The sequence below is a fragment of the Ursus americanus genome, chromosome 24 (assembly GCF_024610735.1).
Source record: "Ursus americanus isolate L20-20 chromosome 24, mUrsAme1.1.p, whole genome shotgun sequence".
In the NCBI taxonomy this organism is placed as follows: domain Eukaryota; kingdom Metazoa; phylum Chordata; class Mammalia; order Carnivora; family Ursidae; genus Ursus; species Ursus americanus.
In genome coordinates, this window is record NC_142150.1 from 32,896,470 (window position 1) to 32,968,558 (window position 72,089).

The 72,089-nt window shown below is 36.2% G+C and overlaps 4 protein-coding genes across 4 annotated transcripts; all 4 read right to left on the reverse strand.

The window, feature by feature from the left end:
- Positions 1-7,409: 7,409 nt before the first annotated feature.
- Positions 7,410-8,342, reverse strand: LOC123785205 (olfactory receptor 4C11-like). Its single transcript, XM_045786920.2, has one exon. It carries the CDS (start codon positions 8,340-8,342, stop codon positions 7,410-7,412), a length of 933 nt encoding a protein of 310 aa, XP_045642876.2.
- Positions 8,343-25,050: 16,708 nt separating this feature from the next.
- LOC123785207 (olfactory receptor 4C11) lies at positions 25,051-25,983 on the reverse strand. The gene has a single exon (XM_045786921.2). The coding sequence runs from the start codon at positions 25,981-25,983 to the stop codon at positions 25,051-25,053; it is 933 nt and encodes a 310-aa protein (XP_045642877.1).
- Positions 25,984-41,967: 15,984 nt separating this feature from the next.
- Positions 41,968-42,900, reverse strand: LOC123785208 (olfactory receptor 4C11-like). Its single transcript, XM_045786922.2, has one exon. It carries the CDS (start codon positions 42,898-42,900, stop codon positions 41,968-41,970), a length of 933 nt encoding a protein of 310 aa, XP_045642878.2.
- Positions 42,901-62,374: 19,474 nt separating this feature from the next.
- LOC123785209 (olfactory receptor 4C11-like) lies at positions 62,375-63,307 on the reverse strand. Its single transcript, XM_045786923.2, has one exon. It carries the CDS (start codon positions 63,305-63,307, stop codon positions 62,375-62,377), a length of 933 nt encoding a protein of 310 aa, XP_045642879.2.
- Positions 63,308-72,089: the final 8,782 nt, after the last annotated feature.

Genomic DNA, 72,089 nt, shown 5'->3' on the forward strand with positions numbered 1-72,089 from the left:
CACTAAGCTAAAAATTAGTGGCTTACAACCACAAAATGTAATTCCCAAATTAATAGTTTAAGTTTTTTTTTTCTTTTTCTAAGATTGTTATTTACTTGAGAGAGAGTGTGAAAGGGACAAGCAGACTCTGTGCTGCATGGAGAGCCCCACAGGAAGCTTGTTCTCAGGACCCTGAGATCACGACCTTAGCCATAGGCAGATGCTTATCTGACTGAGACACCCAGTTGCCACCCCACCTGGCCCACCCATTAGTAGTTTTGTTTTTGTTTGTTTGTTTGTTTTTAATAATTTTTATTTTGTTATATTAGTCACCATACAGTACATCCCCAGTTTTTGATGCAATGTTCCATGATTCATTATTTGCATATAACACCCAGTGCACCATGCAATATGTGCCCTCCTTAATACCCATCACCGGCCTATTAAATTGCAAAACCAAATCCTAAAGGCTTAAAATAAAAGCAATTTGTTTGATTTTGCTTCTGCAATGTAGGTTGGATTCAGCTGGGTGGTCGTTCTTCTGGTTTTACATAGGAACACTCTCAGTGTTATAACTGGAGTTTGAATGGAGTACATAGTCCAAGATGGCCTCATTCATACATCTGGCAATTGGCTCGGGTATGTCAGTTGTCGCACCTTCTTCAGGAGTGTCGACTGGGCTCTACCACACCACTGTTGTTTCAGGGCAGTGGTTGTTTCACAAAAACAAAAGCTTCAAGGCCTCTCAAGCCAACCTTTAGGGATTATACAACATCACTTTTACCACCTTCTGTTCATGTGGTTAAAGGTCACATGTGAGATGTGTCACAAGTTTAGCCCAGATAAAAGCAGGGAGAGATAGACTCCACTTTTTTTTAAAGATATAATTATCATGTAACAGTGTTATTGGGTTGAGGTATACGCCATAATGATTTCAATATTGTATATATTTCAAAATGGTCACCACAATAAATCTAGTTAGCATCCACCACCATATACAGTAATAATTTTTTTCTTATGATGAAAAATTTTAAGAGCTATTCTTTGTAATTTTGAAATAAAGAATCTAGTGTTATTAACTACAGTGTCTATTTTGTACATTATTACATTCCCATCATGTAATATATATATTTATTTATTTATTTTTGATGCGATGTTCCATGATTCATTATTTGTGTATAACACCCAGTGCTCCATGCAATACCATCATGTAATATTTGTTTATTTTATAACTGGAAGTTTCTTCCCTTGACCACCTTCACCTATTTCATTCACCCTTCCTATCCCCCACTCTGGCAACGATCAATATGTTCTTTTGAGTTCATTTTTAAAAATTTATTATTTAAGATTCCCCTGCTAATGAGATCATATGGTATTTTTCTTTCTGTTTATTTAGCATAATTCCCATAATGATCCATCCATGTTGTCACAAATGGTAATACTCAAAAGGAGAACAATATCTAATTTTTCTGAGGGCAGACCTTTGGGGATGTTTCGTTGGAGCTGGACCTGTCAGGATCTCCTGACTCAAATGTTTGGTCCTCACCTACACCCCTCAGCTGGGACTTTGTTCAATGTTCCTCAAGCACCTGCAGCATGGACTCCTCCAGCGGACATAGAAACTCTGCCCTTAGAGGGCAGCATTGCGCTCTGCACTTGGCTGCTGAAGCAGATGTCCTGGGCATAGTTCATAAGGCACCATTCTGCAGATTAGAAACAGATGGCCTTTTCTTATGCCACATGCTATTTATTTCCCAATTATAAAATTTCTAGGAGTCATTCTGTATGAATGACACAAACTCAGCTTACAAATATAATGTTGATCATTTAAAATTTTAATTATAATAGAGATCCAAGTCACTGTGATACAGTAATTTTAATAGAATATTTATATATTTCCTGTTATGGGAAATAAATTTTTAATAACCGTTACTTTATGGACCTCTATTCTGTACAAATGGTCACTAGATTTAACGTTTTTCTGTTTTTAACAGCTTTATTGAGATATACTCCTCATACTATACAATTCACTTATTTAAAATATATAATTTAATGGTTTTTAGTATAGAAGTCTGTGAATCAACATTATCTAATTTTACATCTTTGCCACTCTAAAAAGAAACTCCTTACTCGTTTTAGTCAGTTCTCATTCCTCTCCATCACCATCACCAGCAGTCCTAGGCAAATATAATCTACTTCTTTTCTTCCTTCTTTCTTTTTTTCTTTCTTTCTCTTTCTTTTTCCTTTTTTTTTTTTAAGAGAGAGACAGAGATGGAATTCCAGAGCATTTGAGGGGGGAGTGCAGAGGGAGAAGGTGAGTCTCTTAAGTGGACTCCATGCTGAGTGCAGAGAACAATGTAGGGCTTAATCCCAGGACCCTGAGATCATGATCTGGGCTGAAATCAAGAGTTGAAGACTGAACAGACTGAGTCACCAAGGGGCTCCCAAACTACTTTCTTTCACTATAGATTAGCTTTTCTAGACATTTCATATAAAAGGAATTATACAATATATTTTCTTTTTTAACCTCTTTCTTTCATTTAGCATAATGTTCTTAACATAAGTTTCATCCATGTTGTGGCAAGTATCAGTATTTATTTCCTTTTTTTTTTTTTTTTAAGATTTTATTTATTTATTCGACAGAGATAGAGACAGCCAGCGAGAGAGGGAACACAAGCAGGGGGAGTGGGAGAGGAAGAAGCAGGCTCATAGCAGAAGAGCCTGATATGGGGCTCGATCCCATAACGCCAGGATCACGCCCTGAGCTGAAGGCAGGCGCTTAACCGCTGTGCTACCCAGGCGCCCCTATTTCCTTTTTGTTGATGAATAAAATTCCATTTTTGAATATATAATTTACCTATGCATTAGTTGACTGACATGCAGATTGTTTTCCCATTTCAGCTATTATGAATAATGCTGTTAATAACATTGGTGTACAAGTTTTTGTGTGAATATATATTTAATTTCCCTTGGGTAGATACCTAAGACTAGAATTGCTAGGTCATTGTTATTATATGTTTAAAATTTTGAGGTGCTGTCTCATTGTTTTCCAAAGTAGTTGCACCATTTTACATTAACACCAGCAACTTATGAGAACTCCAATTTCTCCACCACTTCACTAAAACTTGTTACTGTGTGTTTTTGTTTTTTGTTTTTTTTTATACTAGACATCCTAGTGGGTGGAAAGTGGTATCTCATTATGGCTGAGGTTTGCATTTCCTATTATCTAAAGGTGTTAAACATCTTTTCATGTTCTTTTGGCCATTTGTGTATTTTTGTGGAGATATTTTTTTGAGATAAATTGCCAACTTTTAAGTTGGGTTATCTTTTTTCTTATAATTAAGTGGTATCATTAAGTTCTTTATAGAGTCTGAACACAAGTTCCTTATCAGATACATGATTTGAAAGTGTTTTCTCCGAATATGGGCATTGGCTTAACACTTTGTTGATGGCATAGTTTTCAGTACAAAAGTTTTCCATTTTGGTGAAATCTAAGGCAGCTATTCAAAGTCACTATGATATACACATTTCCAATAAAATATCTGGACATCGTCCACTCATGGGAATGAAATTCTTTTTTTTTTTTAAAGATTTTATTTATTTATTCGACAGAGATAGAGACAGCCAGCGAGAGAGGGAACACAAGCAGGGGGAGTGGGAGAGGAAGAAGCAGGCTCATAGCGGAGGAGCCTGATGTGGGGCTCGATCCCACAACGCCGGGATCACGCCCTGAGCTGAAGGCAGACGCTTAACCACTGTGCCACCCAGGCGCCCCGGGAATGAAATTCTTAAGGACAGTCACTGTTCTGCTTTTTTCCACTAGATTTGGCAGGAACTTTTTTTGGGGGGGCTTAGATATATAGGCAAGGTGTTTTTTTCGTAATACAATTCTTTCTCTGAGACAAATTTTACATATAATGAATTGCAGACCTTTTGAGTATAAGGTTTGATGAATTTTGATAAATGTATATACTCACACAGCAGTTAACAAATTCAAAATGTAGAATAATTTCATTAACCCAGAAAGTTCTGTCATGCTCCTTTTCAGTTAATTCCCTCAGATGCAACTATTGTTCTGATTTCTATGGCTCTGTCTTGGTGTTGTCTATTCTACAGCTTCATGCAAAATTGAATCGCAGCATTTATTTATAGTGCATGGTCTCTTTGTTCTGGGGCATCTTGATATGTATTGCTAGCCCATTACTTTTCCTAGCTGAAGATTATTCTGTCTCTCCTGCCAACTTCTGCCTTTCAAGTGCAGTGTATTGACATTTAATGTAATTGTTAAATTTGGGGGAATAATTTCATTTTACTGTAGTTTACTTATTTGTCCTCTTTATAACTTATTTTATTTCTTTTTTATATTCTTCTGAGCTAATTGAATAAATGGAGTTTGTCTAATATTAAATTTTTGTCTTCTTAACATCTTTTTAAATAATAGACTATTTTTTAGAGCAGTTTCAAGTTCATGGGAAAATTGAGCAAAAGCTATGGAGATTTCCTTCATCTCCTCTGATTACAAAATAAGCAGAGGGACTGAATAGACATTTTCCAAAGACATACAAATGGCCAACAGGTACATCAAAGGTGCTCAACAGCACTCATCATCAGGGAAATACAAACCAAAATCATAATGAGACATCACTTGACCTCTGTTAAACGGACTATTATTGAGAAGACAAGAGATAAGAAATGTTGGCGAGGATGTGGAGAAAAGGGATCCCATGTACACTATTGATGGGTATGTAAATTGGTACCACCATTACAGAATAGATTATAGAGGTTCCTCAAAAAATTAAAAGTAGAACTGCAATCCATCAATCCTACTTTTGGGTATATATCCAATGGATCTGAAATCATGATTGTGAAGGGCTATGTGCCTTTCTAGGTTCAATACATCATTATTCACAGTAGCCAAGGTGTGGATAAACCTCATCCCTGACTGATGAATCAATACAGGAAATGTGAGACATGTATTATTCAGACATTAAAAAGAGTAAAATTATGTCATTTGCAATAACACGGATGGATCTGGGAGACTTTATGTTAAGTGAAACAAGCGTGACAGAGAAAGAGAAATACTACAGGATCTCACTTATATGTGGAAATGATATAGTTCAATTCACAGAAGCAGAGAGTATAATGGTGGTTACCAGAGGCCAGGGACTGGGAGAAATGGAGAGATGTTGACCCAAGGGTGCAAGGTCTCAGTTAGAAAGAATGAATAAATTCTAGAGATCTAATATATAGCAGGGTCACTATAGTTAACAACATCATAATGTATACTTGAAATTGCAAAAAAGATTGATGTTAAATGAAATCTCCTTACACACACACACACACACACACACACACACACACACATACACACTCTGATAATTATATAGAGAAGATAGATGTGCTAATTACTTAGGTTGTGGTGATCTTTACACATTGCATGCATATAAAAAAATCAAGTTGTACGAATGAAATATGTATATAATTTTTGTACTTAACATGCCAATGTTGGGACCCTAGTGTAGCCATTTAGTTCATAACATCCCCAAAGCAAAAAGTAGTGAGAACACTGAAAGCATGATATTTTAATCTATTTATTTTAAAATAATCTTTCACAGGAGGAAACTATTGGTATTGAAAAGGTTTTCCAGGTAAATAATGGGGAACAGCATTAAAAATGAAATGGAATCTTGTCACAATTACTAAGGATGTGGTACACTTGAATACACTGATGTAAATGAGATTTATTTATTTATTTATTTATTTATTTTTAAAAGTTTCTGTTTAAATATCAGTTGCTAACATACAGTATAATAGGTGTTACAGGTGTACAATTTATTGATTCAACACTTACACGCCACACACAGTGCTCATCACAGGTGTAGTCCTATGTGCCCATTACGTACCTAACCTGTCCTCCTACCCACCTACCCCCTGGTAACCATCAGGTTGTTCTCTGTAGGGAAGAATCTGTTTCTTGGTTTGCCCCCCTCTCTCTGTTTTTTCCTGTACTCATTTGTTTTGTTTCTTAATTTTCATGTGAGTGAAATCATATGGTATTTGTCTTTGTCTGACTGACTTATTTCGCTTAGCATTATACTCTCTATCTCCAACCTTGTCATTGCAAGTGGCAAGATCTCATTTCACATTCTTGTCAATGACTGAGTGATATGCCATTATATCTATCTATCTATCTATCTATCTATCTATCTATCATCTATCTATCTATCGCATATATTTTCCAATTCAGCATTTGATGGACACTTGGACTGTTTCCATAATGTGGTTATTGTAGATAATGTTGCTATGACTTTGGGGCGCATGTATCCCTTTGAGTTAGTTTTTTGTACTCTCTGAAGTGAATGAATTTTAAAGTATCATGTATAACTCCTGGCATGCATCTATTCAAAGTGTGGCTGCTAATCTGCTCTGCTCACTGTAAACATCAAAACTCTATTGGCAATTCTAACCTCACAATACACACTACCCCTTTAGTAGTACAGGACCAACAGAGAAGGAAAATGGCTTCTTGCTGCAAAGGTAAGTTCTCTCTAACTCCATTCACTACATACAAGCATACTGAGTATTTCAGAATGCCTCTCATGCTTTCTTTTATTCCAGTGATACAACCCAATTTCAGATGAAATTATATTCATTTTTTTCCTTTAAGGTTGGATCTACCTTTCTGCACTTTAATCTCAGAAAATATTGTATCTATGGTGTATTGTAAATTCTTATTTAGTCTGGACAACATGAATTATTTTACTTCTTTACCCCTATTTATTTATTCCTATTTAACAATCATAGAAATTAGCCGAATATTGTGAGGCCTTTGTAATACTATATTTACAAAATCCCATAAATAATGCCTCAGTTATCTTAAGAGTCAAAGGAAACATTAGAACAATTATTTAAGAAAACATTATATATATATATATATGTATACATATATATATATATATATATATATATATATATATATATATATGCCTTTGGTTCACTAGTATGGAACCTTTAAAGATAAACTAATATCATGAAAATAATTTCTTGATACACAAAGTTAGTTCCTTTGTTGTGAATGTGCTCAAGAGAAAGCAGGATACCTTATTTAAAATGTGCTGTAGAGAAAATTAAAAGTCATAGAGAACAGGCTATTCTTTCTTTATGGATGCTCACAGTATGAACAGTTGTGATTGTATAAATATCTTTCTTCTTATCAAAACAGAGTATAGACTGAGACTGAGGAGATTTTAGAATCAGCAATATCAGAATTGAGCTCTCAGGAAAAGAAAGAACCAGGCTTATTTCAGGACAGAAATACAGAAAAAGTAAGGAAATCAGCTGCATTATATTAGAGTGCATGGGGCAAGTCAGGATATGGACCCTCATATTTGGTATCTGTACAGATTAAGGAATCAGCCAAACCCCTCATTTCATCTTTTACTTTCTGAGGTAATTTTGCTACACCAGAGCTTTCTCATGGCATTTTTCACTTCTGCATTCCTCAGTGTGTAGATGAATGGGTTGAGAAAAGGGGTCCCAATAGTATAAAATACCGCCACCATCTTGTCCATGGGGAAAGTGGTTGGGGGGCGTGTATATATGAATATACATGGGACAAAGAATAAGATTACTACAATGATGTGAGAAGTGCAAGTATAAAGAGCTTTTTTCCTCCCTTCCCCACTGTGGTTTCGCAGGGAATGCAAGATGACAAAGTATGAGATCATCAGAAAGAAAAAACTGCTTGAGCAAATGACCCCACTGTTAGACACCAAAAGTAGGTTGATCACGTATGTGTCCATGCAAGCAAGTTTCAACAAAGGCTGCAAATCACAGCAGTAATGATCAATCAAATTGGGTCCACAGAAAGGTAATCTCAAAGCCAGGATAATCTGGGCTATAGAATGGATAAAAGACCCTATCCATGCGACCACAATCAGGATGGTGCAGACCTGCCTTCTCATGATGGTTGGGTAATGTAAGGGCTTACAGATGGCCACATAGCGATCCACAGCCATGAGGATGAGCACAAAGATCTGCATGCAGCCAAAGAAATGTAGTGCAAAGACTTGAGTCATGCATTCATTGTAAGGTATGATTTTTTTTGCAGAGAGTGCATCCACAATTAGTCTGGGGGCTGTGGACGTTGAAAAGCAGGAATCCGAAAGGGACAAATAAAATAGGAAAAAGTACATGGGGCTCCCTAGTGAGCGGCTGGACTTGATGGTCACAATAATAAGCAAATTCCCTACCACGGTTCCCACATAAAAAATTAAGAAGATTACAAATACCATTTTCTGTCTCATAGGATCTTGGGTCAATCCTAACAATATGAACTCAGTTACGCTGTTATTTTGCTGCATTATTTCAGGCAAAGTGGAGAAAGTGCAGGTTAGAAATAATTAATCAGCAGACAAAAAATATTATGAAATGAATACTCCATTTGGAGTCAAATCCATATGATTGATCATGGACGTGTCAATTACTATTGTATAATCCCTTACCTTTCGTGTTGTTTTCTTCTGAGTAATGTGGAAGTCATAATATTTCTTTAAAATCTATTCACCTGATTGCTTATGGAAACAGTGAAATATATCAATAATAAAAGAGTACCTGATTCTTCAGGCATAATAAACATTAATTTAGGGGAGTCCTCAGGGATGGTATCCTTTTGAAGTGAATGTCTTTCTCTAGTTTAGGGTAGAATGTTGCCAAATGAGGAAAACTCATGCATGAATTACGTGATGCACATTCACACTATTTGAACCTGGTAGTTCAGGTATGGAGTATCTTCTAGTAAATATTCTGAACATTCAAGGAGTGATGTAGAAACTTCTGATAGTGTTTTCCATAATTGGAAACCTAAAAGAGAGAGAGAGACAGAACAAGAGAGAAAGAAACTATATTTTAGTAGTGAACGTTCAGTCATTTGGTCCAGTCCATTGTGAAATTTATTTTAATCTGTTAGCTTGACAGTTTATTTCCTGTTACTTTAACCCACAATAATTTCTAGTTTTTCGAGTTTTAAATTCAGCTTCTATCATAAAACTTTTTACTTTTTTTAATATTATACTATGTCATCCAAAGTTGAATTCTTCACTTTGTTAATATTTTAATGGGTCTTTCAGCGTATTTTCTTAAGACACAAGGAGCGACTGAGACTAAATAAAGGATAAATAGAGAACATTTGGCATCAGTCAAAATATTCTTTCATATTTCATATTTATTTTAGCATCAGGGATTTAGAAAATGAGCTAAGGAAGCTCCAAGTCACAGCTGAAACTTTTCAATATAATTCCTGGAATCTATATTCTTGAGTGTCCCATACCCTGATTCAGTAAGAGAAGGTAGAAAGAGGAAGGGAATATTTATATATATATATATATATATAAAACAGTGGAATAAACCTTCTCTGACCTCATCACATATATTTTCCATAGTGTAGCAATTAAATGCATAGGTGCCATGGCATTTAGTATTTTTACATCATGCATTACAGAGAGAAACATACTTTTCTAAAACATAAAGGGATTTCAGAGATCAACCTTCAAAAACACAGTGGATAGGGTACCTGGGTGTCCCAGTTGGTTGAGTCCCACTCTTGATTTCCACTCAGGTTATGATGTCAGGGTTGTGGACTTTAGTCTGTAGCGAGGCTACACACTGGGTATAGAGCCAGTTTATGATTCTCTCTCTCTCTCTCTACTTTTGCCCTTTCCCAGCTCAGGATCTCTCTTTCTCTCTAAATAAATAGACAAAATCTTTTTTAAAAATGCAAATGTAAATGACAAAAGAAGTGATTTCAAAGGAATCTCTTTTTATTAAACATAATTTGAAAATATAACAATTTCATTCATAGACAAATACATTCAAATTTACTTTCTAATTATATATCTTTTCACCTATCAGATTTAAAAAGTGACCTTTTTCATAAATGCCTCTTAACAAACACTGGTGAAAATGAGGTGGGAAACTATTGATCCCACACATTTTAAGAGGAGTTTAAGGGGGTGCAATCTCTCGGGGAGTGATTTTCAGCATTGATGATATTTCAATGGCACATAGACACAGGTCTAGTGTTTCCATTTGCTCCAAGTAATCTCACTCACAGGCACAAGGACAATCACAGCAGTCCTTTCCATGTTGGCAAAAGGTAAGAAACAACTTCAGTGTCCATCAGAAAAGAAGCTAAATGAATCAGGGATGGCATTTTATGCAAAAATCAAAAAAAGGAAGTGGATATATATGCAATGGTTTCTAAAATATGTTGAAAAGTGATAGAGTTCAGAACCGTATGCTGAGGATGGGAAGATGGTAATATTTTCATTAACTGGAGAATAATCTATATCACACACACAAGGACTCATATCATTAGTTGCATTTAAGAGACTACAGAGATAGCAGGATATCTGTGTCCTCAGGGGGGGAAATCGCATTCTTGGAGTCAAAGTTAGGTGGATGACTTACCTTTTAAAACATTCCCTTTGGTAGTTGCAAATATGTCATGATGATGCAGCATTAAAATAAAGCTTTTAAAACCTTCTCTTAGTAGATGGTTTGTCAATTGCATTGGCATATTCCTTGATGATAACAATTGTCTTCTGACACAGGCTGCAGAAACAGCAAAATTCCCAGGGCCAGAGTAAATGTAAATGTCTGGGTAAGAGGGTGAGTCAGCCATAGAGTCAGTTCTGGACTCACGGCTCTTTACCACATCATGCCCCAACCACACTGCCAATCATACAGGTTCCCCTGCACTCTCAGGAGTTTGCCAGATATGCTCTTTATCCAAATCCTCAGCAAACAGGAATGAAAACTTGTCTGTGGTTTTTAACACTTAAATATTATTAAAAAAAGATACTATCTACCTATCATCTATCTATCATCTATCTATCTACCTACCTACCTATCATCTATCATCTATCTATCTATGTGATAGTGTTATAGACTAAGCCATTTGTATAGTTCACATAATAATAGATATAACACTAGCATACATTTGAAAGAAGCAACATAAGGGGATTTTTATCTGTTCACTGCTGAATTTAAGCAGTGAACAAAAGCAAATATTTAATAATAAGTATTCATAAAGTGAATGAATTCATTAAGAGAATTTCCTATTGTTGTGATACAATACTTTTCAGTCCCATTCAATACTCAGTTACCACTGAAAAGGGAAGCCTACTCCATCCAAAGTAAAATCATCATCTCCATGGAGCATTTCCTGGGACACTGAAATAGATATAATTTCTATTTGCTTATGTCTCCACCAGGAGTACTGTGCATTTCTTTTGTTTTGTCTACTCAATTTTGATTGTAATCTACTTCTAAAAAATTCCCTAAACTTTCTATCCTTCCACAAATACCTTATGTGTTATATGCACACTGTGGCATTGATCAGATTTTCTGTGAGTAATATATGCAGTTATGTTAATGCCTAACACAAATCTTAACAGCTTTGATAAGAACTTATGCAAAGGTTAGGATGTTCAGTTGTCCTCTCTTCTTCTCAAAGTAATTTGGCCACTCTTTGCTTAAATGAGAATACAAAGAAAAAATGTTTCTAAAATTCTGTCTGATCTCCTTTGATGTCACTGAGGCTCAGGTTCTCGCCTGCAGGCCAGAAGAAAAAGCTGGTCCTGGATTCATCCCACACTTTCTGAAATCAACTCTCACATGGCCTGTTGACTGGGAAATGCTTCTCTTTTGCCTTTCCTGCAGGAATATTTAAACATGAATGATGCAAAGTATAGGAGTCTGGGGAAGGTCATTCCCTAAAGTGCCCCCTCCCTTTTAATTAGGAAACCTGAGCTAGAAGTAATAAAGAACTTAATCTTCAATATGTATTAATAGGTTATGGAAAAAAGGTGAATGTTTTCTTGCAATTAAAGGTGTTTATTTGGACCAAAAATGATATCTTTTGGCTAAAATATTAAAATGTGATTATCTAGTGGCCGGGACATGGTTCATGATACCATTATCCAAGAAAATGAATTAGAACTTCTTAAATAGATGGTTGATTCTAGGTCTGGGGCAGGGAATATACAAGATGAACTGGAGCATCTTGTGGTGATAGCAGGTAAGCAAATGCTAATACACACACACACACACACACACACACACTCACACTGTGATGAGAATATGGCAAAGGGACACAAGAGCCAATGGGAAGAGCCCTCAGTGCCAAAAGCTAGAAAAAATTGAGGAACAAAATAAATGACACTGAATTGAAACATACCTCATAGTTTAAAAAGTCTGCACATTTATAATGGCATTAAACACTTAAATAAATAACTAATAAATAGAGAATAATAGACAAATCTCCCATAAAAAAAGAATCCCTAATGAGTTTGTAGGTACTCTTCTTTCAAAAGGTTATAGGATAACTCTCACTCTCTTATTTGTAGGCTGTACACAAGTGAGTTCCCTCTAAAATGTTCTCCGTAGAATGGGGTGGGGGGCAGTGAATTTACAGAGTAGAAATGTGGCAAACACTACCTCAATCAAGGTTAACATCACCGGCTATGAGTCACATTGAAAGTATATACCCACTGGCATGATGTGATGCAAATGGCGCTTTGCCTCTGTGACCTTTCTCCCAATAACCCATGACCCCAGTCCAATCTTGAGTAAAATATCAAAACCCAAATCAAGGTTTTTATATAAAATTTCTCACTAGTTCTACTCAAAACTGTCAAGTTCATCAAATACAAGAAAAGTTGAGCACTGTGCATACGGGAACTCTCTCTCTTTACACAATTTTCTTGTAAATATAAACCTGTTATAAAATATAAAGTTTATTAAACATAAATGGCTTATTTCATTTACTATGTCATCATAGTGTATCTGTGTTGTAGCATGGCTCAGAAATTCCTTCCTTTTCTGGGCTGAATAATATTCCATTGTATGTGTACCACATTTTGTTTGTTCATATGTTGATGGACACTCGGGTTGCTTATACATTTTGGCCATCATGACTAATGCTGATGTGGACATGAGTCTATACATATCTCTTCCTGTCTTCACTTCCAATGCTTTTGGTATGTACCTGGAAGTGGAAATTTGAGATCTTGTGGTCACTGTATTGTCAACTTTCTGGAGAATGTCATACTGTCTTTCACAGTAGTTGTACCATTTTTATATTCTTATGAATAGTGAGCACATGTGTGTTTAGTGATATTGGGTATTTTTCCATGTGTCATTGCCCATTTGTATATATTTTTTTGATAAATATTTATTCAAGAGTTTTGTTGATATTGAGTTTTTGGAATTCCATGAGTTGCCTTTTCACTCTGGTGATTGATGCATAGAAGTTTTTAACTTTGAGGTAGTAAATTTATTTATTTCTTTGTAACCTGTGGTTTTGGTGTTATATTAAAGAAATTATTTTCTAAGGTAATGTCCTGAAGTTTTTTTTTCTTTTCATTTATATTTTCTTCTAAACATTTTATAGTTTTGACTCATATACTAAGGTCTTTGATCCATTTTGAGCTTATTTTGCACATGGTATAATTTAGGGGTCTACCCTCATTGTTTTGCATATGAATATCTAGTTTTTCCAAACTATTCATTGAAAAAACTATCCTTTTTCAATTGGATGACCTTGGCAACCTTATAGGTCAGGTGACCATATATGTGATGTTGCATTCCTGGGCTCAGCAATCTATTCCGTTTTTCTGTGTACCTGTCTTATGCCATTACCACGCTGTTTTGAATACTACAGCTTTATAATGTTTTAAAGTCAGAAGATGTGAGACCTACAACATTTTCTTTTCAATATTTTTTTAAAAGATTTTATTTATTTATATGACAGAGAGAGAGACAGCAAGAGAGGGAACACAAGCAGAGGGAGTGGGAGAGGGAGAAGCAGGCTTCCTGCCGAGCAGGGAGTCCGATGTAGGGCTCAATCCCAGGACTCTGGGATCATGACCTGAGCCAAGGCAGATGCTTAACAGCTGAGCCACCCAGATGCCCCGATTTTTTTTTTTTTTGACTAAAGATGTCTTGAGATTCTATATGAATCTGTCAGCTGATTTTTCTATATCTGCAAAAGTTATCATTGAAGTTTTAATAGCAGTTGTATTAAATGACTACATGCTGGCTAACTGAACATAATAAAAAATTTAAGAAAATGTGTATTGTTTCAGATGTCATTGAATTTTAAACAATATTGAGTCTCCTGGTCGAGGGAAATGTGTTAAATTTCAGAGTACACACACACACACACACACACACACACACACACCAGAGATTTATTATAAAGAATTGGCTTTTGTTCATATGGAAGCTGGAGAGTGCAAATCTACACGCTCTGTGTCCCATTGGATTCTAAACACCAGAAACTACAGTAAACCAGAAAGAGTTGATGTCTCAGTTCAGGTCCATAGGCAGGAGGCTGCCTAGATCAGGAAGAGTTAATGTGCAGGGTGAAAGCCATCAAACAGGAAGAGGTAATGGTTCAGTCTGAAGGGTCTCAGGCAGGAGATTTCCCTCTTATTCAGGGGAGGTTAGCCTTTTGTAATTTTCAGGTCTTCGTTTAGTTAGATGAGGACCCTAAAGTAGTGAGAACAATCTACTTTATTCAGTCTACCAATACCAAAGTTAATATCCTCCAGAAAAATCTCATAGTCACAAACCAGAACAAGAGTCGAACAAATATTTGAGCACCCTGTGACTTAGGCAAGTTAACACATAAAATTAACCAGTACAAGTTCATTGCTTATCCACCAAGCACCTATACACATCTCTTTAGCCATACTGAATCTCTAAATAAAGACAACACAAGGTCATAATTCAACTAACATCATACAACTATCTGGCGTACAACTGAAAATGCACTAAAACTTCCAGGGGAAGAGAAGGTAAAATTTTGGGGTGATTGTTACTTTCCCCTTGATATTCAGTAAGTTAAATACTATGATGGAAAATAAAAATACTAAAATGTTATGACAGAAATTCAATATATCGTCAGTTTCATGGTAAGGTAATAAGAAAGGGAAGAAAACAAAGATATTTGCTTTATATATATATTCACACACACAAAGATCTATAATATAAGAAGTAAATATAATAATTACAGTCTTCATTTTAGTAATAGTCACATGGTTAATTTATAATTACTTTCTTTTATTACTCATTCTGTATTCAATGTGCCTTCAGCAAGCACCAAAGCTGGTCATGGTTCTTTAGCTGGTGGGGTGACACAAACCATCATTACTGAAGGGTCTGGGTCGTTAGTAGTTCTGTCTGGAGTGGTTTGTTGTAGTTTTCTATTGACCCCAATCACAGAATATTACTAAGTGTGGTCCTATGGGATCTCCTGTATTCTAGATATACTCTTCCTTATCTCCATTGTGGAGTAATAGTCCAATTTCCCCTTGGATGCCATGATCAATCACCTCGGCCAGCAGAGCAACTTCTTTGCCTACAGATTCAAAAACAGGAGCTAACCAAAGTGGACAGGCAGCAGTCCTAACACTTTTCATTAGAATCTTGTGTGTCTCCTGCTGGAAACATTTTTCCATTGGAATGAAGACCTTGAAGAAAGAAGAGAATAAGTAAATGGGAACACTAAGGAAAAATTTTGATAGTCGGACACTAATGGTAGTAATGCATGGTGCCTCTCGCATTTCTATCCTTTGATTACAGGACCTTGATATGAGAACAGTAGCAACATGTCATAGATGCTGATTCAGAGCATATATGGCCTTCTGGAGAACTGAAGACTCTTGCTCCAACCCTGGAAGTTATCGATACCTGGGTTGTATTATAACTAATTCTGCAAAAAGGGATTCCACCATTTTATCAGACCAATTGCTTCAACATGGTGGGAAATGTAGTAAGACTGGTGAATTCCGTGAGCTTGTGCCCATTGTGGCACTTCATTTGCTATGAAGTGAGATTGTTGATCGGTAGGGGAAGAAAGGGATAAAGAAGGGGGGGTAATCAGAAGGGGGAATGAAACATGAGAGACTATGGACTATGAGAAACAAACTGAGGGCCTCAGAGGGGAGGGGGGTGGGGGATTGGGATAGACCGGTGATGGGTAGTAAGGAGGGCACGTATTGCATGGTGCACTGGGTGTTATATGCAACTAATGAATCATCGAACTTTACATCGGAATCCAGGGATGTACTGTATGATGACTAACACAATATAATAAAAAATCATTAAAAAAAAAAAAAAGTAGGCTGGGAAAAAAACCAAAAAAAAAAAAAAAAAGAAAGAAAAGAAGCAATGTTGTGTGAAATACTATGAATGTGGATACAAAATTCTCTAAGTCCATCAATAGTTTTGATAGAAACATTACATGCTGGGAATACAAATCCATATCTAAAGGCAGTGTCTATGGCAGTAAGAACAAATCACTGCCCTTCCATGATGGAAGCAGTCCAATGTAATCAACCTGCACCCAGGTTGATCATGCCAAGTTATGCTGCATATTGGGGACTTCGGTTGCTTCTACTGTTGGAAGCTTTGGCACTCAGCCATGGTCATGCCCAAGGTAGCTTTGGTTGTCGGAAATTCATGCTGTAGAGCTCATGTACATCCTCCATCCCTGCCACAGTGACCACTTTTTTCTTGTGCCCATTGAGCAATGATGGGACTGGATGGGGAAAGAACCTGACTGGTGTGCACAAAATGGGTCATCGTATTCACTTGATTATTAAAATCCTCCTCTGCTGGTCACTCTTTCATGAGCATTCACAAGGGACAGAAATATATTCACGTCTTTTTACTCATTCAGAAACTATGTAAACATGCCTCTTCTTCGAATTTTCTTGTTACCAGTTTTCTGATAATTTTTTTTTCAACTCCCTGACCATACATCCAAGCCATTGGCCAAAACCCATAAATCAGCATGCATTATACATCGGTCCATTTCTTTGTCCAAGAAAGTGAACACCAGCTGCATTGCTTAAAGTTCTACCCATTGAGACAATTTCCCTTCACCACACATTGACCTTCATGGATTTTCCAGAATGGGGCTGTAGAGCTGCATCTAATTACTTTTTTAAAAAATATTTTATTTATTTATTTGAGAGAGAGAGAGAGAGCCCATGAGTGAGGGAACACAAGCAGGGGGAGTGGGAGAGGAAGAAGCAGGCTCCCAGCAGAGGAGCCTGATGTGGGGCTCAATCCCAGAACGCCAGGATCACGCCCTGAGCTGAAGGCAGACGCTTAACGACTGAGCCACCCAGGCGCCCCTGCATCTAATTACTTTTGAGCTGTACCTACATATCACTGCTGAATTTTCTGTATACTAGGCTCACAACATTTCTTCTTTCAGTTGGTCATAGTGAACCCCTCACAAGACCTGGGGTGCGGGCTAGTAGAGAGAAGACACCATAGCAATAGTGGGTAATGTGAGCATTTGGACACTGCTTCATAAGTTTTTCTTCAGTTTTGACTTAGGACAGATCACTTATACAGTAGTCCCTCTGTATGTCGGGGGAGTGATGTGTTTCAAGACCCCCACTGGATCCCTGAAACTATGCATTGTATTGAACCCTATATATATATAGGGTTTTTGCTATAAATGCAATCCTGGGATACAGTTTAATTTATAAATTAGGCACAGTAAGAGATTAACAACAATAATAATAATAAAATAGAAAAAATTAAAACAATTTATTGTAAAAAAAGTCATCTGAATATGGTCGCTCTCTCTCTCAATTAAAATACCTGAGTGTACTGTACTTACTCTTCTTCCTGTGATGATGTGGGATGATAAAATGCCTTCCTGATGAGAGGAAGTGTGGTGGAGGAAGCAGGCATTGTGATGTAGCATTAGGCTACCACTGACCATCTGACAATTTGTCAGAAGAAGGATCATCTGCTTCTGAACCTCAGGTAACTGAAACCATGGAAAGCCGAACCATATGTAAAAGAAGACTACTCTATTTGATAAAGGAGTTCTGCTTTGCACACCCAACATTATGGCTCTATGATTCAGAAAACACTAGGTTCATGATGAGCAGGTCTGGTTTCACAGAAACTTGATGGCCCATGGTTAAGTGTTTAGTCTATACTAAGGCCCAGTAGCTGGCCAAGAACCATTTCTGAAAAGGAGAGTAATTATCTGTAGAGGATGGCAGGACATTGCTCCAAAATCCTGAGGGCTTGCTCTGCAGCTCATATATGGCAGACTGCCAAACACTCCACCAGCATCCTTTTCTTCCACTGTCACGTCAAGCACATAGGATGTGATGCATCGTAACACCCACCTTGAGTAGAAGCTTGGACCACAGGCTGGACCTGTGGCAGAGCCTTTTGTTTTTTTCTAAGCTCTATTAAAACCAGCAGCTTTTTTAGTCACTTGATAAATCAGACAGAGTAAAATACCCGTATGAAGAATCTGTTGCCTCCCAATCCAAAGAGCCTGCCTGGGTATTGTGCATTTTTGATGTTGGAGGGAATAGATGGACCAAGATACCCTTTACCTTAAAAGGAATATCTTTGTTATTTTGTTGTTTTGATTGTTGTGTTTTTTTTATCTAAAATCAAGTTAGTTGACATATGACTTACTATTAATTTTTGTGTAGAATTTAGTGATTTATCGGTGGCATATAACAGCCAGTGCTCATTACATCAATAGCCCTCCTTAGTGCACATCATCCAATTACCAATTCCCCCACTCACCTCCCGACCAGCAACCCTCAGATTTTCTCTAAAGTTAAGAGGGTCTTATGGTTTGTCTCCCTCACTGCTTTTTCCTATTTTATTTTTCCTTCAAAGGAAATATCTTGATATGCTTTATAGCACTGGGAACCTGGAAATTTCACCGAGTTTCAATCCCATGAATTTTAATTGTATTTATTTTCCATCCTCTGACAAAGATATATATTACAAATAAATCTAGAGCAGTTAAGTCTCAGTCATTACGTCCACACAGCATAATGTCATCAATATAATGGACCTGGATGGATATTCTGTAGAATGAAAGACAATAGAGCTCCCTATGAATAAAGTATGACATAGTGACGGAGAGTTGACACATCCTGATGTAGGCAGTGAAGGCTTACTGCTGGTCTTATAAGCTGAAATCAAACTGCCTCTGGTGGTCCTTACCCACAGGGAGATAAGAAGCACTACCCAAATATCAGGCTGCATAGCGGGTACCAGAGAATCTGTTAATTTGTTCAATCAAGGAAACCACAGCTGCTGCAGCTGTTGTAAATTACTGAGTCTGCACCTGGTTAAGTTTATCAGTATCCACTGTCATTCTCCAAGATCCACCTATCTCCTGGGCCCGCCAAGTAAGTGAGTTAAATGTGTATGTTGTGGGAATCACTACCTCTTCTTTCAAGTCCTTGATGGTGGCACTAATCTCTATGATTCTGCCAGGGATGTGGTATTGCTTTAGTTTACACTTTTCCTAAGTAGAGTCCATTTTAGAGGTTTCCCCTTGGCTTTTCACCATAATAGCCCACTCTCGACATGTCAGGGAATCAGTGTGGGGATTCTGTCACTTGCAAAGTATGTCTATTCAAATTATATATTCTGGAACTCGGGAAGTAAGCATAGGATGAGTTCAGTGACCTACCGGACCCACTACAAAGTACGCCTGAGCTAAAACTCCAGTGATATCCTGTCCTTTGCAAGCTCCTGCTCTGCTGGTGGATCACACTGTTGTTTTGGGTTTCCAGGAATCAATTTCAAGTCAAATACCATGTCCAACAGTTCCAAAAAGTTCTGCTTATTTTCTTTTGTACAATGCACAGATTGAGTAATAAAAGGCCCTAGGCCTTGTTTGGGGAAGGCTGGGGGAAAGATTATTATAAGACATTTTTAGCAATGTCCCAGGGTCCTTCCTCAAAGGGACAAAATCTCCCCTTTCATCAAGGAATTTTGAGTCTATAAGTTTGAGAAGTTCTTTGTAGATCTTGGATACCAGTCTTTTATCTGTAGTGTCATTTGCTAATATATTCTCCCATTCTGTGGGCTGCTTCTTAGTTTTTTTGACTGTTTCCTTGGCTGTGCAGTTTATTTCTTGAACTCTTCTAACTCTCTCTGTTAGTTTCGATTCCCAAGATGTAGACTCTGAGATGGGGATTTTCCTGAAAGTGATTTATAAGGTCAAGGGTTGAGGGAAGCTACCTATAGTACAGGAAGAAGGTTGTGGTCCCAGCTGGGGCTTAGCATCAGCCTGGAGCCATGTGAACTCTTGGGTATACATTGTAATATAGGACTGGATCCACCTTGAAACCGTGGGACCAGCCTGTCACTCACTGGTTCCTGCTGGGTCCTGGGATGATGAGTATAGCCTATGATTTTGTTCTGGAGCAAATGTACAGAGAAGATGGGGTATTGAGCTCTGAGTTGTTAATAGCCCAGACACACATCAGCTGGGGCGTTGGAGGATTGAAGGAAGTAGATCTGGACACAGCAGTGTCAACCACATTCTGTGTCCTCACTGGATGTTGATTTCTGGAGTAATTGCTGGAAAAAGGACTTCCAGTATACCCCAGAGAAATTACAATTCAGGCTTCCATCTTTCTACATTTTAAGTGTAAGCCATTACTGTTGACTCTTGACCACTAATATCCTGTATTCCTCTCTTATTCCTACTCTTTCCTTTCTCCTCATTCTTGCTTTTATTTCTTTTCCCTTCCTATTCTCATCAAAACTCCTTCTTCCTTTTTCATACAATGTCCATAATGTCAGACCCTTACCTGTTTCTACTCTTAGAGGGAACTTATGAGCTGTCTACCCCTGACTAGTTTCACCACTTACACAGCTGATTTCTTTTCTTTCTTTTTTTTTTTTTTTAAGATTTTATTTATTTATTTGACAGAGAGAGACAGCAAGAGAGGGAACACAAGCAGAGGGAGTGGGAGAGGGAGAAGCAGGCTTCCTGCTGAGCCGGGACCCTGAGGCAGGGCTCAATCCCAGGACCCTAGGATCATGACCTGAGCTGAAGGCAGACACTTAAAGACTGAGCCACCCAGGCGGCCCACACAGCTGATTTCTTGATCTCACCAGACCTTTTAAGAGAGACTATATGTTCCTTTTCCAATCTATAAATAACAACGAAAGGGAAAAATTAGCCACTCACTTTCTGTTCCCACTGGCTAAAGTTCACTCCACAGTGGACCTTTTGCATGGATATGTCGCCATGTCACTGGACCCTTCCTGAAGTTGTAGGAAAACACAGAGTCCAAATTAGCACAGGGGTATTCAAATCAGAAAGCAAGCTTGATGGGAAAGCCGCTGGGTGTATTAGGTTCCAGTCATGTCACACAGTCTCTACTACCTCAGCAGCCACAGGGAATATCTGTGGGTAGGATTTCAGAAGTGCCCACATGAATGTGAGCCAAAGTCCTGCCAAATCAGGCCCACAAGTGACCTAAAGATGGAGAATAGTTTCCGTAACTCTCTTCTTTTATGGTCTGTTAGTATCATGATGAAGTGCAGGCCATTGCTGAGGCATCTCTGGCAGAAGCACGAGAAGGAAGGAATCTGGGTGACAGCTAAAAATCTGGATGCCATGCTTGATGTGCCTCACCCTCAGCTGTTAGCTCTAGTTGCTTGACTTGTCAGGTGATGTTCACCTTCACAGCAAAGGGCTTTCATTCTTTCTGCTTTGTCTTTGTCAGTGGGATATACTCCACATACTATATAATTCACATAATTAAAGTATAAAATTTAATGGTTTTTATATAGAAGGCTGTGAAGCAATCAACACTATCTAATTTTACAGTATCTTTAAAACTCTAAAAGGAAACTCGATACACGTTTTAGTCACTTATCATTCCTCTCCATCACCATCACCATCACCAGCAGTCCTAGGCAAATACTAATCTACTTCAATTTCCTTTTTTTTTTTTTTTTTTTTGAAGAGAGAGAGAGCTCGCATTGGGAGCCATCTGGGAGGGGCAGAGCACAGGGAGAAGGAGAAATTCTTAAGCTGACTCCATGCTGAGTACAGAACACAATGGGGCTTAATCCCATATCATGAGATCGTGACCGGAGCTGAAATCAAGAGTAAGAGCCTGAACAGACTGAGTTACCAAGGGGTCCCATAAACTACTTTTCTTCACTATAGATTAGCTTTTCTAGACATTTCACATAAAAGGAATTGTACAGTATGCTTTCTTTTTGACCTGTTTCTTTCATTTAGCATAATGTTCTTAGTATAAGTTATTCTATTTCTTTTCTATATTCTTCTGAGCTCATTGAATAAATAGAGTTTGTCTAATATTAAATTTTTGTCTTCTTCTTAATATCTTTTTCCGTAACAGACTCTATTTCTTAGAGTAGTTTCAGGTTCACAGGAAATTGAGCAGAAGCTATAGAGATCCTTCATCTCCTCTGATTACAAAATAAGCAGAGGGACTGAATAGACATTTTCCAAAGACATACAAATGGCCAACAGGTACATCAAAAGGTACTCAACAGCACTCACCATCAGGAAAATACAAATCAAAATCATAATGAGATATCACTTCACTTCTGTTTGACTGTTATCGATTAGACAAGAGATAAGAAATGTTGGCGAGAATGTGGAATAAAGGGATGCCATGTATACTATACTACTGATGGGTGTGTAAATTGGTACCATCATTACAAAAAAGATTATAGGGGTTCCTCAAAAAGTTAAAAGTAGAACTACCATCAATCCTACTTTTGGGTATATATCCAAGGATCTGAAATCATGATTGTGAAGGGCTATCTCTAACGCTATTCTCGTTGCATCATTATTCACAGTAGCCAAGGTGTGGATACAACCTCATCCCTGACTGATGAATCAATATAGGAAATGTGAGACATATACTGTTCAGACTTTAAAAAGAGGAAAATTCTGCCATTTGCAATAACATGGATGGAGTTGGAAGACTTGGTGTTAAGTGAAACAAGTGGGACAGAGAATGAGAAATATTGCACAATCTCACTTATATGTGGAAATGATATAGTTCAATTCACAGAAGCAGAGAGTAAAATGATGGTTATCAGGGACCAGGGGTTGGGGGAAATGGAGAGACGTTGGCCCAAGGGTGCAGGGTTTTAGTTATAAAGAATGAATAAGTTCTAGAGATCTAATGTATAGCAGGGTCCCTATAGTTAACAACAACATAATGTATACTCAAAATTGTAAAAAGGATTGATGTTAAATCAAATCTCCTTACACACACATACACACACATACATACACCCACTCTGGTAACTATAAAGAGAAGATAGATGTGCTAATTAGTTAGATTGTGGTGATCTTTACACATTGTATGCATATAAAAATCAAGTTGTACAACTGAAATATGTATATAAATTTTGTACGTTAACATGTCAATGTTGGGACACTAGTGCAGTCACTAAGTTCATAACATTCCCAAAAGCAAAAAGTAGTGAAAACACTGAAAGCACGATATTTATGTATTTATTTTAAAATAATCTTTCACAGGAGGAAACTATTGGTATTGAAAAGGTTTTCCAGGTAAATAATGTGGAACAACATTAAAAATGAAATGGAATCTTGTCACAGTTACTAAGGATATGGTACACTTGAATACACTGATGTAAATGAGATTTATTTATTTATTTATGTATTTATTTATTTTTAAAAGTTTCTGTTTAAATATCAGTTGCTAACATACAGTATAATAGGTGTTACAGGTGTACAATTTATTGATTCAACACTTACATGCCACACACAGTGCTCATCACAAGTGTAGTCCTATGTGCCCATTACGTACCTAACCTGTCCTCCTACCCACCTACCCTCTGGTAACCATCAGGTTGTTCTCTATAGGGAAAAATCTGTTTCTTGGTTTGCCCCCCTCTCTCTGTTTTTTCCTATACTCATTTGTTTTGTTTCTTAATTTTCATGTGAGTGAAATCATATGATATTTGTCTTTGTCTGACTGACTTATTTCGCTTAGCATTATACTCTCTATCTCCAACCTTGTCATTGCAAGTGGCAAGATCTCATTTCCCATTCTTGTCAATGACTGAGTGATATAGCATTATATATAAACTTTGGGGCGCACATATCCCTTTGAGTTAGTTTTTTGTACTCTCTGAAATGAATGAATTTTAAAGTATCATGTATAACTCCTGGCATGCATCTATTCAAAGTGTGGCTGCTAATTTGCTCTGCTCACTGTAAACATCAAAACTCTATTGGCAATTCTAACTTCACAAGAAAGGACCAACAGAGAAGATAAATGGCTTCTTGCTGCAAAAGTAAGTTCTCTCTAACTCCATTCACTACATACAAGCATACTGAGTATTTCAGAATGCCTCTCATGCTTTCTTTTATTCCAGTGATACAACCCAATTTAAGATGAAATTATATTCACTTTTTTCTTTAAGGTTGGTTCTACCTTTCCACACTTCAATCTCAGAAAATGCGTTATATCAATGGTGTATTGTAAATTTTTCTTTATTCTTGACAGCATAAATTATTTTACTTCCTTCACTCTTAGGTGTGTAGAAGTCTCTTCCTATAGCCCCTTCTTAACAATCATAAAAATTAGCTGAATATCGTGAGGCCTTAGTAACACTACATTTAGAAAATTCCATAAATAATGCCTCAGTTATCTTAAGAATCAAAGGAAACATTAGAACAATTATTTAAGAAAAAAATTACAAATATATATTTTGGCCTTCGGTTCACTAGCATGGAACTTTTTAAAGATAAACTAATGATATAATGAAAAGAATTTCTTGATGCACAAAGTTAGTTCCTTTGTTGTAAATGTGCTCGAGAGAAAGCAGGATACCTTATTTAAAATGTGCTGTAGAGAGAATTAAAAGTCATAGAGAATAGGCTATTCTTTCTTTTTGGATGCTCACTAAGCAGTTGTGATTGTATAAACATCTTTCTCTTTATCAAACCAGAGTGTAGACTGAGATGTGTGGATTATTTCATAATCCTCAATGTTAGAATTGAGCTCTCAGGAAAAGTAAGAACCAGGCTGGCATTATGAGAAAAGCTACTAGTTTCAGGACAGAAGTGCAGAAAAAGTAAGGAAATCAGCTGCATTATATTAGAGTGTATGCAACAAGTCAGGATATACACTGTCATATTTGATATCTTTACAGATTAAGTAATGAGCCAAAGCCCTCGTTTTATCTTTTGCTTTCTGAGGTAATTTTGCTACACCATAGCTTTCTCATGGCGTTTTTCACTTCTGCATTCCTCAGTGTGTAAATGAGTGGGTTGAGAAAAGGGGTCCCAATAGTATAAAACACCGCCACCATCTTGTCCATGGGGAAAGTGGTTGGGGGGCGTGTATATATGAATATGCATGGACCAAAGAATAAGATTACTACGATGATGTGAGAAGTGCAAGTAGAAAGAGCTTTTTTCCTCCCTTCCCCACTGTGGTTTCGCAGGGAATGCAAGATGACAATATATGAGATCATCAGAATCACAAAACTGCTTGAGCAAATGGCCCCACTGTTAGTCACCAAGAGTAGGTTGATCACGTATGTGTCCATGCAAGCAAGTTTCAGCAAGGGCTGCAAATCACAGCAGTAATGATCAATCAGATTGGATCCACAGAAAGGCAATCTCAAAGCCAGGATAATCTGGGCTATAGAATGGATAAAAGACCCTATCCATGCAAGAATAATCAGGATGGTGCAGACCTGCCTTCTCATGATGGTTGGGTAATGTAAGGGCTTACAGATGGCCACATAGCGATCCACAGCCATGAGGATGAGCACAAAGATCTGCATGCAGCCAAAGAAATGTAGGGCAAAGACTTGAGTCATGCACTCATTGTAAGGTATGATTTTTTTTGCAGAGAGTGCATCCGCAATTAGTCTAGGGGCTGTGGACGTTGAAAAGCAGGAATCAGAAAGGGACAAATAAAATAGGAAAAAGTACATGGGGCTCCCTAGTGAGCGGCTGGACTTGATGGTCACAATAATAAGCAAATTCCCTACCACAGTTCCCACATAAAAAATTAAGAAGATTACAAATACCATTTTCTGTCTCATAGGATCTTGGGTCAATCCTAACAGCATGAATTCAGTTACGCTGTTATTTTGCTGCATTTTTTCAGGCAAAGTGGAGAAAGTGCAGGTTAGAAATAATTAATCAGTGGAAAAAAAATATTACGAAATGAATACTCCATTTGGAGTCAAATCCACGATTGATCATTGACGTGTCAATTACCATTGTATAATTCCTTACCTTTCGTGTTGTTTTCTTTTGAGTAATGTGGAAGTCATAATATTTCTTTACAATCTATTCACCTGATTGCTTATGGAAACAGTGAAATATATCAATAATAAAAGAGTACCTGATTCTTCAGGCATAATAAACATTCATTTAGGGGATTCCTCAGGGATGGTATCCTTTTGAAGTGAATGTCTTTCTCTAGTTTGGGGTAGAATGTTGCCAAATGAGGAAAACTCATGCATGAATTACATGATGCACATTCACACTTTGAACCTGGTAGTTCAGGTATGGAGTATCTTCTAGTAAATATTCTGAACATTCAAGGAGTGATGTAGAAACTTCTGATAGTGTTTTCCATGATTGGAAACCTAAAAGAGAGAGAGAGAACAGGAGAGAAAGAAACTATATTTTAGTGTGAACGTTCAGTCCTTTGGTCCAGTCCATTGTGGAATTTATTTTAATCTGTTAGTTTGACAGTTTATTTCCTGTTACTTTAACCCACAATAATTTCTAGTTTTTAGAGTTTTAAATTCAGCTTCTATAAAAAAAAATCTCACTCTTTTTTATATTATACTATGTTGTCCAAAGTTAAATTCTTCACTTTTTTCATATTTTAATAGGTCTTACCACATATTTTCTTAAGACGCAAGGAGCGACTGAGTCTAAAATAAAGGATAAATAGAGAACATTGTTATTAATCAAATTTTTTTTTCAAATTTCATGTTATTTTAGGTAACAGGGATTTAGAAAATGAGCTAAGGAAGCTCCAAGTCATAGCTGAAGCTTTTCAGTAGCATTCTTTGAATTTGTATTCTTGAGTGCCCCATACCCCAGCTTCAATTAGAGAAGATAGAAACAAGAAGAAAACTAATATTTATTTATTCATACTAAACAGTGGAACAAACCTTTCCCTTCCTATTTACATACATTTTCCAAATTGTAGCACAGTTAAATCCATAAATGCCAAGACATTTAAGTATATTTACATCATGTTATTACAAAGAGAAGCATAATTTTCTAAAATATAAATGGATTTCAGAGATCAATTTTAAAAACATAATGAGTAGGGTGCCTGGGTGTCTCAGTCAGTTAAGGGTCCCACTCTTGATTTCCACTCAGGTCATGATCTCAGTGAATTGTAATTGAGTCCACAGCTGGGCTCCATGCTTGACATGGAACCACCTTAAGATTCTCTCTCTCCTTCTCCCTCTGACTCTTTCCCTGCTTGGAATCTCTTTCTCTAAACAAATAGACAAAATCTTAAAAACAAACAAACGAAAGACAGTACAAATGAAAATGGGACAAAAAAATCTGACTTCAAAAGAATCTCTTCTTATTAAACATAATTGGAAAAGATTATCAATTTCATTCATAGAAAAATACCTTCAGTTATGAAGTATCAGATTAATAAATTTAATTTTTGATATATGTATCTTAACAAACACAGATGAAAATGATTTAGGAAACAATTGATCCAACACATTTTAAGAGAAGTTTAAGGGGGTGCTATCTCTCGGGGAGTGATTTTCAGCATTGATGGTACTTCAATGGCACATAGACTCAGGTCTAGTGATTCCATTTGGTGCAAGTAATCTCACTCACAGGCACAAAGACAATCACGGCAGTCTTTTCCATATTGGCAAAAGGTAAGAAACAACTTAGATACCATCAGAAAAGAAGCTAAATGAATCAGGGATGGCATTTTATGCAATCATCAGTAAAAAGGAAGTGGATATATATGCAATGGTTTCTAAAATATGTTGAAAAGTGATAGAGTTCAGAACCGTATGCTGAGGATGGGAGAATGGTAATATTTTCATTAACTGGAGAATAATCTATATCACACACACACACAAGGACTCATATCATTAGTTGCATTTAAGAGACTAGAGAGCATAATATTTGTGTCCTCAGGGTGGGAAATTGTATTCTTGGAGTCAAAGTTAGGAGGATGACTTACCTTTTAAAACATTCCCTTTGGTAGTTGCAAATATGTCATAATGATGCCGCATTAAAAATAAAGCTTTTAAAACCTTCTCTTACTGGATGGTTTGTTAATAGCATTGGCATATTCCTGGATGATAACAACTGTCTTCTGACATAGGCTGCAGAAACAGCAAGATTCCCAGGGCCAGAGTAAAATTTAAATGTCTGAGTAAGAGGGTGAGTTACTTATAGAGGCAGCTCTGGACTCAAGGCCCGTTACCACATCATGCCCCAACCACACTGCCGTTCACTACAATCCCCTTGCATTCTTAGGAGTTCACCAGATATGCTCTTTGTCCAACTCTTCAGCAAACAGGAATGAAAGCCTCTCTGTGATTTCTAACAGCTATGTATTATAAAAAGATATCTGTCTATATATCTATTCATCCATCTACCCATCAATCTATGCTGTATCTATCTTTCATCTATCAATCATCCATCATTATCTATCTATCCATCCAGACCTATTGGTCTATCTATGTCATAGAGATATAGACTGAGACATTTGTATAGTTCACATAATAATAGATATGAGAGGCTTACATTCAAAGGAAGCAACATAAAAAAGGCAATTTTTATCTGTTTACTGCTAAATTTAACATCTAGAAAAAAGTACATATTTATTAATAAGTATTCATAAAGTGAATGAAAGAATTAACAGAATTCCCTATTGATACAATCCAATAGTTTTCAGTCCCATTCAATACTCAGTTACCACTGAAAAGGGAAGCCTACTCCATCCAAAGTAAAATCATCATCTCCATGGAGCATATCCTGGGACACTGAAATAGATATGATTTCTATTTGCTTACCTCTCCACCAGGAACTGCTGTGCATTTCTATTATTCTGTCTTCTCAGGTTCGATTGTAAACTATGTTTAGAAAATTCCTAAACTTTCTATCCTTCCACAAATGCCTTTTCTGTGTTAGATGCACACTGTGGCATTGATCAGATTAATTTTCTGTGAATAATATATACAGGTATGTTAATCCCTAAGACAAAGCTTAGCAACTTTGATAAGAGTTTATGCAAAGGTTAGGATGTTCAGTTGTCCTCTCTTCTTCTCAAGGTAATTTGGCCACTCTTTTCTTAAATGAGAATACAAAGAAAAAATGTTTCTAAAATTCTGTGTGATCTCTTTTGATGTCACTGAGACTCAGGTTCTCGCCTGCAGGCCAGAAGACAAAGCTGGTCTTGGATTCATCCCACACTTTCTGAAATCAACTCTCACATGGCCTGTTGACTGGGAAATGCTTCTCTTTTGCCTTTCCTGCAGGAATATTTAAACATGAATGATGCAAAGTATAGGAGTCTGGGGAAGGTCATTCCCTGAAGTTAATTAAGAAGCCTTTAATTTCCCTTTTAATTAAGAAGCCTGAGCTAGAAGTAATAAAGAATTTAATCTGCAACATGTATTAATAGGTTATGGGGGAAAGGTGATCTCTTCTTGCAATTAAAGATGTTTATTTGGGCCATAAAGGATGTCTTTTGGCTAGAGAAAAAACAAAAAACAGTGATTATCTAGTTATCTATTGGCCAGGACATGGTTCTTGATATCATTACCTAAGAAAATGAATAAGAACTTCTTAAATAGACGGCTGATTCTAGGTCTGGGGCAGGGAATATACAAGATGAACTACAGCATCTTGTAGTGATAGAAGGTAAGGGAATGCCCCCCCACACACACACACACAAACATTCACACTGTGATAAGAATATACCAAAGGGACACAAGAGCCAATGGAAAGAGGCCCTGGTGACAAAAGCTGGAAAGAAATTGGGGAACAAATAAATGACACTGAATTGAAATAGAACTCTTAGTTTAAATAATTCACAAGTTCATAATATTAAACATTTAAATAAGTAAATAATCAACAGGGAAAATAGACAAATCTCCCGTAAGAGAAGAATCCCTAATGATATGCTAGGTACTCTGCTCTCAAATGGTTATAGGATAACTCTCAGTCTCTTACTTGTGGGCTGTACACAAGTGAGTTCCTTCCAAAAGGTTCACTGTGGAGTGGGATGAGGGGGAAGTAAACTTACAGAGGAGAAATGTGGGAAACACTTCCTCAACCAGGTGATCAAGGTTGACATCAATGGTGATGAATCACACTGAAATTGTGCACCCACTGGCATGACGTGATGCAAATGGCACTTTGCCTCTGTGACCTTTCTCCCAATAAACCATAACCCCCATCTAATCTTGAGTAAAATATCAAACAAACCCCAGATGAAGGTTTTTATATAAAATGTCTGACTAGTTCTCCTCAAAACTGTCGAGTTCATCAAACGCAAGAAAAGTTGAGCAGAATTATTGTAATGGGCACTGAGCAAGCTATAGAATTGTTGAATCATTATTTTACACACCTGAAAGTAATAACATGCCTTATGTTAATCATACTTGTAATAAATAAATAAATAAATAAATAAATAAATAAATAAATAAGAGAATATCCAGAGAAACTCACTGTCTGGAGGTGCTAAGGAAGCTGTGACAACTGAGTTTAATGTATTATGTTGGGTGAGATTCTGGAGGAGAAAAATGGCATTAGTGAAAGTAATCTGAATAAAGTAGGGTTGTTGGTTAACAGTAATATGTTCACATGAAGTGAATTACTTGTGACTAATGTACTATTCTATGCGAGATGGAAACAGGAAACTGAGCACAGAGTGTATGGGAACTCTCTCTCTTTCCCACACTTTCCCTGTAAATATAAACCTGTTATAAAATATAAAGTTTATTAAACATAAATGGCTTATTTCACTTAATATGTCATCATAGTGTATCTGTGTTGTAGCATGGCTCAGAAATTCCTTCCTTTTCTGGGCTGAATAATATTCCATCATATGTGTACCACATTTTGTTTGTTCATATGTTGATGGACACTCGGGTTGCTTATACATTTTGGCCATCATGACTAATGCTGATATGGACATGAGTCTATACATATCTCTTCCAGTCTTCACTTCCAATGCTTTTGCTAAATACCTGGAAGTGGAAATTCGTGATCATGTGGTCATTGTATTGTTAACTTTCTGGAGAATGTCATACTGTCTTTCATAGTGGCTGCTCCCTTTTTATATTCTTATGAACAGTTTGCACATGTGTGTTTAGTGATATTGGGTATTTTTTCATGTGCTTATTGCCCATTTGTGTATATTTTTTTGATAAATGTTTATTCAAGAGTTTTGTGGATATTGAGTTGTATGAATTCCATGAACTGCCTTTTCACTCTGTTGATTATGGCCTTTGATGCATCGAAGTATTTGACTTTGAGGTAGTTCAATTTATTTATTTATTCCTTCTGTTACCTGTGTTTTTGGTGCCATATTCAAGAAATTATTTCCTAAGGTTATGTCCTGAAGCTTTTGTTTTCATTTATTTTCTCTTCTAAATATTTTACAGTTTTAGCTCTCATACCTAGGTCTTTGATCCATTTCATTTTGTATTGGTTTAAGTTAGTGGTATACCTTCATTCATTTGCACATTAATATCTAGTATTTCCAAACTGTTGAAAAAAATAACCTTTTCCAGTCGGATGATCTTGGTATCCTTGTAGAATGTCATGTGACTATATATGTGTTGTTGCATTTCTGGAATCTCCAATCTATTCCATTTTTCTGTGTACCTGTCTTAATACCATTATCACACTGTTTACACTACTATAGCATTATGATAAGTTTAAAATTCAGATGTGAGGCCTACAACTTTTTCTTTTCAAGAATTTTTTTTTTTTTTGACTAAAGATCCCTTGAGATTCCATATGAATCTGTCAGCTGATTTTTCTATATCTGCAAAAATTTTCATTGGAGCTTTGATAGGGGTTGTATTAAATGACTATAAGCTGGATAACTGAACATAACAAAAAGTTTTTAAATGTGTATTTTTTCAGATATTATTGAATTCTAAACAATATTGTGTCTCCTGATCCAAGAAATGTGTTATCTTTCAGAGTACACACACATACAGAAACACACAAAAAGATTTATTATAAAGATAATAAATGTTGTTGTTGATACAAAAGCAGGAGAGTGCAAATCTATACACTCTATGTCCCTTTTGATACTAAACACCAGAAACTGTTATAAACCGTTAAGAGTTGGTGTCCCAGTTGAGGTCCATAGGCAGGAGGCTGTAGATCAGGAAGAGTTAATGTGCAGAGTGCAAGGCATCAGACGGGATGGTTCAGTTTGAAGGCTTTCAGGCAGGGGATTTCCCTCTTATTCAGGGGAACTTAGTCTTTTGTAATTTTCAGGTCTTCATTTGGTTGGATGAGGACACTATTTTAGTGAGAGCAATCTACTTAATTCAGTCTACCAATTCAAAAGTTCATACCATCCAGAAAAATGTCATAGTCATAACCAAAAACAACAGTCAAACCAGTAACTGAGCACCCTGTGGTCTAGGCAAGTTAACACATAAAATAACCCGTAGAAGTGCATTGATTATCCACATAGCACCTAGAACTTTCTTGCTAACACAGATCAAGTAAGACTTGAATAGGCATCCTCTCTATTTCATTAGGGCTCTGTTGGGACTCATGTCTATTTATAGGTCTAGGAGAAAGGTGGGCAATGGGGGTGGGTCCTGAGGAGGACCTTCTTCCAGGGCAACTGCCTCTGGGGTGCCCATTACAGTTTCCTTAGGCAGTGCAAAGTTAAGCTTTCAGACTAAGAGGAAAAGCCACTTCAACTGCCAAAGAAGACTCATCTTTCTTCCACCATCCTCCCAGTAATCCCAGGAAGAATCTGCTTTTTATCCATGACATTTTTCTTAAATCTTCATCCCATGTCAAGTTCTTCTGTTTATACTTTTAAATATTTCTTGAACTCTTCTAGCTCTCTCTGTTAGTTTGGATTCCCAAGATGTAGACTCTGAGATGGGGATTTTCCTGAAAGTGGCTTATAAGGTCAAGGGTTGAGGGAAGCTGACTACAGTACAGGAAGAAGGTTGTGGTCCCAGCTGGGGCTTAGCATCAGCCTGGAGCCATGTGAGCTCTTAGGTATACATTGTAACATAGGACTGGATCCACCTTGAAACTGTGGGACTAGCCTGTCATTCACTGGTTCCTGCTGGATCCTGGAATTATGGGTATAGCCTATGATTTTGTTCTGGAGCAAATGTACAGAGAAGATGGGGCACTGAGCTCTGAGCTGTTAATAGTGGAGACACACATCAGCTGAGTCATTGCAGGATTGAAGGGAAGTGGATCTGGACATAGCAGTGTCAACCACATTCTGTATCCTCACTGTCACCACCAGTCTTCAGGCCTCCATCCTTTCGCACCCAAGCCATTACAGTAACATCCTGCTGTCACTCTTGTTCCCTTTCATCCAGTTCCCACATTGAAAACCCATACAGTTATCAAGTTAAACTCAATCAAACTGCATCACTCACTTGTTCAAATGGCCTTCCAATGTTTGCTGCATGGTATTTAGCAGTAAGCTTTAACAGGAGTATAAGACTCTTCATCTTCTCTGCTCCTGTCTCTCCAGATTCATATCCTGCTATTTACCCTTTATAAGCTCATTGTGTAGCACATTTCCTGGCACACAGTGAAAGTTCAATAAATAATTGTTGAATGAATAGATGAATTAACAACCACAACCACACTTAATTCATGTGTTTTCTTGCATCCTCATTTTCACTCCATAGCCTTTGTTATATATTCTCTCTTGTTCAAATGTTCCTACTCCAACTGATGTGAACATATTCAGTCTGCTGACTCAATTTCAAGTTTCAGGTTCCATTTTTTTATGTCCTTTAATCTTGGAACCTTTCCTAAACTCCCAGGTCTTTGTTGTGTGTCTACAGAAACAGGGACTTTATAAGCAATACAATGGCACTAATGTCATATCTGTCAATAGTTACTGTGAATGTTAATGGGTTGAATGTTCCCATGGAAAGGCACAGGGTTTCAGATTGTATAAAAAAGCAGGACCCATCCATATGCTGCCTACCATAGACTCATTGTAAGCTAACGACATCTCCAGATTGAAAGTGAGGGGATGGAGAACCATTTCCCCACTAATGAACCTCAAAAGAAAGGTGAGGTAGGAATCCCTACATTAGACAAATTCAATTTTAAGCCAAGGACCTTAAAAGTGATGTAGAGGGACACTATATCATATTTAAGGACTGTATCCAACAAGAAGATCTAGCAATTATAAATAACTATGCCCCCAACATGGAAGCAGACAATTATATAAACTAATTAAGAACCAAAATAAAGAAACATATTGGTAATAACACATTAATAGTAGGAGACCTCAACACTTCACTCACAGCAATGGACAGATCTTCTAAGCAGAAGATCAACAAAGAAACAAGAACTTTGAAGGACACATTGGACCAGATGGACTTCTTAGATGTATACAGAACATTCCATCCTAAAACAACAGAATAGTCATTCTATCTCAAGTACACATGGAACTTTCTCCAGAATAGACCACATACTGGGTCACAAATCAGGTCTCAAATGATACCAAAAGACTTAGATTGTCCCCTGCATATTTTCAGACCACAATGCTGTGAAACTTTAACTCAACCACAAGAAGCAGTTTGGTAGGAACTCAAACACTGGAAGTTAAAGAGCATCCTCATAAAGAATGATTGGGTCTACCAGGAAATTAAAGAAGAACTTAAATAAAACTTAAACAAAACATAAAGAGAATGAAAACACATTGGTCCAAAACCTATGGGACACTGCAAAGGTAGTCCTAAGAAGGAAATGCATAGCCATCCAAGCCTCTCTCAAAAAAATTAGAAAAATCCCAATTGCACCACCTAACCTCACACCTAAAGGACCTGGAGAAAGAACAACACATAAGGCCTAAACCAGGTAGGAAAAAAAAAAAATGAGAACAAAGATTAGAGAAGAAATCTGTGAAATAAAAGGAGAAAAATAGTAGAACAGATTAATAAAACTAGAGGCTTGTTCTTTGAAAGAATTAATAAGATCAATAAACCTCTGGCCATACTTATCCAAAAGAAAAGGGAAAGGACTCAAATTAATAAAATCATGAATGAAAGGAGATAGATCATGACTAACACCAGGAAATAGAATTATTAGAAATTATTAGCAGCAACTGTACACCAACAAATTAAGCAATCTGAAAGAAATGAATGCTTTTCTGGAAACTTATAAACTACCAATGACATGATACTTTATGTAGAAAACCCAGAAGACTTCATCCCCAAATTACTAGTAGTCATACAGCAATTCAACAATGTGGCAGGAAGCAAAATCAATGCACAGAAATCAGTTGCTTTTCTATACACTAACAATGTAACTGTAGAAAGAGAAATGAAAGTATCAATTCCATTCACAATAGCACCAAAAACCATAAGATACCTAGGAATAAACCTAACTAAAGAGGTAAGTGATCTATACTTTAGAACCTACAGAACATTAATGATAGAAATTGAGGAATACATAAAAAGATGGAAATTTATTCCATGCTTATGGATTGGTAGAATAAACATTGTTAAAATGTCTGTCCTGCCCAGAGCAATTTACAATTTCAATGCCATCCTTATTAAATACCACTGGTATTTTTCGAAGAGCTGGAACTAAGAATCCGAAAATTTGTATGGACCACAAAAGACTCTGAATCACCCAGGGAATGATGAAAAAGATTTCATTCTTTTTGATGTTTGAATAATATTCATATATATATTTATATATCACATTTTCTTTATCCACTCATCAGTTGATGGATACTCAGGCTGTTTTCATAATTGGCTATTGTAGGTAATCCTGCTATACGTATCAGAGTGCATGTGTCCCTTCCAATTAATATTTTTGTACTTTTGTATTCTTTGAGCAAATACCTACTAGTGCAATTTATGGATAGTTGGGTAGCATCCAAAATATATATAGAACTTCAAAAACTCAACAACCAAAAAGCAAGTAATCCAATTAAAAAGGGACAGAAGACTTGAATAGACATTTCTCCAAGGAAGACATAGAGATGGTTAATAGACACATGGAAAGATGTTCAACATCACTGGTCATCAGGGAAATACAGATCAAAACTATAATGAGATATCACCTCACACTTGCCAGAATGGCTAAAATCAACAATACAAGAATACAAGAGATGTTGGCAAGGATGTGGAGAAAGGAGAACCATCTTGCACTGTCAGTGGGAATGCAAAGTGATGCAGCCACTCTAGAAAACAGCATGGAGATTCCAAAGAGAGTTAAAAAAACAGAACAACCTTAAATCCAGAATTTGTATATCTTTTTGGAAATTTCAAGTACTTTGTACATTATAAAAATAGTAGTCTCAGTTTCTTATTACTAAACTCTAAGAGCTCTTTATTCTAGATATAGGTCTTTTTGTCATATAGATGGCTTACACAAATAATAAATATAAAGTATATATTTATATATAATTTATATGTAAAATCATATATATAAATTTTATATAATATAAAATGCTTATATATGTGTGTGTGTCCATATATATACATATAGTTTTTTCCTAGTCCATGTATTACCTTCTCATTTTGAAAAAGGAAAACATTCAATGAGCAAAAGAGTCCATTTCAAGATGTCTTTTCAACTTGTCCAAAATTTAAAATTTTTCTTTATTTGCTAAATTGAAAAACCAATCAATTGTTTCATTTAGGACCATTTCTATAAACAGAAGTAATTTTTTTAATAATTGCTATCTTGCTCACGGGGATTAATGTGGTTTAATATATATAAAGATATTAAATGTTGAATGTAACACTTATATTAAAATATTTATTTGGGGGTTATTCCTCTTTTGAATTCTATTTCTTGTACTCTTTTGAAAGTTCTATTTGATTGGACAAATATTGATTCAATAGTGCCATAGGCATTCTCTGCTTTTCTTTTTAGTTGAATCTTTCCTTACTTCTGGAGAAATTGCTGGGAAATTGATTTCTAGTTTATACCTGGGAGAATCTGTAATGCAGTCTTCCATGGTTCTACTTGAGCCACCAAGGGGTCCCATAAACTACTTTTCTTCACTATAGATTAGCTTTTTGAGACATTTCATATAAAAGGAATTGGGGCGCCTGGGTGGCACAGCGGTTAAGCGCCTGCCTTTGGCTCAGGGCGTGATCCCAGCGTTATGGGATCGAGCCCCACATCAGGCTCCTCTGCTATGAGCCTGCTTCTTCCTTTTCCACTCCCCCTGCTTGTGTTCCCTCTCTCGCTGGCTGTCTCTATCTCTGTCAAATAAATAAATAAAATCTTAAAAAAAAATAAAATAAAAGGAATTGTACAGTATGTTTTCTTTTTAACCTGTTTCTTTCATTCAGCATAATGTTCTTAGTATAAGTTTCATCCATGCTGTGGCAAGTTTCAATATTTGTTTCCATTTCGTTGATGAATAGCATTCCATTTTACCAATGTTCATCAGTTCATTGACATGTAGATTATTTTCCCATTTTAGCTCTTATGAATGGTGCTGCTTTGAACTTGGCGTACAAGTTTGTGTGAATATATATTTAATTTTCCTTGGGTGGATACCTAAGATTAGAATTGCTAGGTCATTGTTATTATATGTTTAACCTTTGTTTTCCAAAGTGGTTGCACCATTTTACATTACCACCAGCAATTTATGAGAACTCTAATTTATCTACCACCTCACTAAAACTTGTTACTTACTGTCTTTTTTGATTCTAGACATCGTAGTGCGTGGAAAGTGGTATCTCATTATGGCTGAGATTTGAATTTCCTATTATCTAAAGGTATTAAATATCTTTTCATCTTCTTTTGCCATTTGCATATTTCTGTGGAGATATGTTCTTTTAGATATATTGCCAATTTTTAACTTGGATTATTGTTTTTTTTATTATTACTATTATTAAGTGTTATCATTAAGTTCTTTATAGAGTCTGAAAACAAGTTCCTTATCAGATACATGATTTGAAAGTGTTTTCTCTGAATATGGGCATTGGTTTAACACTTTGTTGATGGCATAATTTTCAGTACAAAAGTTTTTCATTTTAGTGAAATCTGAGGTAGCTATTCAAAGTCACTATGATGTACACATTTGCAGTAAAATATCTGGACATCTTCCACTCATGGGAATGATACTCTTAATGACAGTCACTATTCTGCTTTTTTTCACTATATTTGATAGGAATTTTTTGGGGGTGGGTTAAATATATTGGTAAGGTGTTTTTTTTTTTTTTTTAGCAATACAATTCTTTCTCTGAGACAAATTTTACATATAATGAATTTCAAACCTTTCAAGTGTATGGTTTGATGAGTTTTGATAAATGTATATACTCACATAGCCATTAACAAATTCAAGATCTAGAATACTTCCATTAATCCAGAAAGCTCTGTCATGATCGTTTGCAGTTAATTCTCTTAGATACAATGATTGTCCTGATTTGTATCACTCTGTTTTAGCATTGTCTATTCTATAGCTTCATGCAAATTGAATCACATTATTTACTCATAGTGCATGGTCTTTGTTCTGGGGTTTACCATACTGACATGTATATCATTAGCCCATTACTTTTCTTTGCTGAATTTTATCTGTCTATCCCGCCAACTTGTGCCTTTCAAGTGCAGTGTATTTCAATTTAATGTAATTATTAAATTTTGGGGAATAATTTCATCTTAATATAGAATACTTTTTTGTCCCCTTTATAGCTTATTTTATTTCTTTTCTATATTCTTTTGAGTTAATGGAGTAGATGGTTTTGTCTATTATTCAATCTTCTCTTTTTCTTAACATCTTTTTAAATAATAGACTCTATTTTTTAGAGGAGTTTCAGGTTCACAGGCAAGTTGAGCAGAAGCTATGGAGATTTCCTTCCTCTCTTCTGATTACAAAATAAGCAGAGGGATTGAATAGACATTTTCCAAAGACACACAAATGGCCAACAGGTACATCAAAAGGGCTCAACAGCATTCATCATCAGGGAATTGCATATAAAAATCATAATGTGATATCACTTCACCTCTGTTAGACTGACTATTATCAAAAACACAAGAGATAAGAAATGTTGGTGAGGATGTGAAGTAACAGGGTCCCATGTATACTATTGATGGGTATGTAAATTGGTATAGTCATTATGAAAAAAAGTATAGAAGTTCTTCAAAAAATTAAAAGTAGAACTACCATCCATCAATCCTACTGTTGGGCATATATCCAAAGGATCTGAAACCATGATTGTGAAGGGCCATCTGCATTTCTAGGTTCACTGCATCATTATTTACAGTAGCCAGGGTGTGGATACAACCTCATCCCTGACTGATGAATCAATACAGGAAATATGAAACATATATTATTAAGACTTCAAAAAGATGAGAATTATGCCATTTGCAGTAAGTAACATGGATGGAGCTGGAGGACTTGATGTTAATTGAACAAACAAGACACAGAAAGAGAAATTCTTCATGATCCCATTTATATGTGGAAATGGTATAGTTCAATTCGCGGAAACAGAGAGTAGAATGGTGGTTATCAAGGGCCAGGGACTGAGGGGAATGGAGAGATGTTGTCTCTAGAGTGCAAGGTTTCAGCTATGTAGATTGAATAAGTTCTAGAGATCTAATATATAGCACTGTCAATATAGTTAACAACACCATAATATATACTTGAAATTACAAACAGATTGTAAATGAAATTTTCTTGTGCACGTGCACACACACACACACACACACACACACACACACACACAAACAATGGTAACTATAGAGAGAAGATAGGTATGCTAATAAGTTAGATGGTGGTGATCTTTTCACATTATATGTATATCAAAAAATTAAGTTCTACTAATGAAATATATATATATATATATATATAATTTTTGTCCATCAACTTGCCAAATTTGAGATACTAGTGCAATCACTAAACTTCATAATACCCCAAAAGCAAAATGTAGTGAAAACACAAAATATGATATTTTAGTGAATTTATTTTAAAATAATCTTTGACAGGAAGAAACTATTGGAATCGAGAAGGTTTTCCAGATAAAAATGGTGAGCAGGATTAAAAATGAAATGGAATCTTATAACAATTAGTAAGGATCTGGTAGACTTGAATACACTGATATCAATGAATTTTATTTATTTATTTATTTATTTATTTATTTATTTATTTATTTTTATTTACATTTCTGTTTAAATACTGGTTTGTTAACATACAGTGTAATATGAGTTCCAGATGTACAATTTAGTCATTCAACACTCACTTGCCACACACAGCGCTTAAGAAAACAAGTGTACTCTTACAAGCCCATCACATATTTAACCTGTCCTCCTACCCACCTACCCTCTGGTAACCATCAGTTTGTTCCATATAGTTAAGAACCTGTTTCTTGGTTTGCCCCCGCTCTGCTTTTTCCTGTACTCATTTGTTTTATTTCTCAATTTTCACAAGAGTGAAATCATATGGTATTTGTCTTCCTCTGACGGGTTTCACTTAGCAGACTACTCTCTATCTCCTTGTCATTGCAAATTGCAAGATCTCATTTCTTATTCTCATCGATAAATAATATTCCATTATATATGTTCATATATATGTATATACATAACACATTTTTATTCAATTCATCATCTGATGGACACTGGGGCTGTTTCCATAATTTGGCTATAGTAAATTGTCCTGCTATATACATTGGGGTGCATGTATCCCTTTGATTTAGTATTTTTATACTCTCTGAAATGAATTAATTTTAAAAGTTCGTGTTATAACCCCTGGCATGCACCTATTCATGGCATGGCTGCTAATCTGCTCTGTTCATTATGAGCATCAACATTCTATTGGCAATTCTAATGTGACAAAAAACACTACCCCTTTAGTACTAAAACACCAACAGAAAAGAATATAGCTTCCTGCTGCCAAAGTCAGTAATCTCTAACACCATTAACTAGAGGCAAGTATACTGATTATTTCTGAATGCCTCTCATACTTTCTTTTATTCCATTGATACAACCTAATTTCAGATGAAATAATATATACTTTTCCTTAAACTAGGTTCTACCTTCTGTACTTCAATCACAGAAAATATGTTGTATCTATGGTGTATTGTAAATTCTTGTTTAGTCTTGACAACATACATTATTTCACTTCTTTCCCTCTTAAGAGTTGTAGAAGTCTCTTGTAGCTCTTGTATATTAATCATACAAATAAGTTGAATATCTTGAGGCCTTTGTAATACTACATTTTTTAAACCCTGTACATAATGGCTCAGTTATTTCAATAGTCAAAGGAAACAAAAATTTCTTAATAATAATAGAAATAATTTCTTAAGAATATTTTAAGAAAAAATTACTTATATTTACATATACTGCCTTTTTGCCTTTGGTTCACTAGTATGGAACTTTTAAAAGATAAACTAATGATATAATGAAAAGAATTTCTTGACACACAAAATTTGTTCCTTTGCTCTGGATATATTCAAGAGGAAACTGGACACCTAATTTGGAATGTGCTATAGAAAGAATTACAAGTCATAGAGAACAGGTTATTCTTTATTTACAGGTCAAAGAATGGATTTCAAAAGAAAGTCTTCTTATTAAACATAATTTGAAAAGATAATCAATTTCATTCTCAGAAAAATGCATTCAAATTTAAATTCTACACTGTTAGAACAATTGAGACTATATAAATACCTTTCTTTTTATCAAACCAGAGTGTAGACTGAGATGTGAGTAGTAATTCATAATCAACAACTTCAGAATTGAGCACTTACGAAAGTTAAGAGCCAGGACAGCATACTGAGGGAATCTACTGGTTTGAGTACAGAAGTACAGAAAAAGTAAGGACATCAGCTACATTATATTAGGGTGTGTTGGGCAAGTCACGATATACACTATCATATTTGATATAGGTGCAGATTAAGTAATCAACCAAAGCCCTCAATTCATCTTTTGCTTTCTGAGGTAATTTTGCTACACCATAGCTTTCTCATGGCATTTTTCACTTCTGCATTCCTCAGTGTGTAGATGAATGGGTTGAGAAAAGGGGTCCCAATAGTATAAAATACAGCCACCATCTTGTCCATGGGGAAAGTAGTTGGGGGGCGTGTATATATGAATATACATGGACCAAAGAATAAGACTACTACCATGATGTGAGTAGTACAAGTAGAGAGAGCTTTTTTCCTCCCTTCTGCACTGTGGTTTCGCAGGGAATACAAGATGACAATGTATGAGATCATCAGAATCACAAAACCACTTGAACAAAGGGCCCCACTGTTAGACACCATCAGTAGGTTGATCACATATTTGTCCATGCAAGCAAGTTTCAACAAGGGCTGCAAATCACAGCAGTAATGATCAATCAGATTGGGTCCACAGAAAGGCAATCTCAAAGCCAGGATAATCTGGGCTATAGAATGAATAGAAGACCCTATCCATGCAAGAGTAATCAAGATGGTGCAGACCTGCCTTCTCATGATGGTTGGGTAATGTAAGGGCTTACAGATGGCCACATAGCGATCCACGGCCATGAGGATGAGCACAAAGATCTCCATGGAGCCAAAGAAATGTAGTGCAAAGACTTGAGTCATGCACTCATTGTAAGTTATGATTCTTTTTGTAGAGAGTGAATCCACAATTAGTCTAGGGGCTGTGGTGGTTGAAAAGCAGGAATCAGCAAGGGACAAATAAAATAGAAAATAATACATGGGGCTCCCTAGTGAGCGGCTGGACTTGATGGTCACAATAATAAGCAAATTCCCTACCACAGTTCCCAGATAAAAAATGAAGAAGATTACAAATACCATTTTCTTTTTTCTAAGATCTTGGGTCAATCCTAACAGTATGAACTCAGTTATGCTGTTATTTTGCTGCATTATTTCAGGCAAAGTGGAGAAAGCACAGGTTAGAAATATTTACTCTGCAGAGAAAAAAATATGAAATGAATACTTCGTCTGGAGGTCAAATCCTTATGCTTGAACATGGACATGCCACTTATCAGTATGTAATCCCTTACCTTCCGTGTTGTTTTCTTCTGAATAAAGAGCAAATCATATTTATTCACGATCTATTCACCTGATTGATTACAGGAACAATGAAACAATTAATAATGAAAGAGTATATGTTTCATCAGGCATAAAAAATATTAATCTAGGGGATTTGATAAGGGGGTATCATTCTGAGCTGAATGTCTTTCTTTAGTTTATAGCAAGGACCAGTTAGGTAGAATTTTGCAAAAATGGAGAAAACTCATGCATGATTTACATAATGTGCTTTCCCGCTATTTGAACCTGGTAGTTCAGTTATGAAGTATCTTCTAGTAAGTATTCTGAACATTCAAGGAATGATGTAGAAACATTTGATAGTGTTTTCCATAATGAAACCTAAAGAGATATATAGACACAGAGAGAGACAGAGAACAAGTGAGAAACAAACTATATTTTACCAGTGAACATTCAGTCATTTATTTCAGTCCATTGTGAAATTTATTTTAATCTGTTACCTTGACTGTTTGTTTCTTGTTATTTTAACTTGCAATAATTTCCAGTTGTTTGCAGTTCCAAATTAGCTTCTATCGTAAAATTTTGAACTTTTTAAATTATACTATGTTGTCCAAAGTTAAATTCTTTGCCTAGTCTGGTATTTTAATGTGTATTTCAGCATATTTTCTTAAGACACAAGGAATGACTAAGACTAGAATAAAGGATAAATAGAGGACATTTGGAAGGAATCAATTTTTTCTTTCAAATTTCGTGTTATTTTAGGTAACAGGGATTTAGAAAATGAGCTAAGGAAGCTCCAAGTCATAGCTGCAACTTTTCCATAGCATTCTTTGAATTTGTATTCTTGAGTGTCCCATACCCCGGCTTCAATTAGAGAAGATAGAAACAAGACATCTAAAAAAAGTACATATTTAATAATAAGTATTCATAAAATAAATGAAAGAATTAAGAGAATTTCCTGTTGATAAAATCCAATAGTGTTTGGTCCTATTCAATACTCAGTTACCACTTTTGGGAAGCCTATTCCATCCAGAGTAAAATCATTATCTCTGTGGAGCATTTTCTGGAACAGTCAAATAGATATTATTTCTATTTTCTTATCCCTCCACCAGGATCTGCGTGCATTTCTTTTTTCTACTTAGTTCTATTGCAATCTACTTCTAGAAAATTCCCTAAACTTTCTATCCTTCCACAAATGCCTTTTATGTGTTAGATGCACACTGTGGCATTGACCAGATTAGTTTTCTGTGAGTATTATATACAGTTACATTAATCCCCAACACAAACCTTACCAGTTTTGATAAGAGCTTATGCAAAGGGTTGGAGGTTCAGTTGTCCTCTTTTACTCTCAAGATAATTTGGCCACCCTTTGCTAAAATGTGAATATAAAAAAAAAAGTGTTTCTAAAACTCTGCCCATTCTCTTTTGATGTCACTGCAGCTCAGGTTCTCAACTGCATGCAGAAGACAAAGTTGGTCCTGGGTTCATCCCACACTTTCTGAAATCAACTCTCACATGGAATGTTCACTGAGAAATGCTTCTCTTTTGCCTTTCCTGCAGGAATATTTAAACATGAATGATGCAAAATATAGGAGTCTGGGGAATGTCATTCCCTAAAGTGCCCCCTCCCTTCTAATTAGAAAACCTGAGCTAAAAGTAATAAAGAACTTAATCTTCAATGTGTATTAACAGGTAATGGGTAAAAGGTTATCTCTTCTTGCAACAAAAGGTGTTTGCTGGGCCATAAATGACATCTTTTGCTTAGAATTGAAACAACAACAACAACAACAACAACAACAACAACATAAAACCCCACAATGTTTATCTAGTTATCTAGTGGCCAGGACAAAGTTCCTAGTAACCTTTTACAAGAAAATTTACTAGGACTTCTTAAATAAATGGCAGATTCTAGGTCTGGGGCAGGGAATATACAAGATGAACTGGAGCATCTTGTAGTGATGGAAGATAAGGAAATGCTAATACACACACCAACACACACACACACACACACACACACACACACACACACACACAGGGATGAGAATGTCGCTGGGACACAAGAGCCAATGAGAAGAGCCCCCAGTGCCAAAAGCTGGTAAAAATTGAGGAACAAAATAAAAGAAATTGAATTGAAATATAACTCATTGTTTAAATAATCCACAACTTCATACTGATACTAAACACTTAAATAAGTAAGTAATCAATAGGGGGAAATAGACAAATCTCCCATAATAAAAGAATCCCTAATGGTATTGTAAGTACTCTGCTCTCAAACGGTTATAGGATAACTCAATTTCTTATTTGTAGGCTGTACACAAGTGAGTTCCTTCCAAAAAGCTCATTGTAGGAATGTCACGTGGGGTGGGGGGGGAGAGTAAATTTACAGAGGAAAAATGTGGCAAACACTACCTCAACCAGGTGATCAAGGTTAACATCAATGGTGATGACTCACATTGAAAGTACGTACCCACTGGCATGATTTGATGCAAATGGCACTTTGCATCTGTAACCTTTCTCCCAATAACCCATAATCCCAGTCCAGTCTTGAGAAAATATCAGACAAACCCCAAATGAAGGTTTGTATATAAAATGTCTGAATAGTTCTAAAAACTGTCAAGTTCATCAAAAACAAGAAAAGTTGAGCAGAATTATTGTGATGGGCACTGAGTAAGGTAAGGAATTGTGGAATCATTATTTTACACACCTGAAAGTAATAAAATGCCGTATGTTAATCATGCTTGAAATAAATAAATAAATAAATAAATAAATAAATAAATAAATAAAGTGTCCAGACAAACTCACTGTCCTGAGGTGAGAGAGGACAAGACATGACAACTTAAGATAGTGTGGTATGATGGGTGAAATTCTGGAGAAGAAAAATGGCATTAGTGAAAGTAATCTGAAAAAAGTGTGGTTGTTCGTTAAAAATAGTATGTTCACATGAAGTGAATTATTTGTGACTAATATACTATTCTATGTAAGATGGTAACAAAGGAAACAGCCCAGAGCGTATGGGAATTCTTTCTCTTTTCCACAATTTCCCTGTAAATATAAATCTGTTATAAAATATAAAGTTTATTAAACATAAATGGCTTATTTCACTTAATATATCATCAAAGTTTATCTGTGTTGTAGTATGAGTCAGAAATTCCTTCCTTTTCCACGCTGAGTAATATTCCATCATATATATTCCACATTCTGTTTATTCATATGTTCATGGACACTTGGTTTGTTTACACATTATGCCTATCATGACTAATGCTAATAAGGACATAAAGGTACACATATCTCTTCCAATTCCCACTTCTACTGCTTTTGCTACACACCTGCAAGTGAAAATTTGAGATCACTTGGTCATTGTAATGTATTGTATTGGTCATTGTATTAACTTTCTGGAGAATGTCATACTGTCTTTCACAGTGGCTGCACCATTTTTATTATAAACAGGGTGCACATGTGTGTTTAGTGGTGTTGGGTATTTTTCTATGTGCTCATTGTCCATTTGTATATTTTTTTTGATAAATGTTTATTCAAGCGTTTTGTTGATATTGAGTTTTAGGATTTCCATGATTTACCGTTTGATTATAGATTTCCATGAGTTTGCCTTTGATGCATAGAAGTTCTTCACTTTGAGGTAGTTCAAATTATTTATTTATTTCTTCTGTACCCTGTGTTTTTGGTGTCATATTCAATAAATTATTTCCTAAGGTAATGACCTGAAGCTTCTTTTCTTTTTTTTTCATTTATATTTTCTACTAAACATTTACAGTTTTAACTCTCATACTTAGGTCTTTGATCCATTTTGAGTTTATTTTGCATACAGTGTAATTTAGGGGTCTACCTTCATTCTTTTGCACATGAATATCTTTTTTTCCCCAAACTATTTGCTGAAAAAACTATCCTTTTCCAATTGGATGATCTTGTCGCCCTTGTAGAAAGTCAGGAGACTATGTATGTGATGTTGAGTTTCTGGGCTCTGCAATCTATTCCCTTTGTCTGTGTGTCTGTCTTAATGTCATTATCACACTGTTTTGATTACTATAGCTTTTTAATATGTTTTAAAATCAGGAGCTGTGAGACCTACAACTTTTTCTTTTCAAGAATTTTTTTTGACTAAACATCCCTTGAGATTCCATATGAATCTGTCAGCTGATTTTTCTATATCTGCAAAAATTGTCATTGGAGCTTTGATAGGGGTTGTATTAAATGACTATAAGCTGGAGAACTGAACATAACAAAAAGTTTTTAAATGTGTATTTTTTCAGATATTATTGAATTCTAGACAATATTGTGTCTCCTGATCCAAGAAAATGTGTTATCTTTCAGATAACACAGAGTACACATGCATACAAACACACAAAAAGATTTATTATAAAGAATTGGCTTTTGTTGATACAAAAGCAGTAGAGTGCAAATCTATACACTCTATGTCCCTTTTGATACTAAACACCAGAAACTGCTATAAACCGGTAAGAGCTGATGTCCCAGTTGAGGTCCATAGGCAGGAGGCTGTAGATCAGGAAGAGTTAGTGTGCAGAGTGCAAGGCATCAGACGGGATGGTTCAGTTTGAAGGCTTTCAGGTAGGAGATTTCCCTCTTATTCAGGGGAACTTAGTCTTTTGTAATTTTGAGGTCTTCATTTGGTTGGATGAGGACACTATTTTAGTGAGAGCAATCTACTTAATTCAGTCTACCAATTCAAAAGTTCATACCATCCAGAAAAATCTCATAGTCATAACCAAATAAAAAAACAAAAAACAGTCAAACCAGTAACTGAGCACCCTGTGGTCTAGGCAAGTTAACACATAAAATTAACCAGTAGAAGTGTATTGATTATCCACATAGCACCACTACACATCTCTGTAAATCATACTTCATCTCCAAATAAAGACCACACATGGTTATAGTACCACCTAATATCACACAACTATCCTGCATACAAATGAAAATGCACTAAAACCTCCAAGAGAGGGCAAGGCAAAATTTTGGGTGGTTGTTACTTTCCTCTTGATATTTACTTAGTTAAATACTATGATGGAAAATAAAAATACTAAAATGCAATGACAGAAATTCAATATAAACTCAGTTTCATGATAAGGGACCAAGAAAGGGAAGAAGACAAAGATATATTCACACACACAAACATATTCATAATATGAGCAGTAAATACAATCATTACAGTCTTCATTTTTGTAACAGTCACATGGTTAATTTATAATTACTTTCTTCTGTTACTCATTCTGTATTCAATGTGCTTTCAGCAAGCACCAAAGCTGGTCTTGGTCCTTTAGCTTGTAGGGTGACACAAACCTTCATTACTGAAGGGTCTGGGTCATTAGTAGTTCTGCCTGGATTGGGTCATTGTAGTTTTCTATTGACCTTAATCACAGAGCATTACTAAGTGTGGTCATATGGGATCTCCTGTATTCTAGATATTCTCTTCCTTAACTCCATTGTGGAGTAGTAGTCCAATTTCCCCTTAGTTGCCACAATCAATCACCCCAGCCAGCACAGCAGCTTACTTCTTTGCCTATAGATTCATAGACATGAGCTACCCAAAGTGGTCAGGCAGCAGTCCTAACACTCTGTTCAATAGAATCTTGTGTCTCCTGCTGGAAGCGTTTCTCTCTTTGGAATGCAGGCGTTGAAGCTAGAAGAGCATAAGTAAAAGGGAATAGGAAGCAAAAATTTTGCTAGTGGGTCATTAAGGGTAATAATGTGTAGTGCCTCTCACGTTTCTATCCTTTGATTACAGGACCTTGATATGGGAGCAATAGCAACATGTGATGGGTGCTGATTGAGTGCATTTATGGCCTTCTGGAGAACTGAGGACTCTTGCTCCAATCCTGGAAGGTATTGCTATCTAGGTTGTACTATAACTAATTCTGCAAAAGGTCATTCCGCCATTTTATCAGACCAATTGCTTCAACAGGGGGGAAATGTAGGAAGACCAGTGAATTCCATGAGGTTGGACCCAAATGAGCACTTCATTTACTATGAAGTAGATTGGTGATCAGAAGCAATGCTGTGTGAAATGCTATGATTGTGCTTAAAAAATTCTCTAAGTCCGTCGTTGGTTGTTTTTGCAGAATCATTACATGCAAGGAATGCAAATCCATAATAAAGAAAGTGTCTGTGGGGCAGTAAGAACCAATCACTGGCGTTCCATGATAGAAGCAGTGCAATGTAATCAACCTGCACCCAAGCTGATCATGCCAAGTTATGCTTCCATACTGGGGGCTTCAGGCTGCTTCTACTGCTGGAAGATTTGGCACTTAACAGTGGTCATGCCCAGGGTAGTTTTGGTAGGTGTAAGTCCATTTTGTTGAGCTCATGGACAACCACCCTCCCTGCCACCACATTGTTCATGAACCCATTGAGCAATGATGGAACTGGATGGGGAAAGAGGCTGACTGGTGTGCATAAAATGGGTCATTGTATCCACTTGATTATTAAAATCCTCCTCTGCTGGTCACTCTGGTGAGCATTCACAAGGAACAAAAATATCTTTGTGTGGTTTTACTTATTTAAAAACCTATGGGTATTAAGGAGGGCACGTATTGCATGGAGCACTGGGTGTTATATGCAAACAATGAATCATGGAACATTACATCAAAAACTAATGATGTACTGTATGGTGACTAACATAATAAAAACTTTTTAAAAAGTTTAAGAAAATTTAAAAAATAATAAAATAAAATAAAAAAATAAAAGCTATGTAAACATACATCTTACTCAAATTTTCTTGTTACCAATTTTCCAATATATATTTTTTTCAAGTCCCTGATCATCCAGCCAAACCACTGCTCAGAAGGTGAACACCAGGTCCATTGCTTAAAGTTCTACCCATTGAAAGACTTTCCCTTCATGTTTGACCTTCATGGATTTTCCAGAATGGGACTGTAATGGGTGCATCTAATGACTTTTGAGCTGTGCCTACATATCAGTGCAGAATTTTCCATATACTAGGCCCACATCCTTTCTTCTTCTACAGTTGGTCATAGTGAACCCTTCACAAGGCCTCAGGTGCAGGCTGGGAGAGAGAGGGCACTATAGCAAAATTGGGGAATGTGAGCATTTGGATACTTCATGTAAGTTTTTCTTCAGTTCTGGCTCAGGACAGATACACAGTAATCCCTCTATATGTGGAATGGGGCTGGGGGGGTGGTGATGTGTTTCAAAACCCCCAGTGGTTGTTTGAAACTATGATTAGTACTGAACCCTATATATACTAGGTTTTTTTCATATGTACATACCTGTGATAAAGATTAATTTATAAATTAGGTACAATAAGGGATTAACAACAATAATAATAAAGTTAAAAAATTACAACAATATATGTAAAAAAGGTTATCTGAATATGGTCTTTCTCAAAATACCTGAGTGTACGGTACTCACCCTTCTCGTGATGATGTGAGATGATAAAATGCTGTAGTTGTGGAAAAAATACATGGGAAACTTCAAAAGTTTGCCCATGTAAACAGTCAGCGTGATGAAGAGGTTTTCCAGAAAATGACCTTGTAGAAGAAGTAAATCACCACGAAATAAACTTCAACCTCTAGGTTCTGAGAAAGACCCCGGAAAATGAGTTCAGTTACATTGTTCATTTTTCCCATTGAATAAATCCAGTACACCAAGTTCCCAAAGATGATGAAATTATCTGAAAGAAAAACATAACAAGGAAAAACATTCATTTCTGACTCAAAATAAATGGAGAATCCTAGTAGTTGGAAAAGTAGAAATGGGTCCTTACTGCTGCTTGGCACGAATATTTAGAGAAATTTAGTTGTTCATGTTTTGATCATCTTTGATCATCACCTCCATGTTTAGTCCATTCTTTCACAATAGATGAGGAAGTGAAGTCCAGAGACATAAAGCAAATTCTCTAAGTCACACATTTAATCAAGAAACTGAGCTTTTTTTAAGTTTTTTTTTTTTCCATGTTTGTTTTTAGAAATTTAGTAGTTCCTATTCTGTATAAGACAGCCAACTAATTTTGAAACAATTCAGTGTTGGGGGATATGGTAGGGTTCGTGTATCTGGAAAAGCTCATCTAACTTTTGTCACAGAAGTGAAAACTCGTTCCCATATTTTCCCTTCTGAATACTGCCAATGAGTGTTCATGTAGTTGAGAGTGGGTGACCTCCCCAAGTTCTTCTTAGAATACTCTGATCTTTGAGTATATGAATTTATTGTCCGCTATCTGATATCAAACTCTTATAGTCAAGAGGTGGTGGGTATAGTTAGAAAGAGGATAAAACATACATGGCTCCTTCTGAGAAAATGGTACTGTAATTCTAGATAAATCATTTAGCTTCATGGGGCTTTTGTTATCCCATTTATGAAATGAGAAAATTTCAGTTTTACTACCGTTATCATATGAGCAGTTATTTCTTTTTTTTTTAAATGTTTTTTTATTATATTATGTTATCACCATACAGTACATCCCTGGTTTCTGATGTAAAGTTCGATGATTCATTACTTGCGTGTAACACCCAGTGCACCATGCAAAACGTACCCTCCTTACTACCCATCACCACAGTTATTTCTACTATGAAATTAAATCCATTCTTTCAGCCTGGGATAGCCATCAAACTCTTATGAGGAGGCAGAGATAAAAGTAGATAAAGAAAGAAAAGGAAATGCCGTAGGCACATCAAGACCTGTTGGATGTGAAAGGAAGGGAAGTGAAATTTCGGATATTTTCTTGTCTTCACTATCAGTTTTTGAGGATTTTCCAGGAATTACTTTTAAACATCTGTCTGTTACCTAAAAAAATTAAAAAGTCACAGGGGGGAAAGAAAAGGAAGTACTCTGCTCTTAATCTCACAAATTTTTTCATCGTCCTTTTAAACTTTCAGGTTTCATGGTAGTTTGTATTAGTCTCCCAGTCAGGGTGCATTAGGTATTTCAAGGCGGTCATCACTGGAAATACTTTAAATGGTTTTAGGAAGAAGAGAGTATCAGATGCATCTTCAGTACTGGGACTTCAGCTGTGCTAGTGAGGTCACTGGAATGCACGTGTGGAAAGGAGTATGTGCAATAGTTTTGACTTAAACATACAAGTTCTTCCTGCAACTGAGCCGCAGACGTAGAAGACTCCTCTAGGGGTAGGTGAGGAGGGCACTGCGCAGTGTCCTAGGCCATCATCAGGCATTGTGTCTGTCTGAGGCCGCATCCCTCCAGGTCTGTCACGTGTAGCACATACAGCTTCTACCATACTCTGTGCTCTCAGCTGTCCCTTTGCAGCAGCATAGTGCCTGGTCTTCCAGCTTTCTGGAAACTACAGGGCTTTGTTTTCTCATATCTGTGAATTAAGGCTGATAGAGTAGTGTTTACAGCTATGCTGTCTATTATATGGCACGAAATATGATAACAATGGTAAAAATCATAATAGTTGTAATAATTAAGGTTTAGACTCAAGAATACCCCCTTGTTTTTACCTGTTCATTCTCCCTTGTTTTTCTGTCTGAATGAAAAACAAACAAACAAAAATAAAAAACCAAAAGCAAAACTATTTTCCATTGAGAGAGCCTTCCAATTTAAGAGGTCTCAAGACTAGTAGTAGTTAACTGTGAATTATGTTGTTTGGCTTTCATCTAGAAGAAACTGGGTATTTAAACACAAACCTGGGTATTGTGCTTCCATTATTAAATCTATATGGTGCTAGAGGAACTCTTACTAGACCTTGAATTAAGACCCAACTCAAAGAATTTTTTTCCTCCACTTTCTGAGCATTTCAAACATGACACCGTCAATTTGTTTTCAAAGTATTGGTATTTCCTTATTCACAATCATGCTACCCATTTTATTATCATGTGTAGATGCACTTTATTATCTGACCATCATCTTAATAATTTTATTCTTCCCTTATTTCTGAAACCAGTGTCTTGCAATTATGTTGTAGGCATTCAAAAATAGCAATTTCATTTAATTCTCTTTTTTTTCATAATCATTTTTATTTCAATTTTAAAAGAAAAAAAATCTCACTATCTCTTCTGAAATAATTTGGGTGCAGCTACCCACAATAGAGTGATGCTGTAGGAAGTACTTTGTGAATAATTTTTATCAATGAATCCCTGGCCCTCAAAACTCAAAGCTTAATAGAAGTCAGGTTTTTTAATTACTGAATTTTTCTCTTACCTCTTGAAATCTGCTGTTTCACAATATCTTTGGCAAGAAATGCTCCTTTCTCTGCTTATTATAAGGTCTGTTTAAAGAGAATGATGTAAAATGTTAGTGACTTGAAGGAAAAGCTCTCTCTCAAAGTCTCTCCATATTCAGAACCACAATAGACTACTAACAGTGAGCTTTAATTTCAAGATGTACTTTCAACTTGTTAAAAATTTTAAATTTTTCTTTATTTGCTAAATTGAAAAACCAATCAATTGTTGCATTTAGGACCATAACATGAATGAATCCAAAGCATTTCAGTAAGCAGAAGTAATTGTTTTATGATTGATATATTATTCGTGGGATTAATGTGGTTAAATATATATATTAAATAATATATATTAAATAAATATATATAAATATAATAAATATTAATACATATTAAATATTGAATGTAACTTATTAAAGTATCAATTTGGGGTTATTTCTCTTTTGAATTTTATTTCTTGTACTCTTTTGAAAGTTCTATTTGATTGGAAAAGTGTTCATTCAATAGTGCCATTGACATTCACTGTTTTTCTTTTTATTTATTTATTTTTAAAGATTTTATTTTATTTATTCAACAGAGATAGAGAGAGCCAGTGAGAGAGGGAACACAAGCAGGGAGAGTGGGAGAGGAAGAAACAGGCTCCTAGCGGAGGAGCCTGATGTGGGGCTCGATCCCATAACGCCAGGATCACGCCCTGAGCTGAAGGCAGACGCTTAACCACTATGCCACCCAGGCGCCCCAACTGTTTTTCTTTTTAATTGAATCTCCGCTGGATTTCTGGAGAAATTCCTGGAAAATGGACTTCTAGTTTTTACCTGGGAGGAATTGTAATGCAGGCTTCCATTCTTCTACTTTTTAATTATAAGCCAATAATGTTGACTCTTAACCTCTAAAATCCTTTATCATTCCTCTCCTATTCCTACTCTTTCCTTTCCCTTCATTCTTGTTTTTTTTTTTTTCCTTTCCTATTCTCATCAAAAGTCCTTCTTCCTTTTTCATACTGTGTCCATAATGCCAGACCCTTACCTACTTCTGCTCTTAGAGGGAATTTATAAGCGGCCTACCCCTGACTAGTTTCACCACTTACACAACTGACTTCTTGATCTCACGGGACATTTAAAGGGAGACTATACGTTGCTTTTCCAATCTGTAAATAGCCACAAAGGGGGAAAATTAGCCACTGACTTTCCTTTCCCACTGGCCAAAGTTCAACCCACACTGGGCCATTTGCACTGCCATCTCACCATGGCACTGGACCCTTCCTGAAGTTGTAGGAAAAAACAGAGTCCAAATTAGCAGCAAGGGCATTCAAAGCAGGAAGCAAGCTTGATGGAAAAGCCGCTGGGCGTATTAGGTTCCAGTCATGTCACACAGTATCTACTACCTCAGCAGCAATAGGGAATATCTGTGGGTTTGATTTCAGAAGTGCCCACATGAATGTCAGCCAATGTCCTGCCACGTCAGGCCCATGAGTGACCTAAAGATGGAGAATAGTTTCCATAACTCTCTTCATCTATGTTCTCTTAGTATCATGATGGAATGCAGACCATTACTAAGGCATCTCTGGCTACAAGCAAGAGAAGTGGAGGATTCTGGGTGACACATGAAAATTTGGGTGTCATGCTTGATCTGCTTCACACTCAGCTGTTAGCTGGGTTGCTTGACTGGTCTGGTGACATTCACCTTCTTCCCAAAGGGATGTGACTCTTTCCTGTTTTGCCCTTATCAGTGGATCCTCCTGAAAACTAGTCATCTTTCCAGCCACATAGTAAAAGGTTTGGAGCAGCACCCTCACGTAAAGTATATATTACTTCCCAGATTTAGAGGCCTATAAAATACTGTGTTTCTTTCCTACTGGTAGGAGATATGAATAGAAAACTCTTCTTTTTTTGATTGAGGGAATTTTTGCATCCTCCAGGACATAGGACTTTTAAGACCTCTGCCCATGTGACAATCTCCCGAACCTTCAGTGTTTATCTTCTACTTTCTGTCTTCTGTGAACTCAATAGATGTTAAGTTACCTACTGCTATATACCAGGAAATAACACTAAGCCAAAAATTAGTGGCTTAAACCACAAAATATAATTCCCAAATTAGTAGCTTTATTTATTTATTATTTTTAAAGATTTATATTTATTTATTTGAGAGAGCGAGTGTGTGCAGAGTGAGCGTGAGAGGGAGAAGCAGACTCCCCGCTGAGTGGAGGGCCCCACGGGGAGCTAGATCCCAGGACCATGAGATCATGACCTGAGCCAAAGACAGATGCTTATCCGACTGAGGCGCTCAGTGCCACCCCATCCCACACCCCAATTAGCAGATTTAAATTGCAAACCAAAACCTAAAGGCTTAAAATAAAAGCAATTTGTTTGATTATGCTTCTGCAATGTAGGTTGGATTCAGCTGGGTGGTCCTTCTTCTGGTTACACCTGAAAATACTCTCAGTGTTAGGAATGGATATGAATGGAGTATGAATGCCAAGATGGCCTCATTCATGCATCTGGCAATTGGCTCAGGTATGTCAGTTGTCGCACCTTCTTCAGGAGTGTCGACTGGGCTCTACCACACCACTGTTGTTTCAGGGCAGTGGTGATTTCTCAAAAACAAAAGCTTCAAGGCCTCTCAAGCCAACCTTTAGGGATTATACAACATCACTTTTACCACCTTCTGTTCATGTGGTTAAAGGTTACATGTGAGATGTGTCACAAGTTTAGCCCAGATAAAAGCAGGGAGAGAGAGACTCCATTTTATTTTTGAAGATACAATTATCATATAGCAGTGTTAGTGGGTTAAGGTATACATCCTAATGATTTGATATTATATATATTTAAAAACGATCACCACAATAAATCTAGTTAGCATCCACCACCACACAGTTATAATTTTTTCTTATGATGAAAATTTTCAAGAAGCATTCTTCACAATTTTCAAATAAAGAATATACTGTTATTAACTATAATCACTGTTCTGTATATTATTACATTCCTATGATGTAATATTTGTTTATTTCATCATTGGAAGTTTCTGCCTTTGACCACCTTCGCCCATTTCATCCACCCTTCCTACCTCCCTCACTGGCAACCATCAATATGTTCAGTTTTTTGATATATTTTTTTATGATTTCCCATGCTAAATAGCTCTTATAATATTTGTCTTTCTGTTTGATTCGTTTAGCATTATTCCCATAATGATCCATCCATGTTGTCACAACTGGCAATACCCAAGAGGAGAACAATATCTAACTTTTAAGAGGGCAGACCTTTGCGGATGTTTAGTTGGAGCTGGACCCGTCAGGATCTCCTGACTGGAATGTTTGGTCCTCACCTACATCCCTCATCTCCAGCTGGGGCTTTGTGCTATGCTTTCAAGCACCTGCAGCATGGACTCCTCCAGCGGACATAGAAACTCTGCCCTTAGAGGGCAGCATGGGGCTCTGCACTTGGCTGCTGAAGCAGATGTCCTGGGCATAGTTCATAAGGCACCATTCTGCAGATTAGAAACAGATGGCCTTTTCTTATGCCGCAAGCTATTTATTTACCCAATAATAAAATTTCTATGAGCTACTTGGTATGAATGATACAAACTAAATTTACAGATATAATGTTGATCATTTAAAATTTTAATTCTGGGATGTCTGGGTGACTCAGTTGGTGAAGCCTCTGCCTTTGGCTCAGATCATGATCCCAGGGTTCTGGGATGGAGTCCTGCTTCGGGCTCCTTGCTTGATGGGGAGCCTGCTTCTCCCTCTGCTTGTGTGCTCACACTTTCTCTGACAAATAAATAAAAAAAAAACTTTAAAAAAATAAAACAAATAAAATTTTAATTGTAATGGAATTCCAAGTATCTGTTATAAACTAATTTTTAGGAATATTTATTAATTTTTAGGAATATTTATGTATCTTTTGTTCATGCAAAATAAATTTTTAAGAACAGTTGCTATATGGCCTTTTATTCTGTACAAATGATCACTAGATCTAACATTTATCTGTTTTTAACAGCTTTATTGAGACATATACCACATACTATACAATTCACTTAAAGTATATAATTTAATGTTTTTTAGTATAGAAGGCTGTCAAACAATCAACACTATCTAATTTTACAATATCTTTGCCACTCTAAAAAGGGAACCCCATCTTCCTTTTAGTAACTTATCATTCCATCACTATCACCAACCTTCCTAGACAAATAGTAATCTACTTTTTTTTTTTTTTTTTTTTTTTTAAGAAAGAGAGAGAGCTCACATTTGGTGGTGGTAGGGAAGGGGCAGGGCAAGAAGGAGAGACTCTTAAGCAGACTCCACGGTGAGTGCAGAGCACAATGGGGCTTAATCCCATAATCATGAGATCATGTTCTGAGCTGAAATCAAGAGTCCGAGCCTGAACAGACTGAACCACCAAGGGGCCCCATAATCTACTTTATTTCTCTATAGATTAGTTTTTCTAGATATTTCATATAGAAGGAATAATACAGTATGTTTTCTTTTTTAACCTCTTTCACTTAGCATAATGTTCTTAGCATAAGTTTCAACCATGTTGTGGCAAGTATCAGTATTTGTTTCCTTTTTATTGATGAATAACTTTCCATTTTATGAATATATAAGTTACTCATTGATCAGTTGATTGACATGCAGATAGTTTCCCCATTTTAGCTATTATGAATAATGATGCTATGAATTTTGGTGTACAAGTCTGTGTGAATATCTATTTAATTTCCCTTGGGTAGTTGCCTAAGATTAGAATAGCTAGGTCATTGTTGTTCTATGTTTAACCTTCTAAAGAGCTGCTGCATTGTTTTCCAAGTGGTTGTAACATTTCACAGTACCTCAAACAATTGATGAGAGCTCCAATTACTCCACCACCTCACTAAAACTTGTTATTGCCTTTTTTTATTCTAGACATCCTAGTGGGTGGAAAGTGGTATCTCATTATGGCTGAGAATTGAATTTCCTATTACCTAAAGGTGTTAACTATCTTTTCATGTTCTTTTGGCCATTTATATATTTTTGTGGAATAATGTTTACTTAGATATTTTGCCAACTTTTAATTTGGATTATTGCCTTTTTAAGTGGTAGGAGTTCTTTATAGAATCTGAAAACCAGCTCACATTAACAAAAAAAAAAAAAAGAAAGAAAGAAAAGGGGCATCTCGGTGGCTCAGTCAGTTAGGCATCTGCCTTCAGCTTAGGTCATGATCTCAGGGTCTTGGGATGGAGCCCTGTGTCGGGCTACTTGCTCAGCAGAGAGTCTGCATGTCCTTCTCCCTCTCCCCCTGGCTTCTGCTCTCACTCTCTCTCTCACTCAAATAAATGAATGGAATCTTTAAAAAAAAAAAAAAGATACTTGATTTGCAAGTATTTCCTCCCAGTATGTGGGTAGACTTTACACTTTGTTGATGACATAATTTTCAGTGCAAAAGGTATTGATTTTTGTGAGGTCTAAGGCAGCTATTCAAATTCATATGATGTACTCACTTCCAATAAAATATTTGTACATCTTCCACTCATGGGAATGAAATTCTTAAGGACGGTTACTGTTCTGCTTTTTTTCAATGGAAATGATCACTAGATTTGAAAGGGATTTTTTTTTTTTTGGTGGGGGGAGCTTAGATATAGTGGTAAGGTTTTTTTTAGTAATACAAATCTTTTTCTGAGATAAATTTTACACATAATGAATTGCAGACCTTTTAAGTATAAAGTTTGATAAGTTTTGATAAATGTATATACTCACTTAGCCATTAACAAATTCAAGATCTATAATAATTTCATTAACCCAGAAAGTTCTGTCATGCTCCTTTTCAGTTAATTCCCTCAGATGCAACTATTGTCCTCATTTGCATCACTCTGTTTTAGTGCTGTCTATTCTATAACTTCATGTAAATTGAATCACAGCATTTACTCATAGTGCATGGTCTCTTTGTTCCAGGATTTATCATATTGATGTGTGTATCATTAGTTCATAACTGTTCTTTGCTGAAAATCATTCTGTCTATCCTGCCAACTTCTGCCTTTCAAGTGCAGTGTATTGACATTTGATGTAATTGTTAAATTTTGGGGAATAATTTCATCTTATTGTAGTTTACTTTTTTGTCCCCTTTGTAACTTATTTCACTTCTTTTCTATATTCTTTTGAGTTAATGGAGTAGATGGTTTTTGTCTATCATTCAATTTTCTCTTCTTTTTAACATCTTTTTAAATAACAGACTCTATTTTTTAGAGCAGTTTCAGGTTACCAGGCAAATTGAGCAGGAGCTATGGAGATTTCCTTCCTCTCTTCTGACTACAAAATAAGCAGAGTGACTGAATAGACATCTTCCAAAGGCATACAAATGGCCAACAGGTACATCAAAAGGTGCTCAACATCATTCATCATCAGGGAAATACAAACCAAAATCATAATGAGATATCACTTCACCTCTGTTAGACTGACTATTATTGAGAAGACAAGAGATAAGAAATGTTGGTGAGGATGTGGAGAAAAGGGATCCCATGTACACTCCTGACAGCTATGTAAATTTGTACAGTAATTATGGAAAAGAGTATAGAGGTTCCTTAAAAAATTAAAAGTAGAACTACCATCCATCAATCCTACTGTTGGGCATATATCCAAAGGATCTGAAATCATGATTGTGAAGGGCCATCTGCATTCCTAGGTTCACTGCATCATTATTTCAGTAGCCAAGGTGTGGATACAACATCATCCCTGACTGATGAATCAATATAGGAAATGTGAGGCATATATTATTCAGACTTTAAAAAGAGGAAAATTCTACCTTTTGCAATAACAAATTGGAGCTGGAGGACTTGATATTAAGTGGAAAAAGCAATACACAGAAAGAAAAATTCTGCAAGATCTCACTTGTATGTGGAAATGACATAGTTCAATTCACAGAAGCAGAAAGTAGAATGGTGGTTACCAGGGGACAGGCATTTGGGGGAAATGGAGAGATGTTGTCCCTAGGGTGCATGGTTTCAGTTACATAGATTGAATAAGATCTAGGGATCTAATATATAGCAGGATCACTATAGTTAACAACACCATAATGTATACTTGAAATTGCAAACAGATAGATCTTAAATGAAACTTTCTTGTGCACGCACACACACACACTCACACACTCCGGTAACTATATAGAGAAGATAGATGTGTTACTTAGATTGTGGTGATCTTTTCATATTATACACATATAAAAAATCAAGTTATATAGATGAAATATATATATAATTTATATATTATATTAATGTGTATATATATATGTATATATATAATTTTTGTACACCAACATGCCAACTTTCGGACACTAGTGCAGTCACTAAGCTTCATAATATCCTAAAAAGCAAAAGTAGTGAGAACACTAAAAATATGATATTTTAATGAATTTATTTTAAAATAATCTTTGACAGGAAGACAATATCGGTATTGAAAAGTTTCCCAGGTAAATAATGGGGAACAGCACTAAAAATGAATTGGAATTTTGTCATAGTTACTAAAGATGTTGTACCCTTGAATGCCCTGATATCAATGAATTTTATTGATTGATTGATTGATTGATTGATTTTTAAGTTTTTATTTAAATTCCGGTTAGTTAGTATACCGTCTAATAGGAGTTCCAGGTGTACGATTTAGTGATTAAACACTTACATACCACAGCCAGTGCTCATCACAACAAATGTACTTCTATATCCCCATCATGTACTTACCCTGTCCTCCTACCCACCTCCTCTCTAGTAACCAGCAGTTTGTTCTTTATTGTTAAGAATCCATTTCTTGAATTGCTCCTTGTCTCTGTTTTTCAGTGTACTCATATTTTTTATTCCTAATTTTTACGTGAGTGAAATCATATGAAATTATTCTCTGACTGCCTTGTTTTGCCTAGCGTAATACTATCTAGCTCCATCTTTGTCATTTCAAAAGGCAAGATCTCATTTCTCATTCTTGTTGATGACTGAGTGATATACCATTATATATATATATTTACCTAATTCATCATTTGATGGTAACTTGGGCTCTTTCCATAGTTTTGTTATTGTAGATATTGTTGCTATGAATATTGGGGTGCATGTATCCCTTAGGTTTAGTATTTTTGTACTCTCTGAAATGAATGATTTTTGAAATTTCATGATCTCAGCCCTGTCATGCACATATTGGAGGTGATGCTGCTAATCTGCTCTGCCAACTATGAGCATCAAAATCCTATTGGTCATTCTAACTTGTCAATAAACACCACCCTTTTGCTGGGAAAGCACAGATAAAGTGGCTTCCTGCTGCATAAGTAGGATCTAACTCCATTAACTAGAGACAAGTATATTGATTATTTCTGAATGCCTCCTATACTTTCTTTTATTCCATTGATACAACCCAATTTCAGATGAAATGATGTACATTTTTTTTCCTGTAAAGTAGATTATACCTTTCTGTACTACAATCTCAGAAAATATGTTGTATCTATGATGCATTGTAAATTCTTAGTCTTGACAGCATATGTTATTTTACTTCTTTCCTTCTTAGAGTTGTAGAAGTCTCTTGTAGCTCCTATATACCAAACATACAAATGAGATGAATATCTCCAGGCCTTTGTAATAGTACATTTTAAAAATCCCATATATAATGCCCCAATTATCCTGATAGTCAAAGGAAACATTGGAACAATAATTTAAGAAAAAAATTACATAGATAGATAGATAGATAGATAGATAGATAGATAGATAGATAGATAGTCTTGGCCTTTGATTCACTAGTACAGAACTTTTTAAAGATAAACTAATGATATAATGAATAGAATTTATTTACACACAAAATTAGTTCCTTTGCTCTGAATGTGTTCAAGAGAAAGCAGAATACCTTATTTGAAATTTTCTATAGAAAGAAATACAAATCATAGAGAACAGACTATTCTTTCCTTATGTATGTTCACTGTTTGAACAGTTGTGATTCTATAAATATCTTTCTCCTAATCAAACCGGAGCATAGACTGAGATTTAGAAGTATTTTATAATCAGCAATGTCAGAATTGAGCACCAGGAAGAGAAAGTAGGAGACTGGAGGTATGAGAGAAGCCAACAGTTTGAAGGCAGAAGGAGAGAAAAAGGTAAGGAAATTACCTGCATTATATGACAGTGTGTTATGCAAGTCATGATATACAATCATCCTTGATAACTGTATAGATTATGTAATGATCCAAAGCCCTCAATTCACCTTTTGCTTTCTGAGGTAATTTTGATACGCCATAGCTTTCTCATGGCATTTTTCACTTCTGCATTCCTCAGTGTGTAGATGAGTGGGTTGAGAAAAGGGGTCCCAATAGTGTAAAATATGGTCACCATCTTGTCCATGGGGAAAGTGGTTGGGGGGCGTGTATATATGAATATACACGGACCAAAGAATAAGATTACTACAGTGATGTGAGAAGTGCAAGTAGAGAGAGCCCTTTTCCTCCCTTCTGCACTGTGATTTCGCAGGGAATGCAAGATGACAATGTATGAGATCATCAGAATCACAAAACTGGTTGAGCAAATGGCCCCACTGTTAGACACCATCAGTAGGTTGATCACATATTTGTCCATGCAAGCAAGTTCCAGCAAGGGCTGCAAATCACAGCAGTAGTGATCAATCAAATTGGGTCCACAGAAAGGCATTCTCAAGGCCAAGATTATCTGGGCTATAGAATGGATAAAAGACCCTATCCATGCAAGAATAATCAGGATGGTGCAGACCTGCCTTCTCATGATGGTTGGGTAATGTAAGGGCTTACAGATGGCCACATAGCGATCAATGGCCATGAGGATGAGAACAAAGATCTCCATGCAGCCAAATAAATGTAGTGCAAAGACTTGAGTCATGCACTCATTGTATGATATGGTTCTTTTTGCAGAGAGTGAATCCACAATTAGTCTAGGGGCTGTGGTAGTTGAAAAGCAGGAATCAGCAAGGGACAAATAAAATAGGAAATAGTACATGGGGCTCCCAAGTTTCCTGCTGGACTTGATGGTCACAATAATAAGTAAATTCCCTATCATGGTTCCCACATAAAAAATTAAGAAGATTACAAATACCATTTTCTTTTTTCTAAGATCTTGGGTCAATCCTAACAGTATGAACTCAGTTATGCTGTTATTTTGCTGCATTTTTTCAGGCAAAGTGGAGAAAGCACAGGTTAAGAATAATCTGCAAAGAAAAACATATTATGAAATGAATACTTGGAGGCCAAATCCATATGCTCGATCATGTACGTGCCACTTTCCAGTGGGTAATCCGTTCTCTTCCCTGTGTTGTCTTTTTTTTTTTTTCTGAATAAAGTGTAAATCATAAAATTTATGCATAGTCTATTCACCTGATTGCTAATGGAAGCAAAGAAATATGTAGATAATGAAAGAGTACCTCATTCCTCAGGCGTAATGAATATTAATTTATGGGATTGGATAAGATGGTATCTTTCTGAGCCGAATATCTTTCTTGGTTTACAACAAGGACCAATTATGGTAGAACGTAGCCAAATGGAGAAAACTCATGCATGATTTACATAATGCACTTTTAATTTATTTGGACGTAGTTGATCAGTTATGAAGTATCTTCTAGTAATTTTCTGAACATTCAAGGAATGTTGTAGAAATATTTGATAGTGTTTTCCATAATGAAACCTAAAAGAGAGAGAGAGAGAGAGAGAGAAGGCGAGAACAAGTGAAAAACCTTATTTTAGCAATGGTCTAGTCCATCATGAAATTTATTTAAATCTGTTAGCTTGACGGTTTATTTCCTGTTACTTTAACTCTCAATAAGTTCTAGTTGTTTAGATTTTAAATTCAGCTTCTATCATAAAACTTTGTACTTTTGAAATTATACTGTTGACCAAAGTTAAATTATTTGCCTAGTTCAGTATATCAATGAGTCTCGGTATATTTTCCTAGGACACAAGGAGAGACAGAATAAAATAAAGGGTAAATAGAGAACATTTGGCATAAGTCAAAATATTATTTCATATTTCTTGTTATTTTAAGTATCAGGGATTTAGAAAATGAGCTAAGGAGTTCCAAGTCATTGATGAAACTTTTCAATAGAATTATTGGAATCTGTTTTCTTGAGTGTTCCCTACCCTGACTTAACTAAGAGAGGATAGAAACAAGAAGGGAACTAATATTTATTTTTATCTACCAGACAGTGAAATCAACCTTCTTTGTCCTCATCACATATATTTTCCATATAGTAGCACAATTAAATGCATAAGTGCCAAGGCATTTAAGTACATTTACAACATGTATTCAAGACAAAAGCATAATTTTCTAAAGTATAAATGGATTTCAGAGATCAATCTTTAAAACCACAATGAATAGGGTGCCTGGGTGTCTCAGTCACATAAATATTCCACTCTTGATTCCACTCAGGTCATGATCTCAGTGTTGTGGGATTGAGTCTCACACTGGCCATCATGCTGGGCGTGGAGCCAGCTTAAGATTCTATCTCTCCCTCTCCCTCTGCCCCTTTCCCTGCTCTGGCTATCTCTCTCTCTAAATAAATAGAACAAAATCTTTAAAAAGAAACAAGTGCAAATCAAAATGGGCAAAATAACTGATTTCAAAAGAAACTTCTCAATAAACATAATTCGAAAGATTATCAATTTCATTCATAGAAAAATACATTCAATTTAAATTCCAGTTATGTATCTTTTCACCAGTCAGATTAATAAAGTGACCTTTTTGATAAATGCCTCTTAATAAACATGGCTGAAAATGATGTGGGAAACAATTGATCCCACACATTCTTGGTAGGAGCTTAAGGGGATGCAATTTCTCAGGGAGTGATTTTCAGCATTGATGATATTTCAATGGCTCATAGACAAAAGTCTAGTGATTCCATTTGCTGCAAGTAATGTCACTCACAGGCATAAAGACAATCACAGCAGTCCTTTCCATATTGGCAAAAGGTAAGAAACCACTTCAATGCCATCAGAAGGAAACTAAATGAATCAGGGATGGTATTTTATGCAATCATCAATAAAAAGGAAGTGGGTATATATGTAATGGTTTCTAAAATATGTTGTAAGGTGATAGAATTCAGGACTGTATGCTGAGGTTGGTAATGCTTTCATTAACAGCAGAATAATATACATCACACACACACGGACTCATATCAATTATATTTAAGAGAGTACCAAGATAGCATAATATTTGTGTCCTCAGGGTGGGAAATTGTATTCTTGGAATCAAAGTTAGGAGGATGACTTACCTTTTAAAATATTCCCTTTGGTAGTTGCAAATATGTCATAATGATGCCGCATTAAAAATAAAGCTTTTGAAACCTTCTCCTAGTAGGTGGTTTGTAATCGCATGGGCATATTACTGGATGATAACAACTGTCTTCTGACACAGGCTGCAGAAACAGCAAATTCCCAGGGCCAGAGTAAGATTTAAATGTCTGGGTAAGAGGGTGAGTCAGCTGTAGAGGCAGTTCTGGACTCAAGGCTCTTTACCACATCATGGCCCAACCACACCGCCATTCACTACAGTTTCCTCTGCACTCCTAGGAGTTTGCCAGATATGCTCTTTATCCAACTCTTCAATAAATAGGAATGAAAACTTGTCTGTGGTTTTTAACAGTTAAGTATTATTAAAAAAAAGATATCTACCTACCTATTATCTATCTATCATCTATCTATCTACCTATCTATCATCATCTTTCTATCATCTATCTATCTATCTATCTATCTATCTATCTATCTATCTATCATCTATCATCTATCTATCATCTTTCTATCATCTATCATCTATCTATCATCATCTGTCATCTATCTATGTGATATTGTTACAGACTAAGCCATTTGTATAGTTCACATAATAATAGATATAAGAGTAGCATACATTTGAACAAAGCAACATAAGGAAAGGGATTTTTGTCTGTTCACTGATGAATTTGAGCAGTGAAAAAAAGTAAATATTTAATAATAAGGATTCATAAAGTGAATGAAATAAGAGAATTTCCTATTGATATAATCCAATAGTGTTCGGTACTATTCAATACTCAGTTATCACTGAAAAGGGAAGCCTACTCCATCCAAAGTAAAATCATCATCTCCTTGGAACATTTTCTGGAAAACTGAAATATATATAATTTCTATTTGCTTCTCTCTCCACCAGGAGCTGCTGTGCATATCACTTATTCCATCTTCTCAGTTTAGATCGTAATGTACTTCTAGAAAATTCCCCAAACTTTCTATCCTTCCACAAACACCTTTTATGTGTTAGATACACACTGTGTCATTGATCAGATGAATTTTCTCTGAGTATTAAATACAGTTATGTTAATCCCCAACACAAATCTTACCAGTTTTGATAAAAGCTTATGCAAAGAGTGAGAGGGTCAGTCATCTTCTTCACTTCTCAAGGTAACTTTGCCACACTTTGCTCAAATGTGAATAAAAAAAAAGTGTTTCTAAAACTCCATCTGATCTCTTTTGTGGACATGGAAGTTCAGGTTCTTGCCTACATGTCAGAAGATGAAGTTGGTCCTGGATTCATCCCACACTTTCTGGTATCAACTCTCATATGGAATGTTCACTGAGAAATGCTTCTCTTTTGCCTTTCCTGCAGGAGTATTTAAACATGAATGTTGAGAAATATAGGAGTCTGGGGAAGGTCATTCCCTAAAGTGCCCGTTCCCTTTTTAATTAGGAAGCACAAGTTAGATGTCATAAAGAGCTTAATCTCCAATATGTATTAAAATATGATGGGGAAAAGATGATCTTTTCTTGCAATTAAAGGTGTTTTGGGGGGCCATAAATGACATCTTTTAGCTAGAATAAAAAACAAAACAAACCAAACAAACAAAAACAGTGATTATCTAGTGATCTAGTGGCCAGGACATGGTTCCTGATACCATTATCCAAGAAAATTAATTAGGACTTTTTAAATAAATGACTGACTCTAGGTCTGGGGCAGTGAATACACAAGACGAACTGGAAATCTTGTTGTGTGGGTTTTTTTTTTAAGATTTTATTTATTTATTTGATATAGAGAGTGCAGAAGCAGGGGGAGTGGCAGGAGAGGGAGAAGCAGGCTCCTCACTGAGAAAGAAGCTCCATGCAGGACTCGATCCCAGCACCCTTGGGGTCATGACCTGAGCTGAAGGAAGAAGCTTAATGGACTGAGCCACCCAGGATCCCCAACCAGACATTTTTTTTAATTCTAGAAAGTAAGGAAGTGCTAACACACACACACACACACACACACACACACACACACACACACAGGTACATTCACTGTGATGAGAATATGCCAAAGGGACACAAGAGCCAATGGGAAGAGCCCCCACTGCCAAAAGCTAGAAACAACTGAAGAGCAAAATAAATGACACTGAATTGAAATATAATTCATCATTTAAAAAATGCACACATCTATAATGGTATTAAATGCTTAAATAAATAGCTAATATTAAGGGAATGATAGAAAATTCTCCCATAAAAAAAGTAAATTAACAGAAGAGAAATGTTGCAAACACTACCTCAGTGTGGTCCTCAAGGTTAACATCAATGGTAATGAGTCACATTGAAAGTGTGTACCCACTGGCATGATGTGATGCAAATGGCACTTTGTCGCTGTGACCTTTCTCCCAATAACCCATAACCCCAGTCCAATCCTGAGTAAAATATCAGACAAACCCCAAATGAAGGCTTTTATCTAAAATGTCCGACTAGTTCTGCTCAAAACTGTCAGTTTCATCAAACGCAAAAAAGTTGAGCAGAATTATTGTAATGGGCACTGAGCAAGCTATAGAATTGTGGAATCATTTTTTACACACCTGAAAGTAATAAAATGCCTTATGTTAATCATACTTGTAATAAATAAATAAATAAGTAAGTAAATAAATAAATAAGAGAATATCCAGAGAAACTCACAGTCTGGAAGTGCTAAGGAAGCTGTGACAACTGAGTTTAATGTATTATGTTGGGTGAGATTCTGGAGGAGAAAAATGGCATTAGTGAAAGTAATCTGAATAAAGTAGGGTTGTTGGTTAACAGTAATATGTTCACATGAAGTGAATTACGTGTGACTAATGTACTATTCTATGTGAGATGGAAACAGGAAACTGAGCACAGAGTGTATGGGAACTCTCTCTCTTTCCCACACTTTCCCTGTAAATATAAACCTGTTATAAAATATAAAGTTTATTAAACATAAATGGCTTATTTCACTTAATATGTCATCATAGTGTATCTGTGTTGTAGCATGGCTCAGAAATTCCTTCCTTTTCTGGGCTGAATAATATTCCATCATATGTGTACCACATTTTGTTTGTTCATATGTTGATGGACACTCAGGTTGCTTACATATTTTGGCCATCATGACTAATGCTGATATGGTCATGAGTCTATACATATCTCTTCCAGTCCCCACCTTCAGTGCTTTTGCTATATACCTGGAAGTGGAAATTTGTGATCCTGTGGTCATTGTATTGTTAACTTTCTGAAGAATGTCATACTGTCTTTCATAGTGGCTGCTCCCTTTTTATATTCTTATGAACAGTGTGCACATGTGTGTTTAGTGATGTTGGGTTTTTTTCATGTGCTCACTGCCCATTGGTATATATTTTTTGGAGAAATGTTTATTCAAGTGTTTTGTGGATATTGAGTTGTATGAATTCCATGAACTGCCTTTTCACTCTGTTGATTATGACCTTTGATGCACTAAAGTATTTGACTTTGAGGTAGTTCAATTTATTTATTTATTCCTCCTGTTACCTGTGTTTTTAGTGTCATACTCAAGAAATTATTTTCTAAGTTAATGTCCTGAAGCATTCGTTTTTCATGTATATTTTCTTCTAAACATTTTACAGTTTTAGCTCTTATACTTAGGCTTTGATCCTTTTGAGTTTATTTTGTATGTGGTGTAGTTAGTGGTATACCTTTGTTCTTTTGAACTTGAATATCTAGTTTTTCTAAACTACTTGTTGAAAAACCTATCATTTTCCTATTGGATGATCTTGACACACTTGTAGAAAGTCTGGTGACCGTATATGTAATGGTACATTTCTGAGCTCTGCAATCTATTCCATTTGTCTGTGTGCCTGTCTTAATGCCATTATCATGCTGTTTTGATTACTGTAGCTTTGTAATAAGTTTTAAAATCAGGAGATGTGAGACCTACAACTTTTTCTTTTTTTTTTTTTTAAAGATTTTAATTAATTTATTTATTTCACAGAGAGAAAGAGAGAAAACACAAGCAGGGGAGTGGCAGGAAGAGGGAGAGAGAGAAGCGGGCTCTCCCCAGAACAGGGAGCAGGACATTGGGCTTGATCCCAGTACCCTGGGATCATGACCTGAGCAGAAGGCAGACACTAAACCGACTCAGCCATCCAGCAGCCCCAACTTCTTTTCAAGAATTTTTTTGACTAAAGATCCCTTGAGATTCCATATGAATCTTTCAGCTGATTTTTCTATATACTCCCAATTTGTCATTGGAATTTTTTTTAAGATTTTATTTATTTATTTGACAGAGAGACAGCCAGCGAGAGAGGGAACACAAGCAGGGGGAGTGGGAGAGGAAGAAGCAGGCTCCTAGTGGAGGAGACTGATGTGGGGCTCGATCCCAGGACTCTGGGATCACACCTTGAGCCGAAGGCAGATGCTTAATGACTGCACCAACCAGGTGCTCCTGTCATTGGAATTTTTATAGGGGTTGCATTAGATATGTAGTGTTTGAGATAGTATTGACTTCTTTTTCTTTTTTTTAGCTTAGTGGTTTTCAATTTTATTTTATTTTTATTTTTTTTAATATTTTTTATTATGTTATGTTAGTCACCATACAGTACATCCTTAGTTTTTGATGTAGTGTTCCATGTTTCATTATTTGCATATAACAGCCAGTGCACCATGCAATATGTGCCCTCCTTAATACCTATCACTGGCCTATCCCAATCCCCCACCCCCCTCCCCTTGGAAGCCCTGTTTGTTTCCCAGAGTCCGTAGGGGAGATAGTATTGACTTCTAAACAATACTGAGTCTCCTGATCCATAAAAATTTGTAATCTTTCAGAGTACACACACACACACACACACACACACACACACACACACAGATTCATTTAAAAGAATTGGCTTTCGTGTATATGGAATTGGCAAGAGCAAAATCTGCACAGCCAATGTCCTATTTTGAGTCTAAACACCAGAAACCTCTATAAACCAGTAAGAGCTGATGTCCCAGTTCAGGTGAAGAGACAGGAGGTTGCTGTAGAATCAGGAACGGTTAATGTGTCCGTGTGCAAGCCATCAAACAGGAAGAGCTAATGGTTCAGTTTCAAGGCTCTCAGGCAGGAAAATTTCCTCTTACTCAGGGGAGGTTAGCCTTCTGTAATTTTCAGGCCTTCATTTAGTTAGGTGAGGCCCCTACTTTAGTGAGAGCAATGTGCTTTATTCAGTCTACCAATTCAAAAGTTAATATCCTCCAGAAAAATCTCATAACCACAACCTAAAACAAGAGTTAAACAAATATTTGAACACCCTGTGACCTAGGCAAGTTAACACATATAATTAACCAGTACAAGTTCATTGCTTACCCACTTAGCACATATACACATATCCTCAAGCCATACTTAATCTCTAAATAAAGACAATGCAAGTTCATAATTCCACCTAACATCATACAACTATCCTGCGTACAACTGAAAATGCATTAAAACTTGCAGAGGAAGGGAAGGTAAATATTTTGGGTGATTTTTACTTTCCCCTTGATATTCAGTAACTTAGAGACTATGATGGAAAATATAAATACTAAAATGCTATGGCAGATATTCAATATATCTTCAGTTTCATGATAAGGTAATAAGAAAGGGAAGAAAACAAAGATATTATATAAATATATATATTCACACACAAAGATATTCATAATATAAGGAGCATATACAATCATTACAGTCTTCATTTTTTCTAACAGTCTTATGATTAATTTTAATTACTTTCTTCTGTTACTCATTCTGTATTCATGTGCCTTCAGCAAGCACTGAAGCTGGTTGTGGTACTTTAGCTGGTGGGGTGACACAAACCTTCATTGCTGAAGGGTCTGGGTCATTAGTAGTTCTGCCTGGATTGGGTTATTGTAGTTTTCCATTGACCTTAATCACAGAGTATGGTGATACTAAGTGCGGTTCTATGGGATCTCCTGTTCTCTAGATATACTCTCCCTTACCTCCATTGTGGAGCAGTAGTCCAATTTCTCCTTGGTTGCCAAAATCAATCACCCCAGCCAGCACAGCAGCTTACTTCTTTCCCTATTGATTTAAAGGCATCAGCTGCCCATAGTGGTCTGGCAGAAGTCTTTTTTTTTTTTAAAGATTTTATTTATTTATTCGACAGAGATAGAGACAGCCAGCGAGACAGGGAACACAAGCAGGGGAGAGGAAGAAGCAGGATCATAGTGGAGGAGCCTGATGTGGGGCTCGATCCCATGATGCCGGGATCACGCCCTGAGCCGAAGGCAGACGCTTAACTGCTGTGCCACCCAGGCGCCCCTGGCAGAAGTCTTAACACTCTTTTCAATAGAATCTTTTTGTGTCTCATGCTGGAAGCATTTCTCCCTGTGGAATGCAGACCTGGAAGCAAGAAGAACATAAGTAAATGGGAACAGGAGGCAAAACTTTTGCTAGTGGGTCATTAAGGGTAATAATGCATGTTGTTTCCCCCATTTCTAACCTTTGATTACAGGACCTGGCTATGGGAAGAACAGCAACATGTAATGGATGCTGATTCAGAGCATATATGGCCTTCCAGAGAACTGAAGACTCTTGCTCCAACCATGGGAGGTATTGCTACCTAGCCCATAGTATAACAAATTCTGCAAAAGGTCATTCCACCATTTTATTAGGTCCATTCTTTCAGTGGGGTGAGAAATATAATGAGGCCAGTGAATTCCTTGAGCATGGGATC

Coding starts and splice junctions, on each gene's coding strand:
- LOC123785209 (XM_045786923.2), bottom strand. CDS start 63,307: ATGCAGCAAAATAACAGCATAACTGAGTTCATACTGTTAGGATTGACC.
- LOC123785205 (XM_045786920.2), bottom strand. CDS start 8,342: ATGCAGCAAAATAACAGCGTAACTGAGTTCATATTGTTAGGATTGACC.
- LOC123785207 (XM_045786921.2), bottom strand. CDS start 25,983: ATGCAGCAAAATAACAGCGTAACTGAATTCATGCTGTTAGGATTGACC.
- LOC123785208 (XM_045786922.2), bottom strand. CDS start 42,900: ATGCAGCAAAATAACAGCATAACTGAGTTCATACTGTTAGGATTGACC.